This window comes from Gambusia affinis, linkage group LG07, assembly GCF_019740435.1.
Source record: "Gambusia affinis linkage group LG07, SWU_Gaff_1.0, whole genome shotgun sequence".
In the NCBI taxonomy this organism is placed as follows: Eukaryota; Metazoa; Chordata; class Actinopteri; order Cyprinodontiformes; family Poeciliidae; genus Gambusia; species Gambusia affinis.
In genome coordinates this window covers 16,462,405-16,531,674 of record NC_057874.1, presented here as the reverse complement: position 1 = coordinate 16,531,674, position 69,270 = coordinate 16,462,405, and the positions used below count along the sequence as shown (strand labels likewise).

At 39.7% G+C, this 69,270-nt stretch overlaps 6 protein-coding genes across 8 annotated transcripts; 4 read left to right on the top strand and 2 right to left on the bottom strand.

Annotated features, from left to right (window-relative positions):
- The first annotated feature begins 9,033 nt into the window (after window positions 1-9,033).
- msx1a (muscle segment homeobox 1a) lies at window positions 9,034-11,093 on the top strand. Its single transcript, XM_044122493.1, has 2 exons — window positions 9,034-9,659; window positions 9,855-11,093. Exons 1-2 carry the CDS (start codon window positions 9,233-9,235, stop codon window positions 10,271-10,273), a joined length of 846 nt encoding a protein of 281 aa, XP_043978428.1. The 5' UTR covers window positions 9,034-9,232; the 3' UTR covers window positions 10,274-11,093.
- Window positions 11,094-21,163: 10,070 nt separating this feature from the next.
- On the bottom strand, window positions 21,164-22,868 carry LOC122834244 (cytokine-like protein 1). Its single transcript, XM_044122490.1, has 5 exons — window positions 22,790-22,868; window positions 22,412-22,635; window positions 22,282-22,326; window positions 21,938-22,084; window positions 21,164-21,833 (listed from the first exon to the last, which is right to left on the bottom strand). Exons 1-5 carry the CDS (start codon window positions 22,851-22,853, stop codon window positions 21,732-21,734), a joined length of 582 nt encoding a protein of 193 aa, XP_043978425.1. The 5' UTR covers window positions 22,854-22,868; the 3' UTR covers window positions 21,164-21,731.
- Window positions 22,869-23,060: 192 nt separating this feature from the next.
- LOC122834243 (limbin-like) lies at window positions 23,061-36,130 on the bottom strand. Of its 2 annotated transcripts, none has more exons than XM_044122489.1 (23): window positions 35,636-36,130; window positions 34,903-34,978; window positions 34,494-34,672; window positions 34,330-34,386; window positions 34,031-34,217; window positions 33,844-33,944; window positions 33,615-33,680; window positions 33,364-33,498; window positions 33,000-33,139; window positions 32,587-32,911; window positions 32,274-32,513; window positions 31,567-31,742; window positions 31,063-31,222; window positions 30,757-30,933; window positions 30,349-30,659; window positions 29,655-29,829; window positions 28,727-28,870; window positions 28,388-28,615; window positions 28,085-28,296; window positions 26,912-26,999; window positions 26,657-26,832; window positions 23,853-23,954; window positions 23,061-23,608 (listed from the first exon to the last, which is right to left on the bottom strand). In XM_044122489.1, exons 1-23 carry the CDS (start codon window positions 35,855-35,857, stop codon window positions 23,251-23,253), a joined length of 4,035 nt encoding a protein of 1,344 aa, XP_043978424.1. In that variant the 5' UTR covers window positions 35,858-36,130; the 3' UTR covers window positions 23,061-23,250. The 2 variants fall into 2 exon arrangements, with proteins under 2 accessions (XP_043978424.1, XP_043978423.1); XM_044122488.1 differs by having other exon boundaries at window positions 34,903-34,996; window positions 35,636-36,129.
- Window positions 36,131-37,072: 942 nt separating this feature from the next.
- Window positions 37,073-47,182, top strand: LOC122834147 (ellis-van Creveld syndrome protein homolog). 2 transcript variants are annotated; one of them, XM_044122304.1, is made up of 20 exons: window positions 37,073-37,490; window positions 37,574-37,687; window positions 38,728-38,814; window positions 39,292-39,515; window positions 39,593-39,677; window positions 39,757-39,855; window positions 39,944-40,072; window positions 40,168-40,329; window positions 40,933-41,149; window positions 41,738-41,886; window positions 42,002-42,100; window positions 43,277-43,489; window positions 43,620-43,729; window positions 43,869-44,070; window positions 44,278-44,502; window positions 44,609-44,744; window positions 44,924-45,026; window positions 45,286-45,412; window positions 45,509-45,605; window positions 47,002-47,182. In XM_044122304.1, the coding sequence occupies exons 1-20, from the start codon at window positions 37,311-37,313 to the stop codon at window positions 47,154-47,156; spliced, it is 2,913 nt and encodes a 970-aa protein (XP_043978239.1). In that variant the 5' UTR covers window positions 37,073-37,310; the 3' UTR covers window positions 47,157-47,182. The 2 variants fall into 2 exon arrangements, with proteins under 2 accessions (XP_043978239.1, XP_043978240.1); XM_044122305.1 differs by having other exon boundaries at window positions 37,088-37,490; window positions 47,005-47,182.
- Window positions 47,183-48,067: 885 nt separating this feature from the next.
- On the top strand, window positions 48,068-53,538 carry LOC122834149 (major intrinsically disordered Notch2-binding receptor 1-like). Its single transcript, XM_044122306.1, has 4 exons — window positions 48,068-48,181; window positions 48,789-50,796; window positions 51,730-51,948; window positions 52,076-53,538. Exons 2-4 carry the CDS (start codon window positions 48,799-48,801, stop codon window positions 52,268-52,270), a joined length of 2,412 nt encoding a protein of 803 aa, XP_043978241.1. The 5' UTR covers window positions 48,068-48,181; window positions 48,789-48,798; the 3' UTR covers window positions 52,271-53,538.
- Window positions 53,539-57,440: 3,902 nt separating this feature from the next.
- LOC122834221 (rac GTPase-activating protein 1-like) lies at window positions 57,441-67,187 on the top strand. The gene is made up of 17 exons (XM_044122432.1): window positions 57,441-57,617; window positions 57,937-58,036; window positions 58,664-58,866; window positions 59,037-59,191; window positions 59,695-59,764; window positions 59,858-59,911; window positions 60,070-60,147; window positions 60,265-60,379; window positions 60,507-60,643; window positions 60,728-60,892; window positions 61,868-61,963; window positions 63,049-63,247; window positions 63,325-63,430; window positions 63,519-63,651; window positions 64,028-64,136; window positions 64,991-65,099; window positions 65,876-67,187. The coding sequence occupies exons 2-17, from the start codon at window positions 57,952-57,954 to the stop codon at window positions 65,949-65,951; spliced, it is 1,890 nt and encodes a 629-aa protein (XP_043978367.1). The 5' UTR covers window positions 57,441-57,617; window positions 57,937-57,951; the 3' UTR covers window positions 65,952-67,187.
- Window positions 67,188-69,270: the final 2,083 nt, after the last annotated feature.

The following is a 69,270-nucleotide window of genomic DNA, read 5'->3' as shown; positions in this document are numbered from 1 at the left end:
GCATAATGCTGCCACCACCATGTTCTCTTCCCAGTTCTGGGTAATGCATTGTACAACATTTTACGATATCGTTTTAAATCTTCAAAGCACTGCAGCTATTTCAAATGTGGATTTAAGAATATGTTTTTACTGCATCCATGTTTTCAGACGTGAAGTGTGCTGTCATTTCTAAAGATTGGGTGTTTGGGCTTTCAGGATTACCATACTGCTGGTCACAGAAGGGCATCACCTGTATGAAGAAACAGAAACTCCTCATCATTTCAGGCTTTGCCCACATTTAAAAGATTATCCAGCAGGAGTCAGTGAAAGGTCACTGGCAGTGGGTTGCTGTGCGAAGAGGTGAACGAGGTGACTGCTGGGGTGGGGCAATACAGGAACCTCAACCCCTCTGGATAAACTTGAGTTGCAGACGGTTGAGACTTGTGAGATTAGAATGGAGCCAGGTCTGCTGCAGACTGGTCGGAGGGACGTGGGCACGGCGCAGCTCAGCCCCGACATTTTTCAGACAAGCCTCCCCTTTTCTCCCCCTCCTTGATTTCAACCCATCCTCTTCTGCTCTCATTTGGTTTTCTTTGACCAAGTCCACAAAGTAAAAGCAAAGAGAGCATGATGGTCAGGAAGACTTCAAACTTTTTAAAGAATAGTTTATGTGTATTGTGTCAACACAAGGGCAAAGCAAGATAGCAAGATATTTTTAAAATAGCTTGGCGAGTTATATATAGAATCTCTACAAGTGTATTTAAATATATTTAACCAAAGAAAAAATACATACCCCAAATTCTATCATATGGATTTTTATTGTAATAGAACAAAATTAATTTAATGAGTAAGCTTTGTAAAGATGACAAAGATCTTTGTTCTAAATGCTGTTTTCCAAAAACATTTATAAACAATAAAATAATTAAGAAGTGACTCTTAAATAAAAAGAATATATTATTTTCTTCTCATTATTATCAGAATGTTTTACTGCATTGGTAGGTAATAACTGATAAATACCTCCTCTTACACAGTAGGATGACAAAAATAAATAAATAAATTAATAATAATAATAATAATAATAATAATAATAATAATAATAATAATAATAATAATAATAATAATAATAATAATAATAATAATTAGCATAAAACTGTACATGTTTTTATTAGTTCCAAATGCGTGTGTTGGCGTTTCGGGGCTCCACTTCATTTAGCCAATCACCAAGCATCTTTTTAATGACCAATCACTGGGATGATTTGTTTCCCGCAGCTATTGCTTGTTTCGCGCTTATTAAGCATTTAGCGCTAATTTGATTTCTAATCAACAAGCGCACTCCGCGTCTGGGGGCCCCCACCGAAAGGATGGAGTTATCAAACGTTTCGCCATTAGTTAATCAATCCATTTTTTAGATATCATGTTAGCCAGACCAGTGATTTGCAAACGATTTCACCGTGCAAGGATGTTTAATGGCGTGAGAGAAATAAAAGGGAAGGCGATCATTTAATTTCACACCAAAAGCTGCACCACGGTTAATTGAGATTTCTTTGGCTGAGCGATGAAATGGTATAAATCTTTTAAAAAGAGAGAGAGAGAATGAGAGAGAGAGAGAGAGAGAGAGAGAGAGAGAGAGAGAGAGAGAGAGAAAAGAAAGGAAGTAAAAAGCAGCAGTTTTTATCTGGATTTTACAGCGCATTTGGGCGACAGGCTCAGGGAGTGATACGGCTGCTGGCACGGTGAAATGATTTTGATTTGGAAGTCAAGCAGGGGTCACAGCGTGAGGGATGCTGATCCTATCAGGCTGGGCGAGAGTGTGTGAGTGATGCTGGAATAATGAAGAGACGTGGAGCCTATGGAGCCTCTCAGCAACGCACCGAATACACGGTGCTGGACCATAATGTGACTGCTAAATCCAAAATGAACCCAAATGATTGAATTGCTCGGCGTTTCATTTAAACTGAATGTGCATGTGATTGGATCGGGTTGTTATGAATTGGACAGAATTGATATAAAAGGAATTTGGACCGAATTGTGCTATATTCGACCACATATTAATCGCCTTGAGATGACGTCACCTGCAATTGGCGCTACATAAATAAACTGAAGTGAATACAAAATTCCCGATAACTTATTTATTATTATTATTATTATTATTATTATTATTATTATTATTATTATTATTATTATTATTATTATTATATTTTTTTAAGTAATTGTAATAATAGTATTATTTCTATTATTATATGTTATTTTTTGGGAGAAATATTATTTATACTAAGATAAGAGTGATTTAACCAGATAAAACTTATCAATGCAAAATGTCTGGGTGATATGGCTTTCTGCCTTGGGCGGTAGGACCTGGGGGTAAAGGGAGTAAAAAACCACAAACACCAGGAACTATTAGACATTTTTAAATAAATGGGTCATTCTTCTTGTGATAATTGTGATAGGAGTATTTTTGAAATAATATCCTCAGCTTAATAGCCAATGTTCCAAAAAATAAAAAGTGTATCCATTGTTGATAATTTATTAAATTGACAACATAAAAGGCATTTCAAAGGAGAACATATCTGAATAATAATGTCCAGATACTTTAGAATAAAATCAACATGAAGCAGCTCGATATTAGGCTTGTTAAACTGAATTATTAACCAACATCACGAGTTCTTTTAAACAGTTGAAGTCTCTAAAAAGCAAAAAGGAAGGAAATCTCTCCGACTTTTTAATTTATATCTGTTGTTAGATCAAACTCTAAATTGGTTACATAATGACATTTTTAAATGCATTTATTTACTCCCAGAAAGGGTTTGTAGGAGTTTATATGGGTCCTTATACAACCAAACCCCCACAAACACTGATCAGTGTGGAAACAACTTTCATTTCTTTCACGGTGGACATACTGGAATCGTCACTCCTGTTAAAATTGCAATCACATTTCACCCCACAATGTCAAAATAAAGTGTTGCTGTAACGATTGATAATTGTTTACTGTCGCCGTTGCTTTTAGTTGGATTATCACACCAAATATTAACCTTCTTGCAGACCGTATATCAGCGTTGTCCATAAATATTAACAGTTAAAATTGTGCTTTATTGATCAGTTAAGGTTTAAACACATCGGACTGCGCCGATTGCAACAGAAGTGTAAATTTTCTCTGAAAACCGTCAACCACAAACCTAAAGTTTGTCTAATATTTCCACCTGTATCTCACGTCGGACCTTCTTAAATCACCGTGCCTGATTCTGCAGGCACATTTTTTCCTTGCAGAGCCTCTCCTCAGACAATATGCCCCCCGCTAGTCTGGCGACAGCCGAGCTGAGAGAGGTTTTTTTCCCCCTCTTCTCCTTCCCTTTCCTCTGAAGCGCAGAGAGTTTTTTATTTTTTTATTTTATCATCCCCATTTCCGCAGGGACGCATTCATCCAGTCTGTCAGCTCGGGAAAAGGTGAGGGAAGATAAATGGGGAATACAATGTACTTTATTCTTGATCAATTTAGCAGACTTGGAAAGTTAATCATTTGAGCAGGTAAACAAACACAAACTTCTACTTTAGGAGGAGTTTATTTGTGGAAGCTTTAAAATTGTTTATTTCTTTCGGCGCGCCTCGAAATCGGGACTTTATTTCTCTCCTTCTTCCTGCTTGCTGTTCTGCGAGCTTTATTATCTGTAACATTAAAATCTGGACATAACGTATAAAGTGAATGACTTGTGCCTTTTGTTTCCGTCTTGACTTAATGGAGACATGTCATTTCAGTCACACTGACAAGAACTGGCGGAACAAATGAGGCATTTTTAAGATTTTCTTTCATGTCCAAAATTATTCCATGCTGACTTTTTGTGAGCCATTTCATTGTTACTTATATTTGATCGTAAGAACAACTCCAAGTCTGCAATAAAAAAAAAAGGAAGAAGAAAAGAAAAAAGTTCCCTATGAACCGAAACAGTATAGCGGACAGGAGCTGCTGGGTTATCACATTAAACTGGAAGTAATGTTGTTTACACACATTTGAACTGGCAGCCACTCCATATTACATCGGTCATTTTGTGAAATAACCTCAAAACTGTGAGGATCATTTTCGCAAAAGACATGGGTCAAAGTTATTTATTTATTTATTTATTTATTTATTTATTTATTTATTTATTTATTTATTTATTTATTTATTTATTTATTTATTTATTTAAAAATCACTGTAGGACTCGTCTTAAACGTCTTATACACACTAATTAAAATAAATAAAGCAAAGTACATTTTTCATTTTTATATTTTAAAAACTATATTATATGCTTTTTTAAAGAGAGAGAGTCTCTCTATTTTTTGCTTTTTTGTAACAGTTCTTCGCAAAATAAAACGGATCCTTTATGCTGCCACCTGAAGCGACGAACAATTAATCCAGGAATTTGGAAATATGTACCGACTAATCCCGGACTACTTTTTCTTTCTACCGTAGACGGACGTTCACGCAGGTAGAGCTACACCTGCCACGCTGATTGGCTGGAGCGCATCCTGAAGCTTAAATGACCGAGAGGCATTGTTGCTTAGTGGCAGCAAAGTGGCCCGCTCCGCCTGATTGCGCTAATTGCTCTGAAACAGGATCCATTATGTATAATTATAGAGACCTTGGGCCGGACCGAAGGCTGCTGCTTCCATCTCTCCGCAGGGGGAAACTCACCAAGAGAAACAGTCACGGAAGCGGCTAAGTCACTTTCCTTCGAACATGTACGTGAATCTACTCATTGATAAGTAAATAAATTAGATAGCATACCTACCCGCGCGTGAGTGCTACTGTCCCCGGATGAAAAGTCATTTAACAAGGACCAAGAGCAAATATTTAACCTAAAACAACAGCAACTCCTTTTTCTTTTTTTTTTTTACATCCACTTCTCTTTTCATGTCTTTACAGTTTAAATTGACGGAGCTCGCATGAAAGGGGTTAAGACAACTTTCGGAGGCGGCAACAATGAGGTCTTTGTCTGCAGCCCCTGCCCCCTGAGGAGGAATCAAAGGTAGTTTATGAAGTTAAAGAAAGGCCCGATGGGCCTTAAACCTTTTTTCTGTAACTTAACTCGGCCCTCATTTGTTGCCCCGGGATTTAAATAAAACGGGATGGTAATCGTCTTCTCCGTGGCACATCAGTCTCTCTCTCTGCCTCTCTGTCTCTTTTTTTTCTTTTATAAAGGCTCGAGTTTGGGATGTTGAATGGCACCAAAGTCCCCCTGCTGCCACATGAAGCTAAAATATACAAAAGTTTTAGTATTTTTGCTAAAATATACTATATGCATATATATATAATTGTGTTTTAGTGACGACTGAAGAAAATGTGTCCGTGAAGCAGACATTTGTTGTTGGTTTATAATTAAAAATGAAAATCGTCTTAACATGTTTATAATGTTACAAAACAAACATACACGCTATTTCGTATTTAATTCTTTTTTTTTTTTTTTTTGCATAAATATCAGCAGCCTAAACTGAGGCTGCTTCGTGCCAAACATTAGTCATCTCAATTCGCCCCTTAATTATTTTACTCATTAGTCATGTCTCGCCTTCTTTTGATACCTCTGTTGTTGTTGTGCATCTTTTTATTTTTTATTTTTTGTAAATTAAGTATTAAATAGTCGTTTAGTACCTTACTTTGGCACTGGCAGCGTTGCTGACGAATTATAATGTTCTGGATTCCACTTGTGATTTTGAATGAAATTTGAATTATTAGTCCTGTAAATATTATCAGGAGATATTTACAACTAGAAATGTGACAATAACTGTCACATTTCTTAAGAGTCAGTTGGCCCTAAAGTGGATCAAAAGCAGAATAAATGAAAATAGTGGAATGGGGTATTCAGAAAATAATGTGCATTTCAGTACAGCAATTATAATTATATAGCAATTTCTTAACATTTTTATTCAGATATGTTTTCCACGATTCTAAATAAATTGGTAGGCAATAGCTTATTCACATTAATGCGAAACGTGTTTGTTTACATGTACGAAATGGCAGTATGAAGGAACGAAGTGGCAATGCACACTGGTGGGGGCCAATTGATCTGGAGCTTCAGAAGTCATCAGCTGATGCCTCCTGTGTCTTAGTGTAAAGGTACACTCCTGCACTAAGGACCAGGTAAGTGTTTGAGCCCCCAGGCAGAGAGGTCTTCTGTCGGCTGACGGAGTCCTGGAGCATCGGGTCTCTTTTAAAAGTGTTCCGTGTTGCATGTTTTGGGGGGGTTTTTTTTAAGTGTTTCCAAACGCACAGCTGCACAAAGCACATGCATCATCTGCAAATGCGAACTAAGACAATAATCACCTGCAGCTGTCAATTAAAGTCCAAAACAAAACAAAAAAAACCGAGTACCTACCTTGATTTTCATTACTTTAGCAGTCAAGTTCTCGTTAAAAACTAACATCGCTTTTCATCCTCTCAACCGGTCACGACAAGTCTCTCTCTCTCTCTCTCTCTCTCTCTCTCTCTCTCTCTCTCTCTCTCTCTCTCTCTCTCTCTCACACACACACACACACACACAAATAGCAGATTATTTACCTTATCTGGCTATCTTTATTGCTTTGCAGGAAAGGTCTGCCGGGCGACTCGGTCGCAAATCATTATGTCACCTTGAATGTTAATTGCACCTTATGAGAAGCGGGTCTTTTTTTAAAATGTTTTAACCATTTCAAACCACCGCAACAAGCCCAGACTTAATGAGGCGGCGTACCGCCAAAAAGGGAGGGAGGTGTCCCCCTGACCATGGAGAGCCGCACCAGCAGCTCTCCGTCCATCCACAGCCACGGGTCAGCGGCGGTGTGGAGATGTTATTACGTGCGTTCCAGGAATCCTTCATTACGTCGCCGCTGCCTGCGCCGCTCGCACAAACCTGTGGGCGCCGACTCCCTTCCTCCATATATACACATAGACTGACATTACATGACTCTGGCGCTCATTTGAATAGATGCAGCGGCATGTGATCAGCTGTGAGGACGGACTAATTTCTCGCGCTGAATGGCTCAGTGTCCCTGGGCTAGGGCGGACAGAGGAAGAGGAGGAGGAGGAGGAGGAGAAGAAGAAAGAAAAGGAGGAGGACGACGAAGAAGAGGAGGAGAAGGAGAAAAGGAAAGAGGGGGAGGAGGTGCCGCGCTGTTGTTTTTTTTTTCCCCCTTTCTCCCAATAGTCTCCCTAAAAGTGCAGCCCTTTGATCCGGGCCGCTGCTGGCGCCTAAAAACAACATAAGTTGTCTGCCCATTAGAGAGACTGACAAATCGTGACAGATTGTTTATGCGTGGTAATTAGCAGTGCTGACGCTATAGCCTGAGAACTGATACAATAAAAAAAAAGACTCTACCTGCATTCACTGCAAGGGAGTTTAGATAGATAGATAGATAGATAGATAGATAGATAGATAGATAGATAGATAGATAGATAGATAGATAGATAGATAGATAGATAGATAGATAGATAGATAGATAGATAGATAGATAGATAGATAGATAGATAGATAGATAGATAGATAGATAGATAGATAGATAGATAGATAGATAGATAGATAGATAGATGTAAAAATTCTACTTTTGTATCCTTTCAAGACATGAGTACATGTCTTGTACATTCCAGGAAGACTGACGTGAGTATTTCTTCTTGCATAAAACTGTCCATGTCATTAAAAAAATCATTTAAAAATTTTAAAAGAACTGGACAAGTGAAAACAAAAGGCTGGACATAGACGTATTCTGACATTGAATCAAAAAATATTCACCAAGATTTATTGTGTGTTGTAGTGTCCTTTAATGGGAATTTGATATGACATGCATTTGTTTGGGAGTAATGGGAACAGAAATACTTTTCTGCCCTACCATCACAAATGTAAACATGTAGACTATAATGATGTGTTGTCAGAGAGCAAAACTCCAGACGGGACTGTCTGGCGCAGAACAGAAATAGATCTGTGGAAAAGAAATCACGATTTAGCACAGTGGTGGTGCTGTGATGCTGTGGAGGCAGCCTCTCTTCCAGTAACCATGGAAACTTCACCAGAATGCAGAAGGAAATCTTGGAATTAACTCTTTCATGTCAATAAGAAAAAAAATTCTGGTGATCTCTACCAAAAACCTGTTAGCCAGCATTTTTTGTGTTCATGCCTCTAATTCAAGACACATTTCTCCCTAGAGAAATGATTTATCAGAGGCAATATCAACCTTCTCCCATCTATGGGTGAGCTGAAGAGGATATGCTCTCTGGACAATTTGGAGATGTGTGCTTCAATCGTGTAAATTAGCCAAAGGGCTGCCCTATTGGCAAGATGGAATTGTACACCAAACCAAACCTTTTGCTGGTGTTAAATTTTGCTCTTGTGATATTTTGTTTTCTTGCCAAATTCTGTGGAGTAAAACATTTTTCGTGTTCAATGATGCGGCTGTAATAAGATGTGAATTTATTATTCATCTTAAAGAGTGCCAAGAAACGTGTCCACATTTCAGTACTAAAAAAGAATGACAAGGTCTAGCCAGCAAGCTGGTCTTAATTTGATTAGCTCCAATAAATGACACTTCTTGCTGCTGTTTTCAGAAAAAATGGCAACTTCCTGGAATAGATTTTAAAAGTTTGATGTCATGTTATGATTAGCTTGGGCTCACTCACTAATTTTGACATAAAAGGACAAACCAGGTGCCAAAAATGACAACTGTGTAGAATTACACTAATTTAGCTGTGCAAGCATATTTTAAACTTGTCTTTACATTAAACACAGCAGAATCATCGATTGGAGTCAGTCCAAACACTCTGGTTAAAATGTAACAGTGTGTTTTAGCAGTATAAGAAAAAAAATCTTATTCTTTCTGTTCTTGGATATAATTAGGACTAAAACGCCATTTGGGAGCGCTTACTCTTGATTACACCACGGACCATAAAGAGTTTGTTTTGTTTACGTGTATTTGAAGTCGGTTATATTGTTAAATTTCCTCTGTCTGATTTTCTTTTTTTCTTTTTTTTAAACCCCACATCTCACTCGGGCCGGCCCCCTGTCCACGCTGATTGGCCGCCTCTCTCTCCACGCCTGCTTTATTATAAAGCTCTTCGCTCCAATCTGGCCGCATAAACATGAGGATGCCGTCACTTTAGCAGAACTCTTCCCACTGGTCGCAGTCACAGTCGAGACTTGAAAAAAAGTCGTCTCTCTTAAAGTTGCGACAAAACTTTTAGAGACTTTAACTTTCGTCTCTCTCTTTTTGTATTTATTTATTTATTTTTTTCTTTTACTTGCGCACAGTCGGGACCTGTATGGCCCCATCGACCGCTATGTCAGCACTGACTGCCGGTGTGAAAAGCGAAGACCTCTCCCCCCGATCGGTGCTCGTCAATAGAGGCGAAATGCAGACCAGCCTGAGCCCCGCAGAGGAGAACGGGAAACCCAAAGTCGCGATCCTGCCTTTCAGCGTGGAGGCGTTGATGGCTGACAGGAAGCCCACCAGAGAGGTGCCATCTCCGGACGGCGCGGCCGGGACGTCCCAGTCGCTGAGGAAGGGGACGCGGATGGGCGCCTTCGCCGGTCTAGACGCTTCTGTTCCCGCTTTGCCGATGAACTCTGCGTTTTCTGTCGGCGACATTATGAACATGTCCGATGATGTGCTGATTAAACCCGAGAGCCCGGATAGTCAAGAGAGGACTTCGTGGATCCAAAGTCCACGTTTCTCCCCGACACCCCCACGTAAGTCCCACTTAAAAATGCCTGTTGTGAGAATTACGCATGGATTAAGTTTATAATGCACATAATGTAAAAACTAACGCGTAAATTTAAAAGATCAAAATATGCCAACCCAATTTCTTTTTTCGCAAAGCGTTCAGTTTCGAAAAGGTACTAAATTATTATTTTGGTAACCGGGTCGCTTTGTTGTCGTTGCAGGACGCTTGAGTCCTCCCGCCTGCCCGCTGCGCAAACACAAGACAAACAGAAAGCCTCGGACTCCGTTCACCACGTCCCAGCTGCTGGCCCTGGAGAGGAAGTTCCGCCAGAAGCAGTACCTCTCCATCGCGGAGCGCGCAGAGTTCTCCAGCTCCCTCAACCTCACGGAGACCCAGGTGAAAATCTGGTTCCAGAACAGAAGAGCCAAGGCCAAGCGCCTCCAGGAGGCAGAACTGGAAAAACTGAAAATGGCAGCGAAGCCCATGTTGCCCCCGGCCTTCGGGATCTCCTTCCCCCTCGGCGCACACGTTCCGGCGTCCTACGCGGGGTCGCACCCGTTCCAGAGGCACTCGCTGCCGGTGTCTCCTGTGGGACTGTACGCCGCGCATGTGGGATACAGTATGTACCACCTGGCTTGACAGGGGTGAGGGGTGAGACGGGGGACACACACAAAAGAAAGAGGGCACCAGCAGGACTACGTTTCACAGAGAGATTGAGCCCCTTTTGGACCAATGATGCGACAAATGAGAAAAGCATCCAGGTGGGGAGGTCAGTGTCGCGTCTGGTCAGGGAAGGTGGAAGCAAGGCCTCCTAACGGACCCACTCTGACGACGCTGTGTTCCCTTCCGTTTCGACCTGGCTAGTAAATTCCCACAGTGTGTGTCATTTTAATCTCAAGTCTGAGATGTGTCAGACAAGATTCTCTGAAGATGGATTTTTTTTTCTTTTCTTTTTTTTTTTTTTTGCAAATATGGAAGACGACTTGCAACCTTCAAACGTATTTTGACCTTAAAGTCAAGTGTGGACATTAAACAGGGCGTCCTTGACAGCCAGGTGAAAGGTGACAAACCTTTTTTTCCAGAGATCAAGGCGCAGCTTGACATATTTTTTTTGTACCTACAAACTTTGACTGGGCTTAAAAAAGACAAGCTGATGTCAAACTACACTAACAACTCCACAGCTTTGGAATCGGCGTTTTTCTATTTTGTTTTCATGTTTTACTTTCATATAAATGCGCAACCGCAGCGTCTTATTTAGTCCGTAAAATCTGGAGAATCACAGCGTTTGTTTTTATTTTTTTCTTAATAACAGCACTGTCTGTTGTTTCATTGGTTCCCTTATTTTGGAAGGGGGAAGTGTACTGTAAAGTAATGTATATTTGAAAAAAATATCCTCATTTATATTCTGAATATATTTGTGACATAACTTAACAATAAATTGTTTATTCTTTTTTCTCCATGTTTTTCGTTTTAAATTGCGCTTTTTCATTTTAACTGCAGAAGGTCTTCCTTAAACCTATTTTCAATATATTTTAGAGCCATTTAACCGAAAACAAATTCTGTTTAGTGTTATAGATTTTAAACAAGAGATTTGGGTTAAAAAGCTGAACTCTTCCAAGCGGGTGACTTTCAATGTGTTCACGGGTTATGAAGTGAAAAAGGGCAAATTTTCAACTTTTTATTTTTTTATTTTTTTATAAAGACTTGTCTACACAAAAGACTTGTGCAAATCTCACAAGTTGGAGTATGAGACTCATTGTCGCTGGTCAAACTTAAACATCTTCAGAAAAATGCATATTAGGTGAAAACAAGGTGCCTTAAGAAAAATATAGGTAGGCCTATATGTAAAAAAAAAAAACGAGTTACTTAAATATCACAAAGAAAACTTCTGATCTCATTCGATCCCTGTCATGATCTCTGTTTCAGTTCATCTCAGTGACGTTTTGAAGTGGATTTAATCAAGTTCCATGTTTTTCTACGAAGAAGTTACAACGATGATGCTTTTGTGCCGATTCCAGTTTTTCGGTTTCTTCCAATTTTGACCGATTACTTTTTTTCCCCTATGGTGTATAACTGAGAAAACGTCATTCCCCTGTTGGGGGTAGTTGTTTTGAACCCAACTAAAACGAAAGAACTTGAACACTGAGTATTTAGGTATTAGAGGAAGTCTTTCTGATTTTCAGGACTGAAAAGTTGTCATGAGTTTAATGAATGATGGGGGTGGCAGGGTTCGATTTATTGAACACTTGATCTGCTGATCTATCAGGGTCGATTGGAAAACTGGTCAGTTCGATTTTGTGTTCGGTACATCTCGATATTTTCTTAGCTGTGGGTGTTTTTCTTTTCGCCTTTGAATCGCCTAACCCAGATATTAAAGGCGCCAGATGGAAGCAGGAGGAAGAGTGGGTGGCGGACAATCACTTTTGCTGACTTCAAACCACAGAGATATATTCTGAAAATTGCCTCTCTTGGGTGGAAATTGCTCGTAAACAATCCGCCGTGTGACTGTCATTACGTGCGTTTAAGAGTGTAAAGTGAGCCGGGTGGCGATTCATTACAACATGAGGTGGACTGAGCCATTTGTCGGTGTGAGTCTGGAGAAGAGTTTCTGACGCCCTGGAGTAAACGCAGGCAGAAAAGTATCCGAACAGAAACTTAAAGTCATTTTCTGCCATCAGGGAGGAGGGAGGGGGATGAGAGGAGAGGGATCAGATAGGAGGGTTGGGGGGGAAATTACAGACCGCTCCTCGGCGCTTTTAAAGGCTTTCTTCGGACTTTCCTGCCATTCAGGCAGGGGTTAAACTGGAGTAAAATAATTGCTGTAATGAGCAAAGGCAATCTGCCGCAGACAGAGGCCGGCTCCAGCGAGGCTGTAGCTCCAGGCAAGGCGGAACTTTTATCATTCCTAAAATGTCAACGGGGGACTGGGACGGGCAACACGCTCAGCTCAGAGCGCTGTGGTGAAGCAAGTAACCAGGGCAAGAGCCTCTCCACTTATTCAGGTACAATCCTTTTATTCGTTTTCATTATTTATCGCTTAGACTCATTTCAAAAGTGTTTGATTTTTCTTCGACTCGGCTCCTCAGATCACCTCCGCTCCGTCTCGTCCAGCATGCAGGCACGAATTAACGTATAATCCCCGACAATAAGTTCAAATCACACGGATGGACGCTCCTTCTGAAAAGAGCAGAAACTTGACACAAAGGAGCCAAAGGAGACCGGTCCTCTCTTCTGAAGCCTTTCATTCCTTTGTCCCCCACAGCTCTCTATCCTGCCAGGGGCCAAACACAAAACAAAAGTCGCTTGTTTATGTCGTGGAAAAGATCACAGGAGGTTTTTCTTAACTCCGTGGTAAAACCTCTTGATCCCCAAAGGAGGCAAATAGGTTATTATCGTGGATAAATGATTATAAAAAGAAGACGACTTTAACCGTTGAATGGGCGGAGTATTATGGGCAATTTTAGCTTGTAAATGTAACCAGTGTCTTTTTAAAAGCTTGTTTTCCCCGCTAAACACGTGTCTTCTTTTAGAGTTACATGTGAAAAAAATTGAAAGAGACTGACAAAAAAAAAGTAAGCTGTCATATTTCTTTCAGAAACTCATCAAATGAGCACTTGATTTATTTCCCCTCCCCCCCCCCCCCCATGCATAATACATAACACATCTAATGAGCCCTAAGCAATTTTTAACTTTTAGGCCTAATACTGTACACAATTACTAGTATGACTCACTATAACTCAAATAACCCCAAAGACTTTAAAATTCGATCGTAATAAGCTATGCTTAGTCTCATATTATACGAAGAAAAAAAATTATAATAATTCGGCTTTAAATGTGAGATTAAGTGATATTTAAGTATTTTGGGGGAAAAATATTTCAGTTCATCACAACTGCTTAACAACAAATAAAGCAATTGAAAAGCAGTGGTTTAGGTGTCGTTTTACTAGTACGAAATGGAATCAGAGATGTACGAAACGGCTTCACTTTTGAAAAGACCATCCGTATTCGCAAATTTTTATCAAACAGTAAAATCATATTTAGTGATTTTACTTATACGACGTTACATAAAAATATCAGTAAAATCCCAAAAATAAAATTAAATAAAATAAAATAATCACTAGCGGCATTTCTTCTTCAGCATTACTTTAAAGAACTGGCCTTTCACTGGTTCACAACCGGCATCCTCCATGACAGATCCCACACCACCACCTTCTGTCCGCAGACAGATTAACAGAAGATACACCGCAGCTGTAAACACGCATATGGAACCACGAGTGCACTACAGGCTCGTTTTATTCCCATATCAAAAATATTATTATTATACATATAATGTACGCAACTATCAGCCGTTCTTTGATCTCATTACGATTTCCTAAAAGCAAAATAAAACCATATAATTAATAGAATCACTTATAATGCAAAAATGAAATCATTTGAATTGAAAAAAAAAGTGCGCCAGTTTCACCTGTTTATCTCCATGTGTGTAACTGCATGCCTGTCCAGCGCCGCATGCAGCCTATAATAACTCCACATGAACGTGATAAATCATGGCTCAAAGATAGCCACCATCGGCAGTTTCTTGCGGATGTCTCTCCACTAAAAGCAAGGAGGCTAATAAAACCTGGCCTCCTGCAGAAAACCAGATGTTCACGTTTTGACGGGAATGTACAGCAAAATCACAGCGCATGTTTTCAAAAATGAAAAATCGCAGTAGGTTTTTACCATGGAGTCAGCTCTGAGAGAAAAGAAGAGATAAGAAGAGATGTAAATCGACCTACTTTTTTTTTCTTGCGTGATTGTATTTCGGCTGCTGAAACCTCATTTAAGCGGATGGATATAAAATCGATATACATTTTTACACAATCACCATAGTTGTTTTATTATTTCAAGTGTATACGCTATTTGAGTTATTCTACATGGGATATGATGGTCTATGTAGGATGACAAAAATCTTAACCCTACTGCAATGATGAGAAAATTAGTTAATGGATACCACTAGAGGGCAGCACCGTCTTGACCTCCATGTCATGAAAGGTTGACATGTTTTGCCCTTTGCTCAGCCATTTTTGTGCTGAGCAGAGACAAGAATAAAGTTTTCAACTACGAATTTGTTCAATCTTTTCACACTACATTAAAATTAAATGTGTTATTCATCATTATGTAAGCCAAAAACCATGTAAGATGTCTTTAGCAGGGCAAGAATATAAACAACGTGATAGGTCCTTTGCTATTGAGACAACATTACTGTAAATGGCAATGAAAGTGCAAAATGCTATGAAACCCACCCCTGAAAAACTCTGAAACACAAAACACATGACTGCCAGTTTGGTGTATGGCTGCACTGTATTAGAAGCATCAGAGAAAAGCGAGAAAAAGTCAAAGCCCAACTGATAAGCTGCCAAAAATCAAAAAATGGCAAGAGGAAAGCTACTGTTCAAAGGAAGTCATAAGTCTAACTTACAGTTTGTCACAACAAACACATGGAACAAGGTGTTGTGGTCAGATGACACAAAAAGGTAACATTTCATCAAATAAAATGTGGAAAACTATCGTTATACCTCTGAGCACACAATTTCCATAGTGAAACATGGTGGTGGCAGCATTGTTCTGTGGAAGTACAGCAGGAGGTCACAGGATTAAATTCAGGTGTGCTGGTGCAGAAATGCTTCTAAAAGTAGGAGGACAGTGGGATTTTTTATTTTTATTTTTTGGAAAATCTTAAAAAAAACCAAACCAAAACAAAAAAAACTGGAATAACTAATCACCCACTTTAATCCAAGTACAGTTTGATCACCCTGAAAGTTACTTGGGCGTACCAGAGTAAAGTGGGATGAATACACAACAAATGGCACTCTTTTGCCTGATTTTTATTTTTTTTTATAAGAACATTCAAAACCATATATTCTTTTTACTTAAAAATCCCAATATTATAGATGGAACTTTGGTTTATAGTGTCACCAAAAGTGGAAACGGTAGAGGGGGAGACTTTAGCAAGGCTCTGCAGCGAGATAAAGTGAACACCTAGTCTTGACACTAGTGTCTTGGATTTTCTGAAAACATACTTTTAGCCCTTATCAGTATATAAATCAACAGCCTAATAAGGTATATTTAGTGTACACAGGAGGACAACATTGTTTACCACAACACAGCCTCTCAATCGCCTGGTTTACTGACGAGCACAATTATTATAAACAGAGTAGAGAATGTGCCGGTCATCTATTGGGGGAAACATTTCCTTATGCGCACTAATGAGGCAACACTTCTCTAAAAAAATGCAATAAAAGTGCTAAATGTGATGGAAAATTGCCTGAGAGCCCTATAAAAGAATCAGAATCTCAAACTGCATGGCCGCTACTTTAATGTGAATAAGTTTGTGATGTGTTCTTTATAAGGGAATTTTATTTTAACAAAGCAGAGAATGATTACTGATTGCACAGCATTTGGGTTTTTTTTTTTGGGTGCAGTACCTGAACATTGCATTGCCACGGCCGCCTGCGGTTTTAATGTTCTGTTCTAGTTTTGCTTTTAAGAGTAGGTGCATTGTGCTGCCCTATAATTATGATTAATAAGAACTGCAATTAGGCTTTATGAGCGTACTGTGGACAGGTTTTCTCAATAAGCCACATGGTGCTGACTAACAGTTTGGTCCTTTCAGGGTCAGTTTATTATAGCTGCGAGGAGTTCAGACATGATGGTTCAGAAGCAGGGTCTACTTGGAACAAACTATAAATTGGTTTGATGGATTCTAGGGATTCTTCACGGAGCAGATGTGACTCGGTTTCTGTTTCCAACAAACAGTTTTCAACATGGCAAGCTGCCTGCTGGATATGGATCCAATAACTGATCAACATTTTTGAAAAGACTAAATATTGGAGTGCTAAAATTTGACAATGATTTTACTCAAATATATAATGCTTTTAAAAGGTGTTCAGAATTTGTCAGATCTTACATGGATGTATCACCTTCATGTGGTGACCTGACCAGCCCTAGACAGCCCATAATAAACCCCACAGCCTGTTACTGTCACTATCATGTTTCACGGAGTGTTTATGCTGAGAAGAAATTATAGATGAGTGGATTTTTTTTTTTTGCTCATTACATTTGAAGGCAATTGGGTTCATTTGATTTTATTTAGGGGTACCAGGGTCAACAGGGCATGCATTTTTCTTAATCTGCTTCACAATTATCCAGCACTTTGTCTTGGTCTACTAAACAAAATTTAAGTAAGATACCTTGAAGGTTATGGTTGACTGATGAAATGTGGAAAACGTAAGAGGATGTGAATACTTTTTCAAGGCACTTTTCACAGTCAGAGAGATTAATAATCAATAAAGTTTTGTCTTAAGCTAATGAAGCATTAAAAATGTGAACAGTTCTTCTTCCAGTGTGGTACCTGGTTGACTAGCACCATCTACTGATCGATCAGAGTACCTTAAACCTGCTGCCAAAAGAAGGCCATAACTGCAACTCTACCTGTTCCTGAAAGCCCTCATGATTCTAACTTAAAAAGTGGATCAACTGTGTGATTATTAACAGCAACCATCAGCTAAAGCTAGCTAAAGGGACAGACTGCAGTGGTGAAACATAACCATGGAAACTCGGGTCAGAATGAAGATTTTTACGTGAATTACTGAGGAACAAAGCAAAGCAGCAGAATCTTTGATCTAAGTATGGAATCAGAGAAGTATTAGTTCTGGTTAGTATAGTATACTTAGTATACTAGTATATATTTAGCATAGTTAGTAGTATAATTTTTTAAATGACATCAGTGAACTGATGATTCAGTCGTTATTATAGAACAAACACTGTGACGTTCGAATAGTTTCTACTATTAAAGACCTGACTCAGTTGAAACTAGCCTTGTTTTCAGTAATAGAGTCGTCCAAAACGTTCTTCTCCTCAGGATTTCACAACTTTGGCTAACTTAAAATCAATAAGTCATGGCTCATTTGGTAAAAAGTAGATCCGAATGTGCGTTTAAACTGTGCGTTTAAACTGTGAAAGGTCACATCAGGATATGTAATGAATCGTCATTGATATTTCTATCAGTCCATGTCAGTAATTTTAAAAAGTATAGCCAATGCTTATTGCTGTCTTGTTGTCTTTGTGTATGTGATTTGGTGAGGGGTGTGGTGTTTAACTGAAGCAGAGAATAAATGTGACCTATGTGGTTGTTTTTTCCAGGTGTCCAAAGGGTAGGCAAACATATAATATCAACAACGTTTGGTTATTAGCCATTGCAGCAATATTAGTATCAGATAACCAAAGGCTAATGTGATGGATGGTAGAGTTCTTTAGGGTGGAAGAAGATAGCAGCCACTGTTTTAGCTCTTGTATTTATTTCTGTTATTCCAATATGTTGAGGTCAGACACTTTTAAAGCAGCTTAAGCATCAGTGAAATCCATGATAAACGTTCTGGCCAAAATGCCGAAATCCATTTGTGATGCAGGATGAAAATGGTAAGTGATTTATTTACAATTTAAAAAAAAAGTGCCACCATGTAAGCAAGTGGTAATTAAGTAAACCTTATTTGAAAGTATATGAAATAGTTCAAATAAACCACAAAGTGATTAACATTGTAAATAGGCATAACAAGACAACAACAGAAAAACATAAAAGTACACACAAAAACACATACATTGAAAATCATACAGCCAAAATCAAGTTAGAAGCCAGTCTAATTCAGTTTTCATGATTTGAGTTGTCTGTGTGCTTATTTAGGTTTCTGTCAGTTGAGTTTGTTGTCCTGTCTACCCTTGACTGAGCCCAGCTGCGTCTAGTTCCCTTGATTACCCTCTGTGTATTTAAATCCACCTGTGGCTATTGTTCATTGTTGGGTCCTCAATTGATGTCATTGTTTCTAGCTGAGTTACTAGTCACTACTGGTGTTTGAGCTCTTAGCCATCTGCTCACCTGTGCTGTCTAAATTTAGTGCTTAATTCTTCATTATACCATCATTCCCACTGTGTCTACCTCACCACTCTACTACAACAAAGCATGACACTCCAGCTGGTTCATTAAAACACTTAACAGATTCAAAAAAGCACAAAAAGAGAAGGCAACAAATTCCACAAACCTGGGTCCTCTGTTCAAAATGTATCTCTTTCTATCTAAAAATGTATTCTGGGAATCTTTGACAGCCTTTGACCAGAATATGCTGCAGGGGATTGGGAATCCTCTCTAGAGCGTTATCTATGGAGACAACCGTCTTGCTGTTCAGGGAAACTGCTGTTGGGTTTGGTTTTGGAGGAAGAGAGAATGATCCTTGCACCTGGGGAAATGTATGTGGCATCAGAGGAAGGTTTGATTATTTCAGAGAGAAGCAGAACTGATAGATTGGGCAGGTGGCAGGTGGTTCAGCAGTGAGCAGAACTGCAGAGAACGACTTTGGAGAAGGTAAGTTTTCCAAGTAAGTTAGTGTCACAAGGAGGATGTGGCTCTAGAGGTCTAATGTGAAAGCACTTTCAGCACTAGCTTGAGCCTGGGAGAGACAGAGTGAATAACTCAGATGTGGGCAGGGGATAACTCAAGGAAGTAAAACTGACCAGAGAACATAAAAACTCAAGAGATAGATAACTCACTGAAGGGCCTGACTCCACATCACAGGCAGAGTGGTCACTCAGCTGCTCCTTTTATCCACAGAGATCTTGATGATGAGAGGACTGGAAGGTGCATTTGTCTTGTTAAGAACATCACCAAAGCTAACATGGCTTCAGTAAGATGTGTTTAAAATCAACCAGGGATAGTACTTGCTGTATTGGTGAGCAAACTGAGCTCAAACACAAAGGAAAGAATACATTTAATTATATCAATAAACAAATCTAAAAATTTTAGATCTATGCCGAAGATTCATGAATTTATGGGATGCCCCTGGTGGCCCGGAGGCCCCAAGCAGCAGCTTCATTTGCATATACCTTGAGTCGATTGTGACACGCATAGACCAAAATCATGACAAGATGGAACCAGCAGATAAAAGCCGTATGCCATATGTGTTAGTTTTGCCCAGAACAGACAAATACTTTTTCCCGTGAATCGAAATGCAAAAACGCAGTTCCGCCAGCAGAGGCCAGCAAAGGATAGGACTGAAATCAACAGCCACAGTCTAATGGTTTTAGGAGAACTTGGTGAAGGCAGAGTTCATAATGTCCGTAAGCGGGATGTTGATAAACTCCTAAAAAAAAAAAGAGCTGAACACCAAAATCAAATCGAAAGACATTTAAACTAAAATAGTTAAAAGGTTTATATGATTTTGTCTTCTAAAAAATTTATTCATTTTTTTAATGCAGGACAAATGTCAAACTATACCAAGCACTAAAGTTAGTCTATTTTTGTATCACTGGGTACTTTTTTTCTTTTTTACAACAAGTTGACTTAAAAGCAAAAAAAAAAAAAAAAAAGAAAAGAAAAGAAAAGAAAATAGAGCTGTTACACTTACAAAGGTTTTCATGAGATTTTAATGGCCCCTGTTCACAAAATTGTGGATACAACCAAGCTTGTCTTTAAACCAGCCCAGCGCTAGACTCATTTCTGAATTTCTTTTCTTCCATAAAACCTATCCTTTACATCATTTGGTGTTAATTCATTGGCTTTTCCACTCTTTATTCAAAGACAGGAAGGAGAAATCTAATCTGACTGATTTTTTTCACCAGCATTTTTAAACAGCTCTCATATTCTTGTCAGAGCAACATGTTCCCCAAAAGTAAACAACATAAAATCCCCTTAAAATATTTTGTCAAACCAAACGCCCTTTGCTGTTTCTTTCATTGGTTTCACATTTTTCAAAGGAGAGTTTAATCTTCTGTGCCCCAAAGCCTGATTTACACCTACACCTACCCAGTCCGCTCTACTTATTGGTTGACCACAAGCCCCTGTGTGAGCTGATGAAGAAAACATTGGATGAGATCATGAGCTACAGAAGAAAAACACAGCACCTATTTTAGAAGAAATCCAATGAGACGACTCATCTCTCGGGGTGAGTTTGTTGATATAATACAACAATTTGGCCAATATTCTGGTGAGAAATCCTTTCATTCTTGCACTTTAGCTCAGTTTAAAAACCAGCGCATTATCAGGAAACTTCAGTGAAAACTCTTTATCTCTGAGCTAAAAATAGTATAAATTGTAGCGCATGCAAATGAATGATGTCCTAGTGACTGGCACAAATACAAAGGGGTATGAAATGTAACTAATTCAGCTGAGGGAGCAATACAGTAAAGACTGCTTTATAAATACATTTATTTTTAATTGTTTGCATATCAGATGAGAGCTGGTCATTTTGATTCTGTGCTGTTTTATAATTTTCTCCTTCAGTGCCAAACATTTTGGCAGCAAAAAGGGAGCTGCATCCCACAAGTCTCTGGCATACAGCGACTGAGTCTGACTCAATTTGTTTGTTTTGACGTGATTTACATGTGAGATTTTGTTTTACATAACAAAAACTTCACATTTTAATGGAGGTGTGGATTTTAGAGAATGATGTGCAGTGCAGAATGATGGAAAGAAAACACGGACATAAAAACTGATAGGAAAAGAACTTTTTTATTAATTGAAAAGAATAACAACCTCTACTGATTGCGAATGTACACATATTTATGTGAACAGTCGTTGTACTTATTATTACTCATAATAACAAAGTAGCAGAAACATCAGAGCTCCTTAGATGTAAAACCTAATCAAGAACATTCAGAGATACAAACGGCACAAGAAGGAGAAAGAAAACTCCACAGTTGTGTTACTTGGGAGCTCCCAGTAACACAATCTATTCCTGCTAATTGCACACAAACCTTTGATCAACCCTGGTAAATAAGGAGAGGTCAACTCTGCACACACAAGGACCTTGTAGTGGTTTATTATTTGAAGGTTTTCATCGGCATGGCTGGTATTCAGCTAATTTCCTGTGGAAAGTTCTCCGCCTGCTGGTGGAATGTGACCACACGTGTCCCCCGACATGCAGCCTGTCGCCCAGCCCTCAGCCAGCGAACATACAGGACGTTAAACAGCCTCGTCTTCGGCGGTATATGCTTGCTTTTACTGCTCTACATTTGGATACAATAGATTTCTACGAAGGTATATGTCTGTGAATGAGTGTGAGCTGTCTCATCTGTCCTCTTGCAGCAGCTGCAGCCTGTCTTCAGCCAGGTTTGGGCTGCTGCGTCCGGTGTCGATGGCCTCACAGTCGTCTGTGAAAAACACCAAGTCCTACCGGGACAGAAACAACAAACACAGCAGAAAAACGCAAGTTTACATTTGGTCGAGCTGCTCCCGGCTTAAAAGTAGGGAAAACACGGCTGAGAGGCTCTCACCCGGTAACAGATTCTGGTGATGATGACGAACAGGTTCTGGGTTTTCCGCTTCAACTGGACCATTCTGGGCTTCTCTTTGCAGCTCTGGCCGGGATGGTTCAGCAACACGTAGAGAAGGTCACGCAGTTTGTTGGTGATGCATGCATTCTAGAGAAATAATGGTATGTGTTTGAACTAACATCTTCATTTAATTAAGTGTTTTAACCTTGATGCAAACAACCAAACAGTTTGATTGAATGTAGCTCTTATCTGACTATCAATCATGTTCACCTGAAACAACCCTTAATACTATACATAGACGAAAAAACCCCACAGGTTTCCTCTATAGAGGTATTCCAACTTACATGCACATCAATGTGGATGACAGGTAGAACTTCAGCACACGCTTTCTACAAACCAATCAACACAGCAAGAATGAGACAAAGTAAAAGCCTCGGGTCTAACATGACCACTGCTGCAGTGAAGCGTTCTTACGGTGCGACTGGAATTGTGGATCTTGTCCAGCAGGGTCATGATTTCTTTGCTCAGGCTAAGCGATCTGGAGTAGCAAGTCGGAGGAGTGCAGTCGCACTGAAGCACGACGCTGAAGAAGCAGAGGAGAGCAGTCAGTCCCAGCCTCATGTTTGTCAGCTCCAGAGAGGTCCGGCTGCCTGTACGGGAGTTCAACGAGTAGGCTGCAGAGAGAACGACTGGCTCCACTTTTAAGGATGGAGACGGAGTTAAAAGAAAAAAAAAAAAAAAGAAGAAAAATGAGAATGACGTGGAAGAACTGGAAGGCTCAGCAGGGAAAGAGAAAACAGACAGACTGTTGGAAAGGAAATCACAGAGGCTGTAGAAATGAGTTAATCTTACTGTGCAATAAGCAGATCCAGTATTTTTTTGTTTTGAACTGTTCTGGTTCGTTAATGCAGACCATGGAGTACTGTCCAGGCAAAAAAACAAGAGAGGTAAAGAATATGTTTTAAGAAACAAACGCCAAAACTGGAGATTGTAATATTTCCAGCAAGGCTATTCAGGCCCATTAGTGTGTTTATACCAAATCCATATTTACATGCGTCACTCTTTGAACTGAATTACTGAACTAAATGAACATTTTCTGAAACGTTCCAGTGTCTAATGCAAATAAATGACATAAGGCGTAAGAAGTCAGCTGCCTTTAATTGAAACAAAACCAGACACTGCATACATGATAAATAGTACAAAAATATGCTTTCAGCTCCAAAGTAAAACTATGAATTTATTGGTGATTTTCTTTTTTTTTTAATATATAATATATTTACAACATAAACATTAGAAAAGGCACTGTGTTAGCCTCAGGTTGCAGGAGCAACTGAACTTTTCTTGAAATTGAGAAAATTCCTCTTCTTTTTCCTTTCTGGGACGACAACAGAGTTATTGGATTCAGGTGGATCCCGAAACACAAACAAGCGCTCTCCGGTGGCGAGACTGCCCACTGCACCGCAGGCGGAGTCTGAGGTCACGCTTTCCCCTGGGGGGCCACGCGCCGTTTCCTCTGCCGCGTCGCTCCGCAGCTGCGGAACAAGTGCAGCTGGCGTTAAAACATCCTGAGCTCCTCTTTCGTCAGCTACCAACGGTCCGGCATCTCTGGGACTCAGGAGACGGGATCTAGGGAGCAGCTTTTCCACCGCACTCCGCCTCTTTTCCTCCAGCCTGACAGAGTTGGAAGACAAAGGAGCCGCTGTTAGCTGGATCGGAGTATTTCTGTGCTTACCTCATGCTTTGTGGCCACTGGTGCCAAGCCACAAACATTCCTCTGATCACAGCTGTTTCACTTTAATTTGGGATTTGTCAATGATGATGGCGAACCACTGATCCATAAGTTATTCTCAGTGGTAGCTGAACATCAGGCCTTCATTTAAAAGCAAAGATAATCACAGAAACGTGCCGAACCCACCTCTCTCTTTCCACAGCGCCGTTTGGCGTATTAATGATGATTTTCCGCACCGCAATTTCTCTCAGCCTGACAGGGACGGCTCTGTTCTGCTCCCCGGCACATCTGCAGAAAGAGGCATCATCATCATCGTCATCATGGTCTTAAAGCAACTCAGTGGCTTTACACCAAAAAACTGTAATGTCACGTCTCTACCGTCAGGTGCCTTTTCCCCCACAAAACAGTGTTCTCATTCAGAGATGACTTCAGGGAGACTTCTAAAAGTAAAAACATTCAGTTCGCTTCACACAGCTAGAGTGAGGCGTGAACTGCATGATGCAAAACTCAAACTCTGAGAGCATAAAAGCAGCCACGAGTGGAGCTTTTCTTGGCCACAGCCCAGAGGAATAAAAGTTCCCATTACGGCAAACTTCTAAACGGAAGTCTGCAACCGAGCGCCATGTTCATATTGCTAAAACCTGTTCTCCTTTTGACACGTTACAACCACACACGGTATTTTATTGGGATCTCATGAAATCACTGCAACAGATTGTCTTCATAAATCAGACTAATTATTCAACAGATTCAACCTGCGAGGGATTTCATCTCATCTTAAATGCAGCTGTTTCTCTGAAGGCTTCACAGGTTGTTCAGGAAACATTCATGAACAAGCAGCATTGGGAAAACCAAGGAGCACAGCAAACAGGTTGAGGGAGAACGTTTTGGGGAGTTTTAAAGCAGGTTATAAAACGATATAACTTCTCTTCCCACTGAGCACTGCTCAATTTATCATCTGGGAATCCAAAGGCCCAGGAAGAACACATGTTAGATACGGGAGACACAGACAGACGTCTTATCAATCATAAACCTTTTACACCGTTCATTTCTTCGTGAGAAGCTAAATTATGAACAGAACTTTGTGAAATCAGAAGCTGATTTTTAATAGGTTGTATTTGAATTTACATTGCTCAGATTCAATCTGGTTGACTCAAAATGAACAGAGGATCTTAAAAACTAAATCTGAATCAGCGTAATTTGAAATCCATGTACTGGTTTGGAAATTGTCATTAAAACACAACTGAATTTAATATTTTGAAACACTTGTCATAATGTGATACTATCTGAATCTCCACTTGATTTCTTGTACATCTTTCACACTTGGTACGGAACTGTAGTGATCACGTCATCTCGCTTTAGCAGGAGTATAAAATGGATAGAAAAGGCAATTTTCCTGAACACTTTGGCAAAAAAGAAAGACCTAGAAAGGGAAAACAACAGACTGTGTGGTTTTCCAAACACAATATTTTCTGTTGGATTACTCAGCTACCTCCTGCTGGAGGCATTCCTCATCAGCAAGCCAAGCCAAACTCAGCAGGAGACAGAAAACAGCGTTCCAGGCTATTAGGATAAGAGAGGGAAGCGAAATGAGGAGTAAAAAGGTTTATCTTTTCATCATAGCTGAGGGGAAGCAGACTGCAGTGAAGTTATATAAATTAAAGATCTCACTTGTAGATGGTTGTGTTTCAACGAGCTTTGATTAGAAAACTGTTTCAACGAATCTATTAGAAATTGGAAGCAAGACGAAGCAGCTGATTGGTACAAAGGTGCGTGCTAGCTTGCGTTAATTTGTTGGTCACCAAAAGGGCTGAAAGAAACAGCTGTAAGAGAACTGCTTTAACCCTCCTGCTATGTTCCGGGTCAAAATGACCCGTTTTAAAGTTTAAAAAATAGTTGGAAGTATTTTTTTTGCATGGAACTTTTTCTATTTGTCTTAAACTCGGCATATAAATTGAAAATTTATTCATTTTACACATTTGCACCACCCAGGGTCTACTTTTTACATAGATACTGTTCGGGTCAATTTGATCCAGCAGACAAAAAAAGATTTTAAAAAATGTCAAATTCTATATGTTTCCTTGCAGCTATGAACCATATTTCACCACACACACACAAACACACCCCACCACACACATACATGCACATGCGCACACACACCAGCCCACTTTCTCACTATTCTTTTTACTTCACTAGGAAACTGCGAGAAAGCAGGTGTTCATACAACTTTTGACGGGAACCTTTTCTCCACCCACTCTGAGTGACACTCAGCAGAAGTGGAGGAAAACATAAATACTCTCTGCATGACTTGGTTATCTTGATTTTAATCAGCGGGTCAATTTGACCCTGAACAGTATGTGTGTCTCAAGTTCAATTATAAAGATCACCCATTGAAAAAAAAGAGTAATATAAAAAAATTTACCAAAGATCAGTTTTAAGGAAATTATTGGTTTTTTGTGTCTAGGGTTTTTTCAGTGGACATAAAAAATTTAAATTCCATTTTTTATGTTCAAATGAGTAAATGAGTAGGTTGTCGTCATTGATCCTTAATTTGTGAGAAATAAAATAACATCATTGCAAAAACAGGCAATCAGAAAGATTTTACTGGTTAGATACCATCTGAGACAGGTTCTGATAAGTAAGACTACTTTCAAAAGGCATTGACTGATGTGAAAGAAAATTAAAATGTTTGGAGTTTCTGTTTTTGACACACAACACAGACTCGGACATAGATTTGGTGAGCAGAGGCTGTTCTTAAGAGAGGAAAGATAGAGAAAAACAAAGAAATCCTCTGGAGCCATCTAATCATATCAGATTGCCAGAAAAAGTCTAAAAAGGTTTTTTTTTAACGTCTGCACCAGAGTGAGTCTCCCTATAAATCAAATCTGTTCTCATCATGTGATCCAATACAGTCTGAGTAAATGCTAAAAGAACGTGACCCAAACGAGGCTTTGGCCGTTTGCCAGATAATAAACCACAGAGTCTCTTCTTACCCTGAGCGCTCTTGCTCTGTAAAAGCAGAAACGGGATGTTGTTTGCGGCAGAGCGCGTCGCTGAGCGAGAGAAGTTCACTCTCGGGCAGATTTGGGAGGAGGAGACGCAGGACCTCCAGGAGAACATCGTCAGAGACTCGACTCTGCTTCACCAGCTGGGAGGTAAACTCCAGATCCTGTCAAGTATAGACTCTCTTTACGCTCTGTTAACCATCAGCAGGATTTAATGTTGAAATGAACAGAATAAAATCCGACCTGGTCACAGTTTGAGTAAAGCCTTTTGAGCTCGATTTGTTCTTTTAATTCTTCCTTGACTTGATTGCTGGTGGAAATCTCTTGAAACCTGAAGAGAAGAACAGTTTCAACACTGGGAATGTCTAAAGCTTCAGTTGACCCCTAAACCGTTTTTTCAAACACTGTTTTTATAGAAATATCCAAACACAAGGATGTGTTTTTTTTTTGTTTAGTTTTTTTTTTTACATAAAAATAGAAGACAAAATGTAAGCGGCATTAAAAACAAATCTTTAAACTATTAAGACTAAAATACACAGACAGTTGAATGCTAATTTAAAACAAATAAATAATGAATAATTAAAACCAAAACTTCATGAGTAAGCTACTCTGAAAGATGAATGTTTTCAGTCCTGATAGAAAAGACCAGACAGATTCTTATAGTTACTTTGGGAACGGTATTTGCCTTACAAAGCCAAGTCCACTGTAAAGTTTAGAGAAGAGCTTATGGGGTGAGCTTGTTTTGTCATGTGTTCACAGGAAGCTCTCAATTATTCCAATTTCCTAACATACTAATTGATTAATTTACCTTGGAGACTATCAAGCTGCTAGGTAAATTAATCACAACCTTGCTGGCCTTGAGGTTTCTAACTGAACTGACTCTCTAACCTTGTGTTCATAGGGTCAAAAACAATGACTTCTGTCCTTTTTGTATTACGATGGAGAAAATTTGGATCCATCCTCCTACTGACACTTAGTCTGGACAGATGTCATCAACATATGCATGGTAAGACGTACTGTAATGCTTCCTGATCAGAGCAGACAGGTATACAAATACTGAATACAAGCAGCCTTAGGATGGAGCCTTGAGGAACCCCACATGTGATTTTGCCATTGCCAATGTTGCAAAATAAAATCCAAATCATTTTCAATTCTACCAGTCAATCTTACTCCCACACGGCACTGCGATCCAGTAAAATCAAGGCCGTTTTGATGGATCACTGTTAAAAAATATGACATTTAATACTGAGAGCCATCCCAGTGATGTGGTGTGCTACAAAAAAGAAGCTAAAAAAAGTACATTTGTAGATAAAGAGCCTGTTTAATGAGGCGTGCAGATTGGGTGTGTTTAACATGTTTATTTGTTGCAGTTTGGGGGGTAATGAAAGATATTTAGAAGTTAGCTCAATGGCTCACCTTTCCAACGTCAAAGCAATGACCTGCTCACACTTGTGAAGCGCATCCTGGAGAATAGACGTCATGCTGCAATCGGGCCGGAGCTCGAACACGTCATCTTCCTCTCTGGCCTCCTCTCCCTCAAAGACGGTCTGGATCTTGTGTGACAGTACTCCTAGCCTGTCCAGCTCTGTCCTCTCCGATTGAAGCTGCTGTTCTGCTTCTTCTAGGCTCTTTTGCAAGATTTGCAAAAATTAAAACCCCCTTCAGCTTAAAAGTCATACAAAGAGACAATGGATGATTCTCAAGACAAGATCTACCTACCAAGCAGTGGCTGTGTATACTCTGAGCCATATCCTGTAGTTCTGAGATATTTCTCTCCCTGAGCTGTTGGATGAGCTGGCTTTGCAGGGTGACCAAGGCCTTGGACGTCTCCAACACTTTGGTCCATCGCTCAGCCTTCTGGAAGACGATTGTGGCCATCTGCATTGCCAGGTTGTCTGCCTGACAGAGCAGATAGTCTTCTCTCTCCCTTTGCGTCTCCTCAGTCACCTGCCAAAATCACAAGCAATGGTTTGAAACAGAGAATTTATTGTAAATGTTACTCCAATTGGACTAGTTGTAAAAGTACCTGGAAATTAATCAAAAAGGAGACAGCACTACCTTGTTCATAATACTGTTCTCCATCTCCCTTTCTTTCTCAAACAGATCAATCCTGTCCTGGAGCCGTTTTTGGAAATGCACCACCTCAGATGTATCTGTTTTCTTTCTGGACTCTGTGCTTTTCCCATTGGATTGCATATTTTCCTAAAAAAACAAAAACAAAAGAAAAACCAACAAGAACAACAACACCAAAAAAAGAAACCACAAGTATTGTTGTGAAATAACAGATAATAGAGAGTTATATTATGATTAGAAATGAAATCACCCTATAAGTCAAGTCTAATTTCTTAACAACACAGAGTCATCCAGAAGCCACGTACTAATAGGCTACAGCTGTCTTGTACTCCCCAGTGTACACCGCTCACCATTTCTCATCTAGTTAAAGCAGCATAAGCCAGAATCGTCCTTTCATGTAGTTTAAGTGATGTGGTTTAATGGAAAATATCAAGGAAAAATTGGATACATACCGTATTTGAGTTTGGAAGTTACAGCTAAAGGAAAGGACTATAGAAATTTTAATTTAAGAAAATTTCGACATTAAGGCGCATATTATAGTTTCTGCTCCTGTTCAAATCAGCATTGTTGCGTCGGGACTCTTTATTTCTCCAAACTTTGCCACTAGAATGCTTTATTTTAGGGAGCCACACGGGAACTGCATTAGACTTGCTTTTCTTCACTTAATAAGTTTATCTTTTACTGCATGTCCCTGCAGGGGGACTCCAGACTCAAAAAGTTTTTTGTCTTTCAGAAAGACTAACTCGTGCTATTTATTGTCATATTCTTTAAAGTATTCAAGACCTCCGGCTCTATTATGTACAACACTTGTATATATATTTTGTGAAAATAGAGGTCACTAGAGTCAACGATTTTTAACTGGGTCTATAGAAGCAAATAAACTGATGACTGTAATATGTGTTAATCTATTTACCATCTCCTCTTCCCTCTTTGCTCTCCATTCAGCCAGAGCAGCGTGGAGTTTAGATCTGGAGACAGCGTGGGGAAGCACCAGACAGCGGTCTATTACAGACAGACTCTTCTGAAACTCTAGCTTCATCCTCAGCTGGTCGTCCTCAGACAGCGTCAGCTGACACGAACACAGACACCTAAGTGGGAAAGTTGGAAATTAACAGGAAACTTTATACATATGAGGTAAGAGCTTTCTTGACAACTGAGCTGAATAATGGTAAATAATGCTATTTCCACTATTCATTGTTTCAGCCAGTCAATCATCTAGTTTCAGCTACTTCAACTTCAGCCGTTACTGGAGAATTTCTCTACATGTAATGTGGAAAACAGGGATTCAGATTGTGATGATAGAAAATCTATCATACAAAATAATAGGGGTGCACTGATTGGAGTTTTCTGGCCAATCGCTGATTACCAATTGGCATGACCTGGTGGGCGGGGCTAACAGTCAATTTTTAGACCTTGCTGAGGTTGATCAGATTGGGGAATAAGATTGGCTTCACATGTCAGTATCAACCGATCACCAATCTCCCAAAGTTAAGGGAATTGGCACCGACAAACCAGTGCACTCCTACAAAATAATGCTCTTCTTTACTTCCTTTAATGCAGCTTTTCCTATATTTGGATTTCATGATTCATGTTATCACATTGCTGACCGAAAGAAATCTCTCCAGTGAGCCCTGAGCTCCTTCTGATCCCGCAGCTCTTGCTCCATGCCTTCCTGCAGCGACTCCCTGGTGCAGCTGAGGGTGCGCAGCGCTGCCTTGCCTTCCTGATGAAGCCTCTCCTGGCCCTGCAGCAGAGCACCGGCCCCTTGCCCCACAGACTTGCCAGACCCCGCCTCGGGTTCCTCCTGCAGCATGGGGTGTTTGGCACCCGGCGGCAGCAGCGTCAGTATGGCCTGAGCCGCGGAAGGCTGGATGGCTTTCACATCCGCCATCACTCCCTGGATCCCTCGCATCGTCACCTAAAGAGAAAGCAGAAGGTGAACCAAAGATGTTCACCTCGTTCATATTTCAGCATCCAGCTCAATTATGTTACAATGTCTGCTGTCAGAGGGGCACCTTGCGGATGTCGGCAGCAGCCTCCTCATCCAGACTGTTGATGAGCTCTGCGAGCTCCAGGCTGTGAGCGGTCAGTAAGTTCTGCCAACGCTGCAGATGGCGCGCTTCGTCCATCTTCTCTTCCAGACTTTTGGTAATGCTGGATAAATCCCTCTGTCTCTGCTTGTGGACCCTCAACTGGAAAGGAGGAAACGAGGAGATTAGTAACAATGCAAGATTAGTTTAGAAATGTTTTTTAACAACTGGTCTCCCTGCCTGTGCCCAAATGAACTGACTGAATGAAGTAACTTCATTTAATCTCCTCACCATGTTTGAGATGAGATCTCTCCTCTTATTGATCAGTCCGCAGCGCATCGCTCTCTTCTCCTGGTTTAGGGTCTCATCTAGTCTTTGCCTCACCACAACGAGGTCTTTCTGGGCCTTTTCTTGCAGCTGATCCAGCTGCTCTGAAGGTACAGCGCTCCCCCTGGTGGTCAATGCAAGCAACAACTTCAAAAAATGTCTGATCCAGTGTGATTTTAATGTACGGTAGAAAGTAATGATTCTACGATACATATTAGAGATGATGGGTGAATAGAGCCAGCTGCTGTGTGGGACACAAGAAAATGCAAAATACAACAGAGAAGGATTTCCAGAAGTTTCATTGGCTCTCTAATGAAACAAGTTGTGGGCATCTCTGCAACTCCAAGTATAAAAATGATGACATTCACCTAAATGTCATGTTGGTAGGTTTGAGAAGTATCTGAATGCTGTGTTGAGTGAACATGCTAGTGTTAGTGGGATGGGGGAGAAATGGGCTGCGGTGCTGACCTCTTGACGCGGGAGAACCAGCTGTCCAGGTTGCTGGAGGCGCTGGAGAAAGTTTCAGAGATCAGGTCCTCGAGGCTGTGCAGGCTGTGCACCAGGAACTTCCTCTGAGCGCTGCGTTCAGTCAGGACGTACCGCTGATTGGCAACAACCACATCCAGCACTTCCTCCAGCTGATCCTGGTCAGAAAGTTACATAATACTACAATGAATTAATAAAATAAATTGTGTAAATGTGGTATTTAATGACCGTTATACATCCATGGTTTCTATCTTCAGTACAATTTTGAAGCCATCTCACAAAGATTCAGAAATCTGTGCATGCCCTGCTGGAGACCTTTTTTTCTCGTGTTTTTAATTCCTGTTTGTTTTCATTCAAACTTTTACAGTTAAAAAAAGGAAAGCTTCCTAATGTTGTAAAAACTGGATCCTAGGTTCATAACATATTCATGTTCAATTACAATTTCATGAAAGGCAAAATGCTTATGAAACTCAAAGTGTAGGGCTGAAACAATCAGATTTATCGTGATGAATCGATTGTAGAAATCGACAAGCTTTCGATTAAAAGAGGAGGAAAAGGAATTGGATTAACTCTTTATTTGCATTTTGTAGTATGGTTTTTAACTTGTATAAAAAAAGCTTAAGTTAAATGAAAAATCTGCAGAAGGTTGACTAATCAATAGAATAATCAATTACTAAAATGATGTTCACCTGACAAGTGAAGTACTCATGCTGTAGTCTCTTTGCTGTGCTCTTCTCTAACTCGCCCATCCTCGTGGCCTCCTCCAGCTCTTCTGAGAAGATCTTGTGCAGCTCCACCCGCCGCCACTCGATGATCTCTCTCTGGACTTTCGCTGAAGCGTCTTCATGTCGTACCAAGAGGACGCGGCGAAGGTGACTCTGCCTCTGCTTGTGCAGCTTCTCCAGGAGGCGGCTGCATTGGAGAAACTCCTGGAAGCGTCACAGGTCAGTGAATGGGGTCATTTTAAGGTTATTTCTTCCAATCAAAACACGTTCTCGCTACCTGCTGGTCCGCATGCTGATGAAGCCTCTCGGCCTCGGCCTTTTCAGCCGCTTGTTCCTGATGCTCCGCCTCCATCTCTTCATGCGTTTCCAGGTTACACTGTCCAGCCAGGGCAGCCATGCGGGCGCCCCGTTCTTCCTTCAGGCGGCCCTCCATTCCGAGCAGCTGACCATGAACCACACTGAGCAGCCTCTGCTGGGCCTGGGCGCTGATCTGGCCCCGTGACAGCAGCCCCCCAAGCAAGCAGGACATCAGGTCTTTGTACATCTGAATGCGGGTGGCCTCCAGATTACTGGAGGCTTGTAGCAGGGAAGACGTTTCAAGGCTTCAGGAAGAAAAACAGAAAGAGGTAAAGCAGTTTGATTATCCTCAGAGTTAAATTGAGGGTTTTAATAGAAGATTAGTTTACTGACTTATCCAGAGCTTGGTACATGTTCTGTGGATCCTCCAGCACCATGACGTCCACCATCTTGTCCTCAAATGCAGCCTCATCTTTGATTGTCTCACTCATGCTGGACTCTGCATACTCAGGGTCCAAATGACATCTGACTCTCTGCAGAACAAAATGCAGCAAGTGCATGAATAATAAATCACACATTCACAGAAAAGAAATACAAACATATGTGTATTTTAAAAGCACATAAAAAATAATAAATACTTGCAGCTGAAACACCATATTTACATCTTTTGGAATATTTTTTTCAGATTTTACCTGTAAATCTATATATACTTTTGCAAATTAATGAATAACTTATCAATAACTTTGAAATTTGATACCTTTTGCTGAAAAAGGCTAAATCTTTCTCTGGAACTAGTGAATTTAATGGCGAGAACCCCCAGCAACAGCAGCACCAATGTGATAAAGAAACCAGCAACAAATCCAGCAAGATGGACTCCATGGTTGGGATAAATCTGAAAAGAGTTTCAACAGAACAAGATTTCTTATTCTTATGAAAGAGAAAACTTAAAAGAAGGTTCACAAACAAATACATAATTATGCAAGAAAAAGGGTACTCTTTGTAACTTACCCTATCAGTTGAATTTACTGTCAGTGTCAGATTGGCTCTCAGTGGTCCAAACATACTGACGTCATTCTGTGGCGTAAAAAAGGTCCAAACACAGAAAACATAAGATTGCAGTGAATAATCCTATTATTTTATTCTGAACAAATGTTCAGATTTTGAAAGAGTTGGTTTGGCAAAGGCACTAGTTAGAATAAATAAAATATTATTAAATAGAAGTAGAAAAAAAATTTACCTGTGATGCATTAGAGAAGGTAAGGAAAGCAGGAAGATCAAGGAGCTCATTATTGTGACTCCTTATGTGAGCAGTGTAATTAACCGCAACATGAGATCCGGCTAAATCAAAAAAATCCAAATCAGTTTCTGGTTCCCAGAAAATACACGTTTTAAATGTTAATAATACTATAGAACAAGTTACACACCCAGAAGTGAATCGATAGCAAATGTCTGGTAGCCTCTTTCGACGACCCTGCCTTCAGTTCTGATGGGGTTGATTCCAGATATGGAGTCTCGTATTGCCACCTGAGACAGGTTGGTCCCACCCAGGGGGCTCAGGTTGTGGATCAGCAGGAAGAACGTCAACTGGGGGGGATCGGTGTCGAGCTTCACCTAGGTCGAGTTGATTGACAAGGAAAAGTATGTCGTTTTCTACCAATAAAGTTCATGGACAAGCAAAAGAACAAAAAGTTTGCCAGATTTATAATGCACACGGATGATGTACCTTGGCACACTTATAAAATCTAACCTCGAAGAAAGATGGCGGTACAACATTCTGAACCTGTGGAACCAATTAAAAAAAAAAAAAAAAAGTTTAATTTCTGACTATTTCTAAGAATAAATCAAATTATTCCAATAAGCTTAACAGATGAAACAGAAACAGATGACCTGAGGAGGAGGCTGGTGTGGGGTGTGTCTGATCAGTGTGCTTCTGCTCTTTCTGAGGTGCAACATGTTTGAAACATAGCTAAAGGAGGAGTAAATAGAGTGTCCCCATGGCCCTAGGGAAGCCGACGACAAAGAAGGGCCCCATCCATAAACAAACAGGAGCCCGTTGTCCATTTTACCTAAAGACCAGAAGAGAGTATTTGGAGAAAACTTGCAATAAACACAGTTAAAATGTCTGAAGTGACAGTCAATTACAAGAGTATTACTCATTTAAATGCATTTTTCTTAGTTTTTACCAGTGCATTGAAAGATTTTTATTGAAAAGTCTTAATGTCTTACATTAAACATGCAAACATGTATTTAGAAAAGTATAAAGAGTCAGCATTTGTCTGCTATTGCTAACACAAACCATTAATCCTGAGCATCGTCAGGTCGGCTGACGTTCCGCCTTGGTCTTGATGCATTGCATGAAGGGTGCAAAGGTTCTGCCAATGGGTAAAATACTATTATACATTAATTGAGAAAATTCATAGCTAAAAGAACACAAAACCCTTCATGAATTACAGAAATATATCAATAGTATTTAGACAATACAAGTAAATCATTAAAGAAATAATTTATGAACATTGTCATTAGCATACAGTAACAATTCGGACAATTTCATGCTTCAGACTATGTGGAAACAGTTTGCTGGTGGCCTTTTCACTTTCAACATGACTCTCCCTTTGGACATTGAGTTGGATTAGGAGGAACTTGACTTGAATACACAGTGACATCAACTTGACAAAACGTTTTGTATGTTTTAGAGCAAAGCAGTGCAAGTCAGTTCTTCTTGTCCAACATCAGTGCTTGACCTCACAAATGTTCTGATGGTCTACTAAAATATTCCTGTGAAAGGCAAGTTATTGAGAATGGGAAGAAATTACACTTTATGTGTCAATAAAAGTAAGCGTTTCAATACTTTCTGCCAATTCTGAAGGGTGTAGATATCGTTAAAATAACACTGCTTAAGTAGAGCATCCACTGTAATAATGATTAAGTAATAAACTAATTACATACTGCGCATCTCTGTAGCTTTAACAACACGGCGAAGAAAAATATGTAAACACAAACAAATGACAACAACAAGCTATGTTACTTACGCCATATTTCCCTGAGGTAAAATGTGTTGTGTCCCATTTTGTACCCACAGAGGTACCGTTATAGCAATAATGTTCATCATTGTCCTCCGTGACACCGGCGCACAGTTTGACGTTGTGACCGCAGGCAACATTCAAAGAGAGCGAAAACAAACACAAAACTTTGATATGCAAGAAAAACAAGCATAATGTGCGCCTTTGTGCGATTAAGTGTACCCGAAACATCCGTATTTTAGTGAGCTACCAGCGGCTAGCTAACTTCTGTCTTGTTTCTGCATTGTGCCGCGGTTAAAATACTCTAAATAGTTACTTAACTTTGCTTTATTCGCAATAAATGTATGAGGGTGTGTAGCGCACAAGAACATCGTTCCTGGTTGTCTTAATCTAATGACGCAGCATGGTAATAGACACACCGTTCACAACAGACTTCTTCGGCGTAGACAAAATTATAGTTGGAAAAAAAAATGTCTCGAAAAGTTGGAAAAGATGGAGAAAAACAGACTACTCCTTTAAAAATGATCAAAACAACGAAGTACACCATGAAGCTTCCTGTTACATCTTTCAAAATAAAACATACATTGAAGTTGAGCGTTCAAGTATCTGGCTCTTACATAGATGACTCCTAGGGACTTCCTTTTCTAATGTCCAAAAAAACAAAAATTATTTGAACATGCTTATTTGTGTCTTTTTACATGTAACATAAAACGTTTTTAAATCTTAAATGGGGTTCAAAGACTTTGTGTCAAAACTTTAAGTTGACTCTTAGTATTTATGATTATCTGAGATGCTCCAGTGCAGCTCAGACTAATTAAAAAGACGCAAATAGCCTTTTAATTATTCTGGGATTAAAAGCCCTAATCAGATTCCAATTTCAGAGTCCTCTAATTTTGAAGTGTACAGCTGATGCCTATAGGGCTTGTACTGTACATACAAAAGGTGGATAATTTCTCTCAATGAATAGAAAACACAAATAGAAGATAGGAAACCTATCACAAAGTGCCAGAATTCATAAAATACTAAATCATTAATGACTTATTTTAGCCTGTGAAAAATTTAAAACTAGTGTTGGAAGATATTAATATATAATATATGATTGACTTTTTTTTTTTTTGCATTATGTGCCCCACCAGGCTATGCTGCCCTGAGCAGAAAGCCTTATCCATCCATCTATCCATCCATCCATCCATCCATCTATCCATCCATCTATCCATCTATCCATCCATCCATCCATCCATCCATCCATCCATCCATCCATCCATCCATCCATCCATCCATCCATCCATCCATCCATCCATCCATCCATCCATCATCTTACACTCTTATCCCTAGTGACCCTGGACAGGTCCATCGCAGCAGAAAGCCATATCTACACTATTTGTTTGTGCCTTTATTTTGAAAAAAACACACTTAAGATTTCAGACCTAATTTGCTGGGTTTTGTGCATTGACGCAGGACCGTCCCTCTTTGTGAGTCTGGTCTGTCCATCGACTACAGTTTAAGCTTTGTTTGTAAAGTAGAAACAAAAAGTTTTGAAGTGACTTAAAGAATTTAAACAACATGAACGTCTCTACGAAAGATTTGAGTCCGAGGATTTCTGAAGTTGCGGATATTTTGAGGCGTTTCAGTATGAACCCAAACAAGGTCCGTGATTTGTCTATGTAGATTAAATCTGTCTGAAATGCCAACGGCGGAAGTGTCTCTGGAATGCAGCACCGATGTTCTGGTTAGTGTCGCCGAGTCGCTGCATGTGTATCCAGGACTGCTGACAGCGGCTGCAGTGTGTGGAGGACTGTCTGGTATCCTGGCTGCAGCTCTCCTCTATGTCTTCTGCATGAAGCCTCTGTTGTTGACCAGACAAGTGAGAACAAATCGAAGAGCATTATTCCCCATAATGATTTGCTTTAACCTTTATGGTTAAAGCTTTTACCCGTCTTCCTGCAGGTTTACAACGCAAGGAGGCTGCTGGAACCTGATGTTGGACATATTGACAATAATCAAAGTGACTGTGTCAGCAACAGAGAGAAGGAGGCCGCGAGTGGCTCCGCCAATGACAAGGTGCTTATCTGGCTTCCTCTCACTCAAAGTGACTTACGTTACAAAGGTTTCTATTCTGTAAAAATTAGGAATTCAAATGTTGCGTTTTCCAGATCTGGACACGCATATCAGAGTGGAAAATATTCATATTATAAATACTCAAAGGTGAATATTTATGAGGATAAATATTCACACTTTGTCCTCTACTGAATTGTCCATTAACCTACGTTGTGGAAATAAAACTATTTTCCAAGCAGTCAGGTGAAATGACTCAATCAGGTTTATTCATATATCGTGCACAATACAGAGAGCTTGTAGGGCAATACCAAGGTATACCAAGGTATGAATCCAAAACATGGGAGAGACAACCGGGTTCCCTTGCAGCTGCAGCAAAGCAACTTCCAACCTTGTGTGTAGCCCAAACAAGTTCTTTTGGCGAGAGTTCACAAGCATTTAAGTTAATATGATCAGCAGGGGTTAACTTATAGTAATTTAACCACCTCCATCCATTCACCCATCCATTCAAGCCTGCAAATGTTTTCTTAGCATTCTTGATTAAAAAATCAGTTTGATCTAATATCATACTTACTGTAAATTTAAAAGTAGTTTAACCTAAGGCTGGGTGATATTAATTGATATACATATAAAGGACATCAATAATCCTGTCGTAATTATTTTAAGCATTTCAGAACAGAAAGGGTTGAAAATAAAAGAATCGAAAATACATTTTACTGGAAGTCATAAAAGAGAAAAATACAGTATTTAGAAAGAAAAGCAAAAGTGTGTTAATATTTGTTGCTGCTTGTATTGTCTCCTCTATTATTACTAATAATGCATTTATGCATTTATATAAATCTTTATAATCTTCCATTGTTCATTTGGGGGTCAGAAGCTGAAAAGTTTTTGAACCTTTGAAGAAATTACTTCAATAACACCAGGTTGTTGATATGTTCTAATCCATGATGATCTAATATCATATTGCTTATCTTTAGTTCATATCTTGGATCTGTATCTACATCTTTAGAAGTGTTACTTTCCCATTGTTCATGTACGATGTGCAGGAAAAGAAGCGTCCTCCTATGAATAGTGATGTGGCTGCATTTGCTTCTAGAGCCAAGGTGGTTTACCCAATTAACCAGAAATACAGGGTAAGTCCTGCTTCTGTCTTCTCATGCATAACTGACAACCCCAATATTTATTTTTTACCAGAATACTCTTTTGGCCCGTCCTAAGCAACATGTGTTTTAACCAATAGCATATTTTTGTTTGTAGAAAACATTAATACTGTTTACTGAAAGCTATTTAAGTTGCAAAATTATTTAACGTCATGTTATTTTGTAGTTCTTCTTTATGATGATAATTTATAATCGTACCTGCAAAGTATTATTTAAGGGGTTTTGAATAGAAACAGATGCCACATCTTTCAGGATGTTTATTTGTGAAAGAAAATTACCAAATCCATGCTAACCTTTCCTTTAACTTAACAATTATCCTTTACTTTGTTTTGGTCTGTCACACAAAGTCCCATGGTGGCGTTATGAATGGTTTTCCAAGGGGTGCATTTTAATGACAATACTGTTACAAAATTATCTTTTTTATATCCCTTTTCTCCATGTACTCGTCAGCCTTTAGCAGACGGCGCGTCAAACCCATCCCTTCATGAGCAATCAAAGTTGCCGACGATGCCTAATGAGGAGTCGTCCTCATCCTCCGATGAAGAGTCTCTCAGTCAGGATCAGGACAACAATGACAGCAGTCAGTTCATCTCCAACATGGAGCTCCCTAAGAGCCTGCAGAACCAGAGTTTCACCAGAGTCTTCCACTACCCCCACACATTGACACACTCTGGGTGGGAGCCACACACCTTCTGGAGGTTACGTGTTATCAAGACAACCCAGCATCCTGGTAACTGTGTTGTCTTTACAGCTTTGAAGGCAGGATCAGCCTCTACTGTTTGGCTTTGCAGGAAGTGCAACAGCGCAGCTTTCAGCTTCAGGATGAAAAGTATCTGGTGAGCTTGTAATGGTAGATTTATTTGTCAATATACATCACAAACGTGCACAAATGATGCTAATTACTGTGCACTTCAGATTTTTCTGCAGATGCTTAAAGTTATATTCAGCTCTCGGTTTCCAAAAGACAAAAACGACGCAGACTTCGCCAAGGAGACACTTATGATGCAAGAAAAGGTGTAAACAGATGTTTAAAATCTGTGGCTCTTTGTAAGAATGCACATGCCTTCATTTCGTTTCATTGAAATTAATTTCTGATTTTAAGAAACTGAATGAGTTGAGAAAACCTCTGACGATGGGCCAAACCACCAAAGAGACAATCCAGGATGGTCTCTGTTCCCTGGAGGAGATTGAGAGAGCTCAGAAAGATCTCCTTGAACGCAACCTTCAAACGGTAACTGGAGCCCTGATTCCCCCCCCAAAAAAGTGTCGCAAATCTGTTAGATTGCTTAAAGAAGGAGTGTGACTCGTATTATTGTGTCTTCATAGTCTAAAAGTTTCAGCTCCCAACTGGAGGGTTTGTGTCAACTTCTGCTGAGGAGGAGTAGTGGTTTCTCTTCTGAGGAAGCACATGATGACATCCTGTCCATTGTTCAGACTCTCTTGTCAGTAGAGGAGCATCTGACGATGTTACAGGAAGCTGATCTGAAGGTAACGCAGTATATTTTTGGTCGGTGTGTCATCATTTTCTTGTCTCATACTTTTTTGGATCAGATTACTAGTCCTTTTTAGGAATTATTTAGTCTAATTTCTTAAGATTTTGAGTGAATTTCACACTTCTTGAATGCCAAGAAAAAAAAATTATTGAATGTTTCAGAGAGAGACCAAGACTAGTTGATGCATAGCTGCGAAGAGGAAGAAAAAATTAATTAGTAGTTCTCAGAGCTTCATGCTGATCCAAATCTGAAAAGTGTGGCATGCATTTGTATTCAACCAACTTAGTTCATCTTTCATAGAGCCATCTGTTGCTATTACTTCTGAAGATTTTTTTGGGGATATATATCTCTATCATTTTATCTGTTCTTCAACCTGAGCCATGTCTCTGCAGCTCCTCCAGAGTTAGCATTGCTGTCTTGGCTGATCTCCTTGTCCAGCCAACCAGCTTTGGTGAATTGCCATATTTTGACAGGCTAGCAGTGGATAGATCGTCGCTCTCTGACATTATCTAACTTCTGAAGACAGTTGGTTGCACTGGAATTTCTTTTTCATTTGTAAAACATTTGTACAAATCCTTGCAATTTTTTGTTTTTTTAGAGAACATTGGAGAGGTTGCTGTGGTGGGAGGAGTTGTCAGGGCTTGTTCAGTCCCAGCCTGCCTTGCTGAGGTGGGAAGTGACTCGGAGAATGGATTTGATCGCCACAAGACTGGAGCAGCTGACGAACGGTGAAAGCTTGAAGCTTAACGCAGCGGAAACGATTCTCTCTGAGATTCAGGCCGCTCTGACCGAAGGACTTCATCGGAGCACTGAGGGTAAGATGCAGAACCTAAACATATCATGGAGAAATAGCTCCAAATATAAAAGGATAACCGCATCAGTGTAATAAGGTGTGTGTCTTTCAGCTCCTCTCTGGCTGCATCTTGCAGTGCTCAACATTCAGCCTACTTTTCTAACTTTAAGGGCCTACTCTTTTAAAATAGAGCATTTTCTGGGATTCCTCTTTAGCTCCTCCAATAAGGCCAGGTTATTTTAGGAGAGCACACAATGTCATTCATAATAATGTCTCCCAGATTCTTATGCAGCCTCTTGTGAAACTGTCCTGCAGGCACTATGGGTATTCAATGAAGTGATAACAGTGTTTAAACATAATCTGGATTTGAAGCACATAGCCAACCAGCGTATTTATTTCTTTACTCGCATTTAGTGATTTTGTTAGTCATTTTATTGCTAATGTGGATAATCTTGGTAGTCTGTAGAATGGCGAAGCTGTTGCTGATTCTCAATTTAAACTCCTATGTTCTATCTGTATTGAAGCCTGTTTATGTTGTATTTATGCAAATAGTTTTAGGCATAACCATGAAAATGGCTTTGTTTATGGGTTTGCTTTTTTTATTTTACAGAATGTACAAAGAAGACAAGGGAGCTGGTGACTGAAAAGTGCCGCAAAAAGGAGTCCAAGAAGAAGAAGCTTCTGAAGAGTCAGATGAATGAGCGGAGTAAAGCTCTGGAGATGGGACTGACTCGCTGTGACCTGCAGGAGCAAACCTCTGTTAGAATACTGTGCATGTTTCCTGGGTTATAATTATCTGCTGGCCTTTTTAAAAAAAAATTAAATCTGTATTTATTGAAACTTGTAGCTGATTCTGAGCTAACTCTGACCTCAGATCTACCAGGAGCTACTGATGAGACACAGGAAGCAGATTTCTGATTTGGAGTTGCACCAGGATAATAAAATTGCAGAGGCCCTCTGCAGCCTTTGGAAGGTAAAGCAGTTCAATTGTGAGTTAATTGTTTCCTGGTGATGAAGAGCTGACCCATGAGCTGTAGGTGTTATTGGTTTTCGGAGGCTGATATCTGTTCAAGTTAAAAACCCTTGTAAACACTTATAGAATTACCAAGGCTCTTCACTTTCACTTTTCACCTTTCACTTTAATCCTATAAATCCTAAACGTAACAGCGACGGTGCGGCCAAATTTGCAGTACCGCAATTCTGCCACACTATCTGAAAAATTCCAACGGTTTCTGAAAGGGGAGACGTTGCACTCTCCAGCCAATATTGGGTTATTACAGTAAATTTACTCCCGTCGTAGCAGGGAGTGAAATTAATCTGAGGGGCACGGTAAATTGCGAAAATGACTTGCTAGATATTGAAAGCTCCTGTTGTTTTGGACATATAGGCAAATATATTTACTCACAGGACATTCAAAGAACTACGTACAATTAAAATAAGCAAAAAACTATTCAGGCGGAGATTTTAAATTTAGGACATAAAGGGTTAACTTCCTCTTCCTAGATAACTTTCTACTAATAGTTCATAGTTTATAAGGTAGCCACAATGTAACTCAGCGATATGAAAGAAGCTTTACCTTTGAGCCTGAACACTGTTTGAAGAAAGGACAATTATTATATATATGGAATATATAAAAACAGTATTACGGTAACATATGCAGTTGCATTCATTCCAGCCAACAATAACTCTAGAGCAGAAGTTTGAGTTAATGAGAGACGATTTAAAGTCTGCTATTTTCTAGATGGCGTTAATAATTTTGTTTTTCTAAGACTATTCAAAATACGCAAAAAGTCGGTATCGGCAAGTCAGAGATTTATAAATTAGCTATAACAAAAGTGATTGCTGCGTTTCTATTCTATTTCGATCACACTTCACACTAACCTAAAGCTGGTCCTGCATGCTAATAATTATATAACAAAGGGGAAAAGCTCTTTATATAAACTAAAGCTCAGATTTGTGATTAGTAGTTTTATGAAACAATATAAAAAAGGTTCTCATGGTTGGTCAATGCATATTATTGCAAGTCAGTGTTGAAGATTTCTTTTTTAACGCGTTATAAATGTGCAGCTGTGTCACTCGGTCTACCTACTTACTGTGTGTATTTGTACATGTATATTTGCTAAGCTTATGAGAAATCCTGTGCCTCCAGAAACTTCGGGCCCTTTGGTCAAACAGGCTGAGTGAGATAGCCAGGGACATCTTTCTGGCCTCTGTTCCCACTCAACTGAACCTCACTGCTGAGCACTGTGACAGCCTATGGCTGGAAGTGGAGCAGAAGCTTGCTGATCAGCTGCAGCAGATAGAGAGCACCACCAGGCAGCAACTGGACGACATCAGGACTCAACTGGAGAGGGATCAGCAGGTAGACACCAAGCTGTGAATCAAATGTCTCCTTAGCAGCCGGATTCCTATGAAGAAAATTATGTATTTGTCTAGTTTTCACCATAATTCGCTCCTTTACAGAGTTTGAAACTCAATCTGTCTTTTTGTAGGTGTGGATTGAAGGGATGGCTCTGGGGCAGTCTTGTCTCAAACATCTGGGTGAACAGCAGATGGAAATCATTCAAGCTATGGTGGCCAGACAGAGCTACAATCTTAGCAGGTGAAACTTGTGTGTGTGTGTGTGGGTGTCAGCATTGCAACCACACTGAAGATTTACATAAATGCACATTTAAATTAACGGTAGATTTTTTTCGATGTAGATTTGTTCCCTTATTAATGCTGCATGGTTTTTCTCTCAGTGACATAGGGACACTGATAGAGAAGAAACACAAGCACCTCTCTCTGCTGATGGAGCGGTCCTTTACTGTCCGGCACTTCAGTCTGCAGATGCTGAAAGAGATGAGGCTCTCCAAACTAAAGGTGCTTTCTCAGACTGACTTCAGAGCTCTGCTAGTGGAAGAGCCCAGTAAAACCCAATCCTGTGTTGATTCAGCTCTCAAGGTAGGAAAAGTGATGCACGATCTGGTTGCACTTACAAATGATGTGTTCACTGATCAGAAAGAAAGAAATAGGATTTTTAGTTTCTAGCCCGCGGTCGGTTGTCAATTTCTGGTGCATCTCTATCTGAAACAATTGAACCACCTACTTTTGCACAAGTTTCCTCTGGGATGACACGCCGTCTTAATTCCCCCGATTGTCTCCATACAGAACAGCTGGGCCAGCCTCGCAGAGAGGCACCTGGGTCCAGAAAGCAAGCTACTGGAGAACAACCTCCAACAGGAGTTCCTGTCTGAGCTGGAAGCTGCCACGGAGCTTCTTCAGAGCCATGCACAGCTGGCGTTAGGCAACGCACTCAGCCACGCCATCCATCACAAGATGGAGGCTGTGCCCACACAGTCACATAGTTCCTCTAAACATGACGTGACAATGAAAGTAGGGGCTTGTTTGACTATCTTAATTTGAGAGTAGGAGTAATTGGTTTAAACCAAAATATTGAACATAACAGGTTATTACTTCATTTTTTTCCTCTTAACCTTAGCACCACCTGACTGAGGCTGCAGCAGAGAGTGTCTACTTGACCAAAGATTCTCTCAGGGCGTTGGTTCACATCTATTACTCTGACCTACGAGACATTTCTAGTAATCTGCAGCTGGATCAGTCAAACATAAACCACGGTAGGATTATCTTACCAGCACAAGGTTTAGCTTCTTGATCTAAATGTTCCGATGTCTGTTGTATATTGACTGATTTTCTGCCTTTTTGCGCAGGCTGCCATATGTATAAAACACTATTGCTAAACCGAAAAGTAAAAAGGACGCTTGACTATTTCATTTTGTTTTGCAAACTTTTTCAGAGATGAATAAGAGGAAAGATGGCAGGAGCCAGCTGAGCAGAGCTTTGCTGAGAGAACTTGTGAACTGGGGCAAGAGACCCGCTTCTGCAGAGTTTCAACAAAGGTATGTTCATCAGAGGAATTATTCTGTTAATCAAGACCATCATGGTGAAGTTTAAGAGAGTGTTATGCGATAGAGCGAAATTGTAGCATAGAATCACACTAAAGTATATTAAAGTTTGCCGTTGTAATTGGATAAAATAGAAAAGAAACTATTTTGAGAGGCAGTGTAGAAAAACGCTAACAGTAGTTACAATTTTAGATGGACTATGTTAAGTAAATAAGAATAATTAACTCTTTGTGCTTGTTTTCATGCATGGTAGGGTGGAACTGAATAAAAAATCGCTCCTTCAGCAAAGTCATCTGGATCAGGAGAGGATTTACGAGGAGCTGAGGAAGAAAAAAGTAGAGCTGGACCAAAGCATGGACCGGATTAAAGCCCAGTTAATGGTTGGTGTGCCACTGTAATTTTCCATTCGCTGGCAGGTGAGTGAATTTGTTTATCTTGCATGCTGACCGAGAGCGCTGTGTGTCTGCATCCATTAGGAGGCAGAAGAAAGCTTCATTACTGAGCTGGCAGCTATAGCCCGCGTTTCTGTCCACAGTGCAGACCAGAAGTCCAGCAGCGAGGAGGATAACTCTGGTAAGCAATCTTACCCAGTGGTAAGAAGGTTTAAGGTCATTCTGACACTGAGAGAATTTATGTTCTTTCTGCCACACACAGAAACACATTTATGCAATCCTGATTATTTCCTGATATTGGTCTAAAGATTTTTGGTTGCTATATTCATGTCCTATGTAAAGGTTCAGAAATGAACAATGTAAAACCATGTTTTTTAGTATTGAAACTAAGTACAATACATAAATATGCTTTTTTGCCTTTTGTGTCCATATTACGTTTTTGTCCTTAGCAGCAGAGTGTATCTAAATAGGACTTAAATCGAATGATTACTTGGTCGGGGACAATGTAAAAAATCCTTTCATTGCTATTTGTGCTACAAGTCACATGTGCTTAAACTTTGTCTGACATTTTTATTTCCATTGTCTAAACTAGGGCACACACAATATCAAGAAAGCATTTCATTGTGATACTGCTGATATACAGTAAGATGCAATGATAAAATCAGTTATCCATAGTTTTTGGAGAATTTTCTTCCTTTACCATCACACAATTTCTCTACCCCCTTCCATTAGCTGTAGCATAAGCTAATGCTAATTAGCTAACTGCTCAGTTTGAGCAGTTAGACTTCATCCAGCTGGTCAAATATGTTGCTGATTTGCTGGGTTTGCATGCCTGGTACTTCAACTATAACATCCTGACAAGTATGTCATCTGAGCAGTCTTGCAATAGTAATAACACACACATGGATATTGCGGAGACAATTGAAATTCAGCATAATATGGAGCTCTTGCCTGAAACTTTGCAGAGAGAATCCTTTAATGTAGGATCATTGGACTCTTGGACTATTCAAATCTTGCAGTATACCTTTAAAGATGTCAGAATTTATCCCACGTTAAACATCAGCATAAACATAAAGTTTTTGAAAGCTTTTCAAATATTCTTTGGCCTATCTTTTCCTTTTATCATTCTTTTTCAGGCTGATTTTTTTATTTTTTAAAGCAATCCACTTTAGAACTATTCTGGTATTTCTGAATTATTGTTGTGGGGTTATCACCAAACCTTCTGTTCTTCAGATCCTTAAATGACTTGCAACCTGTGCTGAAAGTGTGTATGCTAGCCAGCCTGCATTCTGCTGCTTAACAAGCGTGCTGTTCGCAGCTTATCATCTGTAGTTTTACAACTGCGTTAAAGCGATGATGGATGAAGCTTGTTTAGTTTCCAGTTTGCATCAACAGATGGCAGTGCTTCATACAACTGGAGAAACATCTAGTCATCCCAATACTTTTATCTGTAATCCTATGAATAGGACTCAAAAACATGGGAGTAGTATGGCAGCAAATGTCAACATAGCCGAACTAAATGTCAAACTGGTGAACCTACTAGTATCTCCTGTCCTTCATCACATGTTGTTTTTTAGCAGGCGAACAGAGTGCCAAGATACTTGACCTTCTGGCCCTGAACCCAGCATTAGATCCAGCCTTGAATCCTTCTTTGACTCCACTGTTTGCAACGCCGGTGGTGAAATCAAAGCCAAAGAAGAAAGAAGAGAAAACATCTCATCTCTCTCTATAAGACAATTGGAGTACTTTTATAGTATTAATATTTTTATGCTAACTGGACTGAACTGGTTTATGTGAATTAGGTTAATGTAAGTTTATCCTTTGTTTGGATGTATTTTTTATCTACCAGGAAACAATAAAAGTCAAAAATAATGAAGTGGACGTATCTTGTCAAGCTCTGTTTCTTCTTCTCATCTTGCAATTAAAACTGCAATACAGCGGACTTGACACTAATGCATTACTGGCCATAGTGACACTCCTACCGTGGCTCATTCACTGCATTGATTCTTGAGTGCATGGAGATGATGGATGCCCTGCCCTCCCTCTCAGCGAGTTGTTAGATGAATTAGAGATGTCCTTCCTGATTGTAGCAGAGTGCTGCTACTCAACAATGAAAGCCTCGCCCTTTTTCTTGCTCTAATGGGGTTTTAAGTACAAGCCCTTATGGACGATAATGCAGAGTAATAGTGAAAAGTCTGGGAGTCTGGCAAACATCTCTGTGTGCAGGAATCTAGTGGGAAATTTTAGCCCAGACCTTTGTGTTTCCTGTCAGCGCAGATGTTTTATGTGTGTCAATTAACAACCATCAATTTTTCATCTGCCCCTTTAATTGTATTGCTATGCTTGCACCATAACCAGCTTTCGTTATGGTACCCTGAGAAAATATAGACCAGATCCACTCACACGTCCGTGCTGACCTGCCAAGATTATCTGTGCGTGTTCAGTTAGACGTGTTGGTACGATCGACTTTGCAAGTGTCGTGGCTGCTGATCTGTGATGAGGGGAAACCGTTTGGATGTTTTCTGAGGTCCCTCTGGGGCCTGCAGGGACTTGTGGGAAGATGACCTGATTTCTAATTTTCTCCTCTCCTGCCTGGGCTCTGGGCTTCTCGCTTTCACAATTGGAGAAAGCCTGAGAAGGGACCGTGAGGGGATGATGAGCCGACCCAGTCAGAGCTTCTTGGAATATGCAAACATACTAATGTGGATTTTGTTGATGGATCCAAGAGTGGCTTTAAATTTATGCCAGTAGATTCAGGTGAGTAAAAATAGACACAAGTAAATGGAGCTAGAGTTGCTGTATGTTTACAACTTCTATTGGATTTTCAGTGATATCCTAGAACACAAAATGTGTTGATGTGCCTTCATTAAATTAATGGCTTGTCCTAATTAAACTTATGCTGTCTTTAAATACAGTATAAAATAATTATCATTATATTGTACACTTGTAAAGTGGCACTTATGGCCTGAAGCTGTTAATAGAAATAAGTGGAATGAAGATGTCCAGAGAGGTAAAGATGTGCGCAGTGTGACGGCGTCATTAAATCAGATGACCAGTTATTTTAGGACCACAAAATAAGGTCGCTCCTTCACTCCTTCTGAGAAAGGCATTTTTCCTGCAGTTATGCTTAGAAGGTTGCAGTAGCAATTCAGTTGATGCATTATAGCTGGAAGAAACTTGCAGAGTAGGGAAATTAAATATTCTATTGATTATTATGTTTTAGTTAAACCTGCTATTGTAATATTGCTAATTAATCAATAGAGACGTTTGTATCATTTTGATTGTTGGTGGCTGTCATTACACTGAGCACCGTTTAAAAGGCAACCTATTAATTTTTTTGCTTACTATTTGCTCTCCCTAACAGGTGAGCTGCAATGGCTGACTTGCAGCAGAAATATCCTGTGGTCCTCCTGGGCATCCTGGAGGAGCTGGCCAACATGCGGCAGTGGCTGACATTCCAGGACCTTTGTCGCATGGTCAGCACCCGCTTTGACCTCGAGCACCTCGTCGAGCTCAGAGCTTTGCTGTTTGCTGCAGCCAGCAGGGACCCTTGTTTCCCTGCCACTCTGTTCCGAGATCGGGTTTCCGCCAGAGGCCAGGGACTTTCACCCATAGGGGTCGCTGCAGACATTGTGACTATCTTCAATCTCATTCAGATGACAGGTGGGGTCTCTGAAAGCAACCATCCAATCAGAGCCCAGACAGTAATCCCTGTCGACCAGTCGCCTGGTCCCAATCTGCCTGGTTTACAACCCTTGAACATTCCTGGTCGAGAACGAGCAAGCACTCACATTGACTCCAGTGGGAGGCCCATCGACCAGCACTTGCTTTTTCCAAAATCAAATTACTCTGCTCGCAAGCGCGGAAGTCTTCCCCCGGATCCCATTTCATTTGTGTCCTCCCCTCCCACCCGGACGAGAGCTGTATCTTTTGACTTGCCTCACACTACATACTCGTACTCCAGCAGTCCAAATCTTAATGAGGTAATGAAGAATATCTACCTGCCTCTGGAAACGGACAGTGAGTCAAGTGGAGAATCTGCAGCAATGGAGGTGTTTGAAGAAGAACCGGGATCATCAGTTGACCAGAAGAGAAGCACCTTTAGGAAAGACTTTCACAACCAGCCTCCTCTAATACCACAGGTGACAGTCAGCAGTGAGTCTCCTAGTCCTAAATCAGGGCATGTAGGCTTTGACAATCACAGCTTTGAAATGATCCCAAATCCTTATCCATCGCCTACAGCAGTTCATATGTCACCTGAACAGCGTGCTAAAACTAAACATGAGAGCTTTGATGATCTGCAGGATTCAACCTATTTTGGACCAGGCTCAATGCCAGAGCCATCTCCCCGACACCTTCGACCACCCAAGACACAGAGAGCCATCTGGAGTAATAAGAGTCACAGTTTGGAGGACCGGATAGGCATTAGCAGCATCGATTTGGGGATGGAATCACAGACAGTACAACTTCCAAGGCGATCTACCCCTGTAATAAGTGGGTCTTCGGGAGGTGAGAGTGTAGACAGTGGATTGCCAAGTGGATGTGATAAATTGAAGGCTCAGGGAACACAAACTGACCCACCGGATCCCCGGAGACTCCGGAGCCTGGTTCACGCTGATCGCCTCTCTTTTATGACTTCATTAGATGACCCTGAGTTTGGAGAAGATGACATCAGTGCAATCTTTCGCTTCTTAGATGACATAAGCATGTGTGGATCCACAGGAGTGCTGCACCCCAATGATGGTACTGCTAACCAGGACACCCCTGAGGCCCGACGTGGTCGCTTGGGTCAACTCCAAAGACTTTTCCATTCCCTGGAGAGCAGTGATGATGGGCTAAAGGCCAGCGTCTGCAAGCTGTTGCTTCGTATGAGTCAAATAGAAAGACAACTGGAGTCACTGAATGATGTGAAGGCTGAGATTTCTCAGGTACTCTCTGCTTTACAGCGATTGGATGAAAAGATCCAGCAGCCTGTCCTTGGTGGTGGTCAAAGCACAGGTGGTAGATGGCTTGAGCCTCTCAGTGGTGTTTCCTCTTTTATGAGCCACCCTATAACTCCCTCTGACTCATCAGAGCCTCAGCCACTGTCTGCAACCGGACATCTGTTTCCAGGGACCAGCACAGGTAGCCTGGACTGGAGCCGATGGAACATCACTGGGGATCAAACGGAAAGCAGCAAAGGTCAAACTGATTCCAAAGGGCAGAAAGAAGGGAAGAAGGACGCATCATCTCTACATGCCTCCAAAACCCAGCTTGATGAAAAAAGTCCCTCTGATAGCAAACAACTGAACATCCCTAACTCTGCAAGAGACTGGTCAGTGTCATTTTCAAAAAATAAAAATGGTAAAGCATCGCAAAGAAAGATTGGACAGGTAAAGAACTTCTGTTTATCTCAGTCAACTTATGTAACATATTTTACAGACTGTAAGCAACACCTTTTTTTGTAATTTATCTGAATTGCAACTTATATAGGTTTTATTTTTATCTCCATGACACATGTTTTGACATAACATAAATTCATACGCATAAGCTCAGGATTTAATATTTCCATCTGCTGTTGTGCAGCAAGTTAATCGCAGGCTGGCAAGATGGCCAAAGCTCGAGAAATGTGTCCACATTTGGGTGTTTAAAGAATGTGCTGCTAAGGGAGGCAGGAGTTTCATCTCCACATCCTGGTAGTTGCCAAGGAGATTAATAAAAATTACTTTGCAAGCAGGCCTTCTTGGTGTTGCTGCTTCGTCAACGCAATCGCCTCTCTAAATTACGCCGATAAACTCATTGCATGAGTCTCTACTTGGACTACCCTCATTTATAACACACACATTAGTGCATCAGAAATTGCCAGCAAAATTCTAAACCAAGGCTGACAGTTTCCGCAAGATTGTTGTAAAGCAGATGAGTCACTGGGTGATACCATCAACATGGACAAGGTCCCCATCACATATGACAATTTCTAAATAAATGCGACTTATAGTCCAGTTCAACTTATTTATGCTTTGTTCTCCTTCATGATGCATTTTTTGACTGGTGTTTTGTACGCTGGAGTGACTTATGGCCTGCAAAATACAGTATATATTTTTAATGAGTTTCTACAATCCATCATGATGCTATGTATCTTTTTAAGTTTCTCAATAGTAATAGAATTGTTTATGCATTATCTGCTAATTTCTATATTGTATCCATCCGTGTCCATTCTTTCTGTACCTTATAGAGGTACGTGGATGTTGGAAAGATTAAATTGAAAAAACTAGTTGTTTTTACATATGATTTATGTAAAATCTATGTTTGGTCTGTTTTTATTCCAGGGAGACCAGTCAGACAGCACCACTAACCTGCTTTCCCAAAAACCTACCAGCATGGTGGAACAAGTGTTTAATTCGTCCCTGTTCCGTCAGAAAGATAACAGCCTAACAAGGGGGCTTGGGTCTGGGAAGGTTATTGACCCCAGGCTGGCTGAGGGAAGAGGGAGAGCCATATGGACAGTAGATGATAGAGAGGCACGGATCTCCCCTTTGGACCTACAGGTAGGAAATATTGACTCTATAAGTGCTACAAGCATTTAGTGATATTCTCTTTGTTATATAGTACCTATATCACATCAGTAACTTAGTCTGTCAATAAAGAAAAAACAAATAGCATTTTATTTTTCAGGGTCAGGAGTCTCTGAACCCTAACAACATGGAGTTCTGGATGGATGACATCTACACTCCAGGCTACGATGGTCTGCTGAGGCGTAAAGAAGCTAACCTCCGCCGACTCAAGATATGCAAGCTGGTTGCCCTCATTGCCACTGTTGTGGCTATTATCCTCATCATTGTCATTCTCATTTGCACCATGGGTACATGAACACCCTCACAGAGAACATAAGCTCTTGCCTATTCTATTTTCTATTATTCCTTCTTAACTTTCAGCAGCCACGTCATGTACTCGGAAACTTGCACGGCATCCTAGTGAAGATTATTAAACGAGAGACCCTGACTCCTGGACTCTAAAACTAGACTGGTGATTTGTAATAGTTCTTCTATTTCTTAGCATGATACATCATGGCTTATTACATCAGAAAAAAACTGCCTGAAAATTATTTCAATATGTTCAGCCATTTGTTCATCACCAATGGGTAACCATTTTTTACCCATTGCTGGGATTTATTTGAAGATGTATGATATCAACATAGCAGATGATTGCAAACAGAACTTATATATGAGAACAGTTCTGGTTGAGCATATTGAAGCTAACAACACTGAGCCAATTGACAATTTTTTTATTTTATTGTTTCCTATCCACTCTTTTGGTACATTTGCGTTGTATTTCAGCACTGAGCACTGCCTGCTGTTCTTTTGAGAACAATCCAGGGCTAATTTCACACTTATGTCAGATAAGAGTTTTACCAATAGGTGAGAGTTTGGGTGATTTGTAGTATTGGATAGCGTATACAAGGGTTACTGTTTTCTTTTAGTTGGAATGTACTTGAACTTCCTTTAAGCTACATTACACACTGCTAAAACAAGCTGGAATCAATAAAAATATTATTTTTATAGAGTTCTCTCCCATTTCTTTCAAACAAGAAATGTAATCTGTTTAATCCGCTTATCTAGGGTTCAGGGTGTTTACCGCGGATCAGGTTTCAACAGTCAAAGATGGCTGTTGTCGATGATGCTTTGGATGTGGAGCAGTGAAGGAGAGCGGATGCCTCTTCCAGTAAACACTCTCCGAGTGGGAGATTCCACTTGCAACTCAATTGATGGGAAGCCTGAAGTGCACCAATGTGTACATTATCTTTTGACAGGGCTCACTTGGCCAGATCTACTTTACATACCTGCAGATCTTCTGGTTTTCATTCACTTGTCGGGCCACGTTCTATTAATTGCTAACAGTCACAAGGTTAACTTAGGAAAGCAGGTATATTTGACAAGATGTCTGAGATTGAGCTATGGAAGTAACTCAAAGAACTTAGGCTTTCAAAGCCCACCTGGGTCAATCAAAGAATGTGAAACCTTGGAGTAGACGATCTACTGAAGAGAAAACCGCAGGTGTCACTCTCATCAGTTAAGAACAGAAAACCTAGGCTAGTGTGACAGACTCACTAAAACTGGGCAATAAAAACTTTAAAAATGTGGTTTGGTTTGATAAGTCTTTATTTCAGCCGCGGCATTCAGATAATAGGGTCTAAGTCTGGAGTAAACATGAAAGCATGGATCTAATTAAGGATTCAGGCTGGTGGTTGGGGCGGTATAATGGCATGGGGGATATTTTCCAGACACACTCAGGGCCACTTAGCACAAATTACACATTGTTTAAAAACCATAGCCTACCTTATTATGTCCACTCCTCTATGACCAAAGTATAGCATTCTTCTGATGACTGTTCTCAGAATGATAATGCACCAAGCTCAAATGGTCATAAATTGGTTTCTTGAACATAATAATGAGTTCATTATACATCAAAAGCCTTCATAGCCATCAGATCTCAAACAAAAACAGCATGATGTTAGGAGATTTGTGCATGGATATATTTGCACAAAATTATTTCATATGTATCAGAATCTCAGATGGAACACCCCCCTAAAAAGAATTATCATTGTTCTGAATGAAGAAAAAAAACACCCATACAGGTACTATGAAGGTACACCTAAATAAGGTGCAAGTGAATGAATAGTTGCACAACATGATTGCATTCCACCTTCTCTAAAATCAAACTATGGCTCAAGAACAACTAGTGGTGCTTAAACGCAGAGGAATTATTTGTGATTTTGCACAGCAAATACAAAGTAACACTGATTTTGAGCTAATAAGAGGAAACTTCAAGCACCCTGATGCGTGCTTTCACTCCAAAGAGAAGTGCATTTGGGGAAAAATGAGAACCATTTTAACATACGGAAGTGGTTAATAGTGAACCCATAACAAATGATCCAGTTACCTCTAAAGTAAAACAACTGCCTCTAGGAACAACTTTTAACCCAGCTCTTGCCATGTTCCATGTCAAAAAACAGTGGAATTGTCTGACATTTTCAGGCACCCAGGATAACTGGTGTTAGCAATTCTAGCTAAGAGCAATGCATGTCTCTGCAGTTTTTGTTGCTGTTGTGATTGTTTTAATGAAACTTCATGTGGAAAAGTTTAAGTTCTGTTGCAAAGCTATTAAGATCTATATAAGTGTTGTGATATAAGTTGAAAAGCTTTTTATTTATGTTGCACTTTTAGAATTACCCACATTTCTGGGATTTTCTCATTAAAGAAACTATAGCATACAGAACCAGTAAGGACAGGCAGAAATTCATTGATTGTTTCTTGTATCCTAAAGATTTTTTCTTTACTTTGTACAAACCCACAAGTATGTTAGGTGGGTGTGTTCTGCTCCAGTATACACTCCTTAGTAGCTCAGCTGCATATTTGCCAAGTGTTACCCATGAGGCTGTTTATGGATCCATTACCCCTTCAATGGTTCCACTGAGGAGGGCAAACCCAGGAGTCAGCACAATCTGCAGGTGCTTCCACTCCAACTTCCATGCATTAGTGGATCCTGCTACATTTTACACCCACTGGAAAATTGAAAGTTATTTGAAGCTAGGAAGTTTTCATTGTATTATATCATACCTTTGCAGTAAATATTGCTGGTTTGCAATACTTTATAATTTTGTGTAGGTATGTTAATGTATCATATCTTTCCACATAAAAGTGGCAAAACAGTTACGACTATTTTGCAGACTTACTCCAAAAAGGGCTCCACAAATGTTCATTGGAAAAACCTTTATTTTGTCACACTCAAGCCACAACTTTGACGTCTTTTATTGGGATTTTATGTGATATGTGATAGATTAACTTAAAATGGCGCATAATTGTAAAGTTGAAGGACATTGATACATGGATTTTACTTCAGCCAGATGGAGCTAAATACAGTTTTCAAATCCCTGTATCTACAGTAGCTCCATCCAGCTTCCAGTGAAGTCTGACCAGCTTCCTTGTTCCTGATGAAGAAAAGAGTTCCCACCACAATGTTTTGTCATGGGGATTGTGTACAGGCAGCATGCATTGTTGACGTTCCACCAGACATAGTGCCTGGCATGTTGACCAAATTGCTCCGTTTTGGCCTTATTTTACCAAAGCACCTTCCACCTGTTTGCTGTGATTTAAAGTGGATGGAGCAAACTTGGACCTCGCTTTCAACATGACTCTCACATGAAAGCTATATTAGTGGTGCATGACTAGTATAGTTTTCTTATCAGCAGCCTCTCTCACTTGACCTGTAGATCTCTGCAGCTCCTCCAAAGTTTGCAGATGAGATATACTTTTTCCAGATTTTGATGTTAGATAGAGGGCCTGGGAGATGCTCAAAGCTTAAATGTGCTTCAAACGTCTTCTTTCTGACCTGTCCTTTGTAGTTCTTGGTTTTTATGATGTTTGTTTACTAATATTCTCTACCCCAAAGAGCTGCATCAGATTACATATTTGGACTGGTCTCTATATAAATTAGGTTACTTCTGAAGGCAATTGATCGCACAGGGTTTTCTTTGAGAGAATCAGCATAGAGGGTATTGAATGCATTTGCAAGGCACCACTGCATACTGACAGTTCCTTCTCGGATCTGAAGAGTCAGACAGTGACTAGTGTAAAACAGAGTGTTAGGAGTTAAATGATCCTTGACTGCAGGAAATGTACCTGTAGACATGAATTATTGATAAAAACAGAAAGGCTGTATTGACTGACACTTCCTATTATCTCAAATCAACAGTAATGGACCTGCACTGCTCAGTAGGGATGCTGTTCTTCAGGGGAGAAACAGTATGATGCTAAATCAGATGACTAGTGTACTGCAAGGAGAAAATCAAACAGATGCATGCAAAATAGCTGCAGTCTGTTAACATATTGTTCAAATGGTTTACTGGATACATAAATGTATATATGGACAATTAATACTCTGCATGTGGGTGAGAGTGTTATTCTTATTAAATGCTGCAAGGCAGAGTGGTTGCTTCACCCAGATATGCCAACAGTGGCTGATGAATGAAGCTGCCCTGTACATCCCAAGAGCCAGGACAAAGACAATGACACACAAATACTGGCTGTTTCACAGGCTTAAATGCATAATTTCTCCCTGCAATTCCCCTTACATTGAAACACATAAACATGGTGGAGTAATCTAGGTCAAGAGTACCTTTTTAATTAATAGAGCTATTTATATTATACATCCGTCTTTAGATTTGATGTAAATCCTTCAGGGGTGTTTAAGAAGTTGCAGACAAAATGGAACATTATAACAGATGTTTTAAATGTTTAGGTAAACTTTACACATGCTACGAAGCCAATTGATGATCCAGACAGTCAAATAAAGAAACTAGATTCAAATTAAGGTCTCTTGAAATTACATATTTTTTTAAATTCCTTGTCACACTGAAATGTTTGAGATCACCAAACAAATAATTACACGAGTATCTCTGATATTCCTATGGCAGTCATCAAATGGATTTCATATTTTAAAGGAAAAAAGCTAGTCAAACCAACCTGCATGTATGTGATTAACCACATTTTTCCTAGCGTTTGAGCCACAACCAGGTCTCATTACTGTTTGACTCAAATAATCAAGAGACCACTTAAATGTAACTCGTCTAACACGAAGAAGAATAAAAGACCTCAAATCGCCTATAAAATGCCCTGAAAATAAACCCTAGAATAGAAGCAAAACAAAATCATTCAACTCTGTCAGTCTGGAAATGCTTACAAATCCACTTCTAAGGCTTTGGGATTCCAGTAAACCAAAATGAAAGACCCATTATCTACAAGTGGAGAAAGCATGGAACAGTGGTAAACCTTTCCAGGTGTGGAAGACCCATCAAAAATACTCAAAATTAAAAATCTACTTACTACAGGTAGATAAGATATTCATTATTATAATAATACCGTAGTCCTTTAAGAGAACTACATTTAAAAAATCCTTAACTACTGTATTCCATTGACAGAAACTAATTTCCGTCCTCTGTGCAGTTACAAGTCTGGCTGTGTGGGGGCGGCAGAGTACCCTGACGCCAGCTTTTAGCTGACGAAGAAGAAAACCGGCGCTGATTTTGAATAGAAGGAATGTGGAAGCTATGCCAGGCGTGGCAGTGTTGATGCTGTGCTAACACACGACCAGACCTCCGCCGAGGACACAAATATTATACTCGTCCGTCTAACTATCCCACGGACTGTATATTGGACAGGTAAGTGATTTGTGGTTTTTGACTTGATTAATTAATGTCGAGATAAACTGATACCTGGGTGCTAACGCACACTAGCAACTTTTGTTTTTTTTAAAGCTCATTTTAAAAAGTTTGTGTCTGTCTTAAATATGTGTGTACCGTAGTTTTACGATGTATTTTGCGCTATAACTGTATATAAACGTATAAAAGTGTTTGAAATGGTACTTTCCAGCAAGTACTCGGGCTACTGGAAAACAATGTAGCTGAAAAACAATGATACATATCACGTGCAACAAAAGATAAATTCATAGCTCAATAAATCATTTGTTTTTGCTAACAGTCGCAGTGATACAACATGGAGATGTCCGTTGTGAACCTGTTCAACCAGTTTCAGTCTCTCAGAGCTCACCTGGACGCTCTGAATGAGAACATTGAACCACGTAAGTTTCCTCCAGACCTCAGTGTGGTATTTACCGACTCTGTAGTTAGCTTACTTAGTGCTACAGCAGTAAATCTTGCTACACTGTCTGGATAAGTGCGGCAAAAAAGGAAACAGTACGACAAATACTTTATCTATTGTTTTCTCGCCACATTATATAAACTTTGTATTTCTTTTCCATAACAACTTTTATTTTTTATTTGTGCTTTTCAAATGGCATTTGTCAATCTGACAATTCTGTTGCCATTCTATTGACTCATTCTAAAAAGCAAGATCATGCTACTCTTGTCTTGAATTCAGTTGCAATATTTGTGATTTTGCTGCATCAACACTCAAATCTTTATTTTCCGTCATTGCGGTGTTTCGACATTCTTTGTAAGCATTAGCATCTTGGTCTCTAAATTCAGTTTCAGTGCAGAGAAAGTCCTTGAAAGTGGCCAAATATGGGACTGGGTTGCAGAGCATAAGGGAAGATAAAATCTTTAAAAAAATTTGATCCAATCCAACCTTTGCGATTTTGATGTATTGCATAGTGCTGTTATGATAATAAATTAAATTTAATATTTTGTTTGGCTAATTAAAATGCATGTTGTTGGTAAGTCTATCGCACCTTTCTCCTGCACTGCAGAGTTCCTCCAGATGGCAGTGAACTTTGAAGACTGTCGTAAGAAGTGGCTGTTGGCGGGTGAAGAGCTGGTTTCTTGTAAAGAAGTATTGGCCAAAGTGGAAACGGAGAGGGGGGCACTGGAGGTTAAACTAAAACACGCGCGAAACCAGGTGGACGTGGAGATCCGTCGACGACAGAAGGCAGAGGCCGTCTATGAGAAACTAGTTGGTGTCTAACTGATTTCTTATGTTTTCTGTTTGTATAGTTCTGTATAGTTTATTGTATTCAAAAAAACAACAACGGAAAAAGTCATTTATGCTGTCAATTTTAATCAAATAACAATTCATCTGCATTAACTTGTCCCTGTCATCCTGCTGCTTTGTGACGTTAAAAGGAGCGGCAGGTACAGCTGATCCGGGAGCTGCTGATCGCAGAGAATAATGGCAGCAGTGTTCACCTTAGTGAGGAGCAGCGGTCAGCCCTGGCCTTTCTCAGCACCCATTCACAGGCAGCACAAGGCACCAAAACCATTCTCAACTCCAGCCGAAGGTCAGCCTCACGCAACATGGTCTGAAAAGTTGCTGCATGTTTCCTTGTGTTTTCCCTCCACATAAATGGTATTTAGTGTAGCCATTAAATACCATTTGGAATTGCAGCCAAATTATTTAGATAATAAGGAAAAGAGCTTGTGTAGCGCTCAAGGTAGTGCTATTATATCAAGTGGGAGGTTTGATTTTAAAAAAAAAAAAAAAAGGAAGGTTCCAAATAGCAAAAGTATTCACATCTTTTGAACTTTTCGACATTTTGTCACATTATACCCCAAACTTTGTTTTTACTTTAGTTTTTTCCATCCCTTTCAGAAATAAAATTTTAAGGCATGTCTCATCCTCCTGGAGTCAATTTTTTTTTTTTTTCTTTTTTTTTTTTTTTTGCATCATGACATGTAAATCAACTGTAATGTGTGAAATTTTCTTCTAACACTGAATGTGGCCTTTCTCTAATTAGCCATTAGCAGACATGGTTTGTACACTAATGCTAATTTCATATTACAGACTAACTAGAGTTGAGGAATCAACATCTTTCCTGTCAGATATCAGCTATGACCAAACGGATGACTCTCTGGTAAGCTTTCCGTGTCAGATAGTTACAGTAGCTGTAACTTAAGGACCTCATTAATAAAACGGCTTTTATACTGCCCCACCTTCTCTCCTTGAGGACTGGGATTCTTCTGTGATGAAGAATGTGAGACTCCGCAAACGGCCGAAACGAGTGAGTCACGTCATTACTCATTGTTTTCAACCGTGTTTTCTCCCACCGATGACCTAATAGTTTAGCAGTTTTTTTGTTTGAGATCTAATTATTGATTCAGTTCACTGGCTCTAATTTTTCATTTTCTTGGTTTGCACAATTTACTTTTGAAACTTCAGCGTTCCTCTAGAAAACTCACAGACGGTCCTTCACAAGCAGTGAAGAAGCCCCGCTCCACAGGCCGTCCATCAGAAAGAGTAATCCTGCCCCCTGGAGCCCGCTGGGCTCCACGACATTTTAAACACAACCTGTTTTAAAAGTTCAGCTTGCTCTTGATGAAGATTACACAAAATGTCTCCTTTATTATGCTTCAGAATAATGAGTCTATTGTGGCCAAAACAACGATCACTCTGCCTGCGAGCGGAGGTGTTGAGGCGGTTTCCACCATTGAGACGGTGCCTTACTGGACCCGCAGCAGGAGGAGGAGTGGTGAGGACTTTTCTTTTCATTTCACTTCTTCCTTACAATGTGATTTATTATCAATGAAAGGGAAATGTGTGTTTAAATTTAATTTGGCTGATCTTTGCCATTTGACCAACAAATGATTTATCTCCAGCGATGGCTGACACAACCACCACTGACCACTCTGAGACTGCCAGTGAAGCCCCCAGCATGCCGGTCTCCGAAACCCCTGTTCAGTTCCAGACTCCTCGAATTAAAGGCGGGAAGAAGCACCACTTCATCCCCAAAACGGTTGCACTGAGTTCTTCTCTTTATTTCTTAAGTGTTTTTCATTCTAAAACCAACTTTTTAATAAACTATGTATCTATACATCAGGTGATCAAGTCTGAGTTTTGTGCACCATGTGGAAGAAGAACAAAGTTCGGCAAGATTTGTCTTCGCTGCCAGGACTGCAGGATTGTGACCCATCCGGAGTGCCGGGATAACTGCCCCCTGCCGTGTAATCCCTCGGCTCTTGAAACGCCCAGCAGGGGAACAGAGGTATGTTTCTGATCGCTTCATTTATGGTTCCTTTACATGGCAGGTGCCCTCATCTAAAGCTTCTCAGTCAGGTTGAGGCCTATATTCTGGGAAAGCACAGAGACAGACTGGATTCCTGTGCTATTCCCTTCTCTCTTTTCTGTCTTTGTTTTTTTAACGGTATGTGATTGTGCTAGGGCTGTAGCTAACAATTATTTTAGTTATTGATTACTCTATAATTTGACAACAAATTGATTAATCGGATGAAAAAATGTCCATATTCTGCAGATTTTTCATTTAAAATGCAATAACACAGAATTCCTTCGGTGAATTTAAACTGGGCGAGGCTTTAACTGTGCCACTTGATGAATTTTGGGTGAAAAATATTTGCAGGCAAAGGTGTTTTTAATGTTGACTGCAAAAATGTATAATTTTTTTGCAGCAAATGACCTTTTATTTGATTCTGTGGGTAATTATTTATTGATTGCTAAATTATTTCAATAACAGATTCATCATGATTAATCCAGTTAATTGTTATCGCCCTAGATCAGGCAGAAGATTGTAAAATGTTTTCCCAATTTTACTGCACACAATACTTATGATATGTATTACAATGGAGACGTTTACTTTTTACTTTTGAGATTTCTGAAAGGCTGCCGACATTTCGAAATCCATTGTGAGAATAAAGGAACAAAATGAAGCAACTTTGCTTTTATGTGTTCGGTCTTCCTGGTATTTGCTGAAGTTGACTGCGTTTACTACAAAAATGTCCCTCCTGTGGGCATAAATGACCATCCTGACCAGGCAGGTGGCTCCTTTCATAAAAAACTGCAGAAATAATAACACAGGTCTTTAAATTATTAGTTTATTCTTCACTCTTAAATCTAGTTTTATAAAGTGTATTTGATACTGTATAGAAATACACACTGATTAGATAAATAGACTCTAACAAGTATTTTCAGGTCATGTACTCATTTAGATGTCCTTTCTGTGCAGAGTACACTAGCTGACTTTGCTCCAACAACCTCCCCAAGGATCCCGGCCTTGGTCATCTACTGCATTAAAGAGATTGAACGCAGAGGCCTTCATGAGGTCAGACAACACAAAAAACAAACAGTTTTATGAACTTGTGCATGTGGACCATTCCCAGCATTTTGATTTTTTCCACTTTTTGTTATGTTATGAAATGAATTAATGTCATTTTTCCTACAATCCCGATACACAAACCATCATGATTAAGAAAAAAGGTACGGTAATTTTCTTTCTTTTTAAAAAAAAAAAATAAATGTAATTAAAATGGGACAGAATTTATCTTTTGCTCAACATATTTTGGAGCACATTTGCAGCAAAGACTACTTCAAATCTTCTTGGGTATTGCAAGCAAGGCACACCTTGCTTTTAATATCACTATTCTGTACCGTTATCTGCTGCAAATCCTCTCAACTGCAGTCAGATGGTTATTTTTCAGTCTTTCCAGAGAAGTTTAAGGGTATGGAGTTAATTTGTTGGTTTAATTAGAGCTCCAGAACAGACTTTCTATATATTTGGCTGCTGTATTTGGGGATTTCCTTCTAGAAAAACAGCCCTGCAACATGATGAGCCACCATGCTTTACAGAAAAGATGGTGTCACCCCGACGATAAACAGTCTTTTTTTCCCCCAGTCATGATGCCTGGGTTTGAAGTTATATTTTATGTTCATAAAACCAGAGAATGTATATTCATACATTAGATGGGTGAACAACATTCAGTCTTGTGCTTGAGTTTTTAGAACATTCTCTTTTTTCACGTTACCCACAGAAAAAATAAAGATTTTAGAAAAATTAGTGCCATCTTTGTGTAATTCAGGCAATATGAAAACATCTGAACATGGTCAATAGAAACAGGAAACACCTGGAAGAACATCTGCAAAGGCTGGAAATGTATGGGGACAATTTTCAGTTTATCATTAAGGGGTTTACATATATCATTTTTGAAGAGAAAAATCATTTTCATCCATCTTGTAATAAGGTTGTAACATAACAAAATGTGGAAAATCTTTAGCACTAAATAGCTTCTGCATCCACTGTGATTTTCTCCCCCATAGTGATTCTTCTCCTGTTAGTCCTGAGTGTTGCTATGGTATCACAGGTTGAACACGATGCCGGTTGAGGTACAGATAGTCTTTCGGTTCCTGCAGGTTGGCCTTTACAGAATCTCTGGCCATGAGCGCCAGGTGAAGGAGCTAAAGGAGAAGCTGATCCGAGGCAAAACTTTGCCTTCTCTTAATAAAGTCGAGGACATCAATGTCATCACCGGTGTCCTCAAAGACTTCCTAAGAAATCTGCCCGAGCCACTTCTCACCTTCCGCCTCAACAAAGTCTTCATGGAAGCAGCCGGTGAGTCTCTGAGACTTTCAGTAATAACTGGCTGTTTATTGTCCAACAGTTTATGGAACCTGTATGTTTCTGTGTAGAGACACAAGATGATGACAACAGCCTTGCTCTGTTGTATCAGGCCATCAGTGAGCTTCCCCCACCTAACCGGGACACACTGGCCTGTCTGATGATTCACCTGCACAAGTAATTTTCAACTTTTAGGTGCAAAGCTTCATACTATCAGGCTTGTACAAACTTTAATTTTACTTAAAACTCTGCATTTGATCTCTAGAGTGTCTCAGAGTGCGGACACTAAGATGGATGTAAGCAACCTGGCCAGGGTCTTTGGTCCCACGCTGGTGGGTCATGCTGTTCCTGACCCAGACCCCATGACCATCCTACATGATACCAGCAGACAACCAAGGGTAAATAGGTCTACACTTTGTGTTCTTGCCATTGGCAGGAATGCAAATTTAGTTTATTTCTGTACTAATTTTGTCTTGTTCTTTTCTTTTGATATTTTTTGTTTTGGTTTGTTTTTGTTTTTTTGCAGCATTGTGTGCGTTTTCCTTTTTTTTTTTTTTTTTGACTTGTGCATGGAAAGGTTAAAATGAAATAGATAAATAAAAGATGTACGAGCCAAAGAAAGTCAGGAACAAAAATACTCTCAACCTTATTCTTTAGAAGTGTTTAATGTTGACAGCTGAGGTAATTCATATTTCTACTTTTGTTTTGATTGATGCTTTGTGGCTCTCTGAAGGTTGTAGGACAGAGAAAGCAGCTTATTTTCTATTTCCGTAGATCGTAGAGCGCCTGCTGAGTATTCCTGGGAGCTACTGGAGCCGGTTTGCCCATCCTGATAACGTAGACATGGAGACACCTCAGAACACTGACACTCCAAGCCAAAAAGGTGGATCACTGCACACTGATAAAGATAAAATAAAATAAATAGTAAATCTTTTGAGTTTTGAGATACTTTAGCTAAGTAGATTTGATTGAACGGGATGGATTTCCCCTGTTGTATTCTTCCTGACTTCCTGGTGCCTTTCCTTTGTGCGCTTCAGGGCTCCTGTCTGCTTTACTGTCAACCTGTTAACTACATGTTACAAAATGGTTTCAGGGGCTTTTCGTCAGTGTTTTCATGGGATTAGTTTTTTTATTTTATTTTTTATTTTTTTTATTTTACAGTTTAATACAGTTTTGTGTTTAAATCCAGCAGGAAACCTGTGAAAGTTTCTCTAGAGTTATGAGTGTCTGTTTTACTGTAGTTCCTTTTATATGCACACAATTTAACTTGTACTGTATCAAATGTTCATTGCTTTCCTGGGTTTTGGCAAACAGAAATTTCTTTAACTTGCTGTTGTTTAACTTATAAGATAAATAAGAGCAAAAACTTAAGAAACTAAAGCATTCAGAAAATATAACACATTAAACTGCATATCGACTCATACCAGCCCAAACACTAATGGAAAAGAAGACATTTCTCTTTAAGCAGTCACATTAAAAATACTTTTTTTTTCTGTTTTGAGAGCCAAAGCTAAAAAAAGCCCAACCTCTAAGTTTCCTTGTAGTTTGCAGGACAACTCAAGGAAGCTTTTCATGTTCGTGTTTCAGTTCCTCCCAGCACCATCAGTATGCAAACCAACCCACAAAACCTCAGTCAATCCCCACGGCTCTAACACCAGTGTAAATTTTCTCTGTACCAAGCAAAGAGGGGGTCTTTATGTTAATGACACCAGTTCTTCCTCTTTGTTGAATTTCCAGTGAGCATACTGGGACCAGTGACGACCCCAGAACAGCAAATGCTTTCCAAAACACCGTCCTCCAGCTCACTGTCTCAGCGGGTCATGCAGACCCTCACCAATTCCACCATGTAAGCATTTAAACACTTTAACACTATTACATTGTTTTTTCCTATTGATCAAATATAACTGCAGTGTCTTGTAGAAGTGTTCACACTCTAACTTGTTCACATTTTAATTGTCTGTGTTTGTATTTAGTACGTTGTTGTAAAGTAAAGGGATTGGTGGTTTTCAATAGTTTTTTGAAAGTGAAAATCTGGAAATTGGGATTTGTATTTGTATTTCGCAGCCCTGAGTTAATAATGAAAGTATATTTCAGTCAGAATGTTTTAACCAGGTTTAGTCACCTAGAAACTAAACATTTTACCCATTCCTCTTTGCAAAGTAGACAAAACTGTCAGACTGGCTGAAGAGTGTCTGCGAACAATTTATTTTTTTTTTTCTTTAGTCTCGCCACACATCATCAAATGTATTTAGGTTTGGACTGGGACATTTAAAAAAAATATGCTTTCATCTAAATCTTTCCATTTAAGTCAGGTCGTTTGCTCTCTTGAACTGGTTTTAAGGTCTGTCACAAAAAGTACATTACAGTTTGTGGGTTGTAAGCTGGAAAACATGTGGGAAGGTTCAAGGCTTGACTGTTTTTTTTTTTTTTATCAATATTTAAATTGACAAGTCTTTGTAATATTATTATTGCATAGTTTCTGAATTTTCCAATAACAGTTGACATTTATCCACAGTATTTATAAATTTTTTTATGTTGTGTAGTGTATAACAACGTTATTTTTAATGCTAAACTGCAAATAGTTTTTATCCATTTGTTAACTCCTTGATTTCAAACTCTTAGATTTGGGAGCAAGAGCAAAGCCACGTCAGCCTCCAACCGTCAGGGAAGTTTCTTCGCTTCCCCACAGCTGAAGTAAAGGCAGGAAAGCCAAAATGTTCTGATTCATATGAATGTTACTGACTGCAAAAACAATGTATACTTTTGTCTAATCATGTAGGGAAATAACCGTGCAATCGCATGACAATTCTGTGAGGTTTGTTTTTTTTTTAGAACTTTCCATGTTTTTCTTTCTTATCAAAAATATAATTTGACTATCTTTGATCACTAGTACTTTGTTGCTGAAAATTTTCATTTCTTCTCTGTAATTATAGAAACTTTGAAGCCTTTAGTAACCAAGCAACCATTTTAAACAAATTATGCTTTTTGTGAGATGTTGTGATCGTAACCACATGTCAAGCCAGCACACAGCAAATATTCAACTAAAACAATGAATGGGAACTATTTTGTTAGTGGCCAGTGTATTTTTTTGTCTTTTATGTAAGACTTTTTTTCTTTGTTGATGTGTTTTAATACATAAAAATATAATGACTTTTATTTCTAGAACACTTTACTAATGCTATAATACTTTAATAATGACGAGGCCTTTTTCTTCATGATAACTTCAACCACTAGAGGGTGCTGTTGCACCATTAAGTACATGCAGTCCTTCAGTAGTGAATAGGATATACTGTATGTATTCTGCACATAGTCACTCAGACATACTTGCATGCATATTTTTCTGCAAACCAAAGCTTCACACTCATGTGAGCTTAAAGTGAAATCTTCATCTGCTCTGTTTGACATCAAATTTATTTGCATATATATTTAACTAATGTGTTATTCTATACATAAGATGGAAAAAAATCCATAACATCCTCCCATGCTGCTTCTATTGTCTCCTTAAAGTGTTGTAGGGATGTTTAGCATACGTGATGCACAAAAGTAACTCTAAAAAAACAAAATCAACTTAACCTCATTGTATGGTCACGTTTGGCATATATTGTATTCCATTTTTTTTATGCATTTATTCTTTTTTTGTGTGGCATTGTTCACCTGAATAACTTTTACCAAAGATTTCACAACTGAATGGTTAACATTCATTTGTCTCTGCATCCATTGCCAAGCTAAAAATAAAACATTGTAATCCTGCTTCTTTGTCTTCATGCATGAAGTAGGTCTGTGGGGGGAGGAAGCCTTCTGATTTAAGGCCGTTTCGGTATACACAATAGGAGATGTTAGTTTTTATTTAATATAATTCAATCCGAACAAAAGGCTTTTGCACCTTTTGACGCAGATAATTATTACCACATTAAAGTGTGTTATTAATGTTCCACGAAGCTTGGGTGTAATTCTTCACTTCTCTTCTTTTAATTGAATGCAAGGCCGTTGGTATTTCAGATCTTCAGTGAAAGGGCAAAAGCACCAGTGCCAGCTATCCCAAAGCTGACGCGTTCCTGAATGATAATGCCTTTCAGCTCATTGTTCCAATAGTCATTAGAGCTATTTCCATAATCTATTGGGCTGAATGGGCAGGCGATGAGGTCCAACATTATTATGAATTAAAGCAAGGATCATTTATACATCTTATAGTTATTCCATTAGCACTTATTGTGGAGAGTGCTAAGCCAGGCAGAACCCGCTGACATACATTTATGTGGCCTCATTTAATACAGCGCCTTAGCAACCCATTTGGTCCTCTGAGATTCAAGTCCAGCTGTTTGGGGGGTGGGAGTGGTGATGGTGAAAATATGGTGCTCAGTTTCATCCAAATACGTCTGTTCTCGCTTTCTTTCTTCCTGCTTAAAACATCCATTCAGCCAGGAATAACTGCAGAGAAGAGCCTGCAGAAAGGGAAAAAAAAAGAAACTGAATTTCAAATCAACATTAATAGTTGATTAGCCTGAAATAAGGTCTCCTGTGTGTCGATCTGTCCTCTCACCGGGGGATTTTTGTGTTTATTTATGCTGCGGTGCAGCATACGCTGGCATGCTGCAGACATCAAACAGCTGGCTGTGTACAGTGCGTCTCTGTAGCTCCATATTCCAGCATGCCCCAGCGTGCAGTGATCGAGCTACGTTCTGCTGTGGGACCGGCGAGGGCCAAATGAGTAACTAGTCCAATTAAGAGCTCTTAAATAAATTACAATGTAAGCTGGTAAACGCGTAACAACAAGAGCTTCGCTTAATTCCTCTATTTATACAGCGAACTGCGGGCGGATGTGCCAAAGAGGAGATCGGAACGAGCACCTTCTTTTGGATCATGAATGCAATCAATAATTACCCGAGTCATAAAGTTAATTATCGCGGTTATCGACTTCATTGGAATTACACTGTATATATGTCAGGCTCTTGCTGTGTGGAGCATGTAGCAGGCGTCTGCTTGAGTTCAGGGTAAATATTGGCAGCATCGCAGAGACATCGGCTCAATAAGTGCAATTTGAAGACCTCCTATCTAATCATTTAATTAATATTTAACTAAATTCTGAGCGGAATAATTTTTTCTTCTTCCCATGGAAATAAATACATGAAAACACATTGTCACCTGCGAGAGGTTTCAAGCCAATCAGAATCAATAGGTGCAGCACAATTGCTTGAAATGAGCAGCAGAAAAATAGCTATTGGGTACGATTTGAAACAACCTAATGGACTAAGAGGAACAGTAAACATAAGAATGATGCATATTCTTATGTTTACTGTTCAGTTTCTATCAGACTTTATGCCTAATGTTCCCACCTTCCCTCCGTTTTTCTCCTACTTCGGTCACCATTTCTTTTTCTGAGTGGGAGAGTTAAAAAGTTTGGAGGAAAAAGGAAAGAAAGAAAAAGATTTTCAGGCTGTTAGTCGAGCTAAATGGGAGTTGGACATCTCTTTAGACATCGCAGAGTGTTTTCTGACAGAACCGAAATGGCAAGGAGGTTGAATGCACCTGCCGCTGTTACGTGTGGTAGTCAGTCGGTCACTCAGACCGACTGAAGTCACAACTTGTCAGCAGTTAACGTGTTTAAGGGTTAGCCAGGTTCATTTTACAAAAGATTAAAACTAACAATGTCTGATTGTGAGATAAATGGCTTAATTGGTGATTTAACTGATAGAGGAAGAATAAAAAGGTCGTTGGATCTATTTGCAGCTTCATGTTTTGTGAAAGAGGATATGCAGTGAATTGGCTTCTGACAAATATGAAAGAGACAAATAAATCCGCAAATTGGGTCTTTATTGCACCACCACGCTCTTACCTCTGAGGGTAAACATTGCAAATCTTTTGACTTGACGTTGTTCTAAGTCTTTCTGTGTTTACAGATTTCATTCACCATTTAAGAGCACTGTTTAAGTTTGTTCAGTAAAAATCATATTTCAGCTTAAGAGTCTTGAAAAAGGTTAACATCAATCATGACTCCACTGATAAAAAAATAAAGTCAT

Coding starts and splice junctions, on each gene's coding strand:
- LOC122834244 (XM_044122490.1), bottom strand. CDS start 22,853: ATGGTCTGCATTAACGAACCAGAACAGTTCAAAACAAAAAAATACTGG. Junction 22,636..22,789: donor CTGGATCTGCTTATTGCACA/GTAAGATTAACT, acceptor CATCCTTAAAAG/TGGAGCCAGTCGTTCTCTCT. Junction 22,327..22,411: donor TCCACAATTCCAGTCGCACC/GTAAGAACGCTT, acceptor ATTGGTTTGTAG/AAAGCGTGTGCTGAAGTTCT.
- LOC122834243 (XM_044122488.1), bottom strand. CDS start 35,857: ATGTTTCGGGTACACTTAATCGCACAAAGGCGCACATTATGCTTGTTT. Junction 34,218..34,329: donor GATTTTATAAGTGTGCCAAG/GTACATCATCCG, acceptor AACTCGACCTAG/GTGAAGCTCGACACCGATCC. Junction 23,609..23,852: donor GGCGCTGTGGAAAGAGAGAG/GTGGGTTCGGCA, acceptor CAACTCTGTCAG/GCTGGAGGAAAAGAGGCGGA.
- LOC122834147 (XM_044122304.1), top strand. CDS start 37,311: ATGCCAACGGCGGAAGTGTCTCTGGAATGCAGCACCGATGTTCTGGTT. Junction 39,516..39,592: donor CACACATTGACACACTCTGG/GTGGGAGCCACA, acceptor TTGTCTTTACAG/CTTTGAAGGCAGGATCAGCC. Junction 44,071..44,277: donor GTGTTGATTCAGCTCTCAAG/GTAGGAAAAGTG, acceptor GTCTCCATACAG/AACAGCTGGGCCAGCCTCGC.
- LOC122834221 (XM_044122432.1), top strand. CDS start 57,952: ATGGAGATGTCCGTTGTGAACCTGTTCAACCAGTTTCAGTCTCTCAGA. Junction 63,248..63,324: donor AGTCTTCATGGAAGCAGCCG/GTGAGTCTCTGA, acceptor GTTTCTGTGTAG/AGACACAAGATGATGACAAC. Junction 65,100..65,875: donor ACCCTCACCAATTCCACCAT/GTAAGCATTTAA, acceptor TCAAACTCTTAG/ATTTGGGAGCAAGAGCAAAG.
- msx1a (XM_044122493.1), top strand. CDS start 9,233: ATGGCCCCATCGACCGCTATGTCAGCACTGACTGCCGGTGTGAAAAGC. Junction 9,660..9,854: donor TTTCTCCCCGACACCCCCAC/GTAAGTCCCACT, acceptor TTGTCGTTGCAG/GACGCTTGAGTCCTCCCGCC.
- LOC122834149 (XM_044122306.1), top strand. CDS start 48,799: ATGGCTGACTTGCAGCAGAAATATCCTGTGGTCCTCCTGGGCATCCTG. Junction 50,797..51,729: donor CGCAAAGAAAGATTGGACAG/GTAAAGAACTTC, acceptor TTTTTATTCCAG/GGAGACCAGTCAGACAGCAC. Junction 51,949..52,075: donor TCTCCCCTTTGGACCTACAG/GTAGGAAATATT, acceptor TTTATTTTTCAG/GGTCAGGAGTCTCTGAACCC.